We start from the raw sequence: 72,089 nt of genomic DNA on the forward strand, positions 1-72,089 counted from the left end.
ATTGCTTTCTCTAATACTTTCCGTTTCTTTCTTTCTCTTTTATTTATTTTTTAAAATTTTTGATGTTTTATTTATTTCTGAGAGATAGAGACAGCGTGAGCAGGGGAAGGTCAGAGAGAGAGGGAGATACAGAATCTGAAGCAGGCTCCAGGGTATGAGCTAGCTGTCAGCACAGAGCCCGCTGCGGCGCTCGAACCCACAAACCGTGAGATCATGACCTGAGCTGAAGTTGGACACTCAACTGACTGAGCCACCCAGGCGCCCTTTTACTTTTTCTTTTAAACTGTGTTTTATTTTGTGTTAAGCTAGAGAAAGCACCAACTAATAGTTACAGAAGGTTGCAAGAAATTTTAGGGAGTTGAATGTGAAAAGATAAGTTGTATTGAATTGCAACTGTTCTTTGTTTTTGGTTTCTTCTGGACATCCCAAAAGGAGGAGCCAAGAGAAAGAAAAAGACAATTTTAAAAAGAATAGTTAACCAACAAAATGGAAGATAAAGCAGGAGGCCTAAGAGTACCAGACAGTTGTCCTTCTAAATAAAATTTAAATAATTCAAAAAGAGAGAAAGAAAGAAATGGTAGCTCTGAGACATCTTGGCTTCCAGATGAACTGGGCATCAATGAGAAGAGGACTATTAGGCAGAATGCCAAAATAAGTCTTCCTAAAGGTGCAAATAAGTTATATAAAATATGTTATACTTTAAAATCTGTGTTCTTCAATAATTCAGTGCTTTTTTCTTATTTCAAATTTTTTAATTCAAATTTAATTTAATTTTATAAGTGCACTAAAATCGTTTACCAAAGATAAATTTTGTGCCTTCAACATAATTTCCCTAGTTATTTTCTCTATCAGTACAATTTAAAGTCCTATGAAATGTGCAAATTTATTTTAAAAAAAAAATTGAACCAGCATCATTTAAACATCCTTGTTTTTCAAAATACCTTCTCAACAGTTTTCTTTTCAGAAAACTTCAAAGACTGTTTATTTTCTCTCTCTTCTTTAAGGCTTGTGTATGTGTGTGTTTGTGTTTAGTTGTTTTAGGATGATAGTTCCCAGGTCTCCCTTGCCTGAGAAGTCTTTGGAAGGCTATGAAGCAGAAAGGGTTGAGGGTTTGCAGACAGAGGATGATCTGATCCTGCATCTAGATCCTGGGGCGAGGCAGGCAAAGGCTGGTGGGCAGTCTTTTCTACCTTGGACACAGCCTCCACCAGTGGTGGGTATCAGTGAGCCTGCAAATCTGGGTAAGGTTGGCCTGGCTCTGGGGGTCAATGGCTTCCGAGAGCCATAGGAAGAGGGGATTAGCTCTGAGTCTAAACTCTGCAAAAATACAGCTCCACAACTTCTGGGATTTTAGCAGTAACACTAATATTTATAGAGTTTTTTTTCCTTTAAATCTTTTTAATTTGCTTTCTCCTAATCTTTCTTCTATTTTAAAGGTATTTTAAACTTCGCTTTTTAAAAAATTCTGTATAATTATTAGGGTTCTAAGAGGGGAAGGAGAAGCATTTACAGACTTTTCACAATTATCTTGCTTTGTCAGTCCCTTTTTTAATTTTTTAAATTTTTATAATTTAAAAAAATTTTTTTTTAATTTTAATGTTTTTTAAAATGTATTTCTGAGAGAGAGAGATTCAGCGTGAGCAGGGAAGGGTCAGAGAGAAAGGGGGACACAGAATCCGAAGCAAGCTCCAGGCTCGAGCTAGCTGTCAGCACAGAACCCGGCGCGGGGCTCGAACCCACGAATCGTGAGATCATGACCTGAGCCCAAGTCGGACGCATGACTGACTGAGCCACCCAGGTGCCTCTGTCAATCCCTTTTTAAAATTCCTTGTTTTCTCACACTTCACGGTGAATGTGTTTTAATGTTTTTGTTTCTATACCCAAACACCCGCCCATTTAATTTTTCACCTTAATGGCTCCATCCAGATATACCATACAGAAAACTGTAGGAAAGTATCATAGACTTGAACAAGGATAAACAAAGCACCTCTCAAAGTATTAAAGAACTATTATTTTACTCTTTTAAAAAGCACTGAAACATTTTTCCTGCTTTTTTTTTGCTTTTTAAATTTCGTTTTATCCATTACATTTTTCAGACAATCACGCTAAGCTGTCTCAAGAACACCCATGTTTCAGGAAGGAAATTCTCTTCCATGACCCCTCTGCTTGACATTGAGGTACCCATCTGCAATAAAGTTTGGTCCTTTGGTCCCCAAATAGCTAAAGGAATAAGAGAGATGCTCAGTGGTGTCTTCCCAGCTGCCTCTTGGGAACCATGCCGCCCACACAGTTTGCTGCAGCCTGCCCCGGCCTGCCCCAGTGCCCTCAGGCTATAATAGCTCTGGGGATCAATAAGCAGTGTTTCTTTCTGGTTCTCAGCCCTTCAACATCCCCATCTGGTCTCAAGTAACTTTCTTCTACAGTTGCCATTTTGTTGTGCTTTCCCCCCCTCCATTTTTCTTCATTGTCGTCTTCTTTACGTCATATATTTCCCCCGAGCACGTGCCCTCTGAACTTCACAGATACTATATACTTAACGAAATATTCCAGTTCACTGAGTGTGTCTGGAGTCTTCAGCTTGATTGATATTGGCTGATATGTCAACAGTTCTCATTTTCAAATAGACAGAGGTTTGTTTTTTAATGTAGCCCATTAAGCACCCTGTCCTGTGCGTGTCCGGGTCTCCCCTGGGGCGAGGGGAAAGACCTTGTGTGCCAAGGGCAATTAGCATCTCTGGGCGGCTTCTGCTGCACTTTGAGCCTCTTCCTGACCATCTGGAAACCGCTCTCGGCCTGACAGACAGTCTGAGTGCTGGCCGGGAGGTTGTAGCTCACAGAGCCTTCTCTCTGCTGCTGGGGGATCACTGGAAGTACTGAGGAAAGGCCTGGTTTTTTTTTTGTTTTGTTTTGTTTTTTGTTTTTTTTAATTTCTAGGAGAGAGAGAGAGAGCGTGAGCACAGGAGGGTCAGAAAGAGAGGGAGTCACAGACTGAAACAGGCTCCAGGCTCTGAGCTGGCAGTCAGCACAGAGCCCGACACGGGGCTCGAACCAACGAACCGCGAGATCATGACCTAAGCGAAAGTCGGATGCTTAACCGACTAAGCCACCCAGGCGCCTCAGGAAAGGCCTGTCTTATCTGACCATAGGCGGCATAATAAGTGGCGGGATCTGCATACTTTTGACTCCAGGAGCCTGCTGCAGGGAGCCTGTGGTAGTGGGGCTCTTTGCTGGGTAGGAGGGCGGGGATACCAGTGGGAAACAGCTTCTCCTGCATCTTGCCCATTGGCCTGTTAGGGGAGGCCAGTGAAGACATTCACCCCAGTAGGGGATGGGGTGCTAGGCACACACAGCTGGTGAATTGATGCCCGGAGAGGTGCTACCACCTGAAGCTGGGGTTATGGGTGAGGCGGCCAAGATGTTCATGTTGAGGGCCACAATCTGTCGCATCTGGGCAGCAGTGAGGGCAGCCATGGAGCTCAGGTAGCCATCCTGCGCAAATGATGCCATCAGTTCTGCTTGCAGTTATATCAGTGCTGGTGTGTAGGACCCTGGGCCCCAAACGGTATGGCCATGGGGGTGTACATGCCCGCCTGGCCAGCCGTCTGTTGCATTTGCTGCATCATGTATTATTGTCAGTGTCAGCAAACTTGACAACCAGACTGGGTGAGGCCCCTAGAATAGTCTAGCTCTTTTTCCATTTTTTTAAATGTGTTTTTAATACTAAGAAAATTCTCTGGAACTTTCTTCCATTTGATTAATTTTATCTCAGGTATTGGCGATTTTTCTCTTCTGCCTGTTAGTTGAAATACTTTTAATTTTGCCTTGCCAAATATGTGTGCAGTTTATAGGAAATCAAATCCTTTTTTATAAGAGATATATTATCCTAACCACTCTGATAAAGCTATTTATACTTACTTAAAGTCTTTGTCTTTCTTATTAATTCTGTCACCTCAGCTATTCTTTAATTTGTTAATTTTGGAACTTAAATTACTGTTCTGATGTTTTTCTGAGCCTTATTCTTTTGTCCAAATTTTTAAAAAGATGCCCTTCGTCTGAAGAATTGCCTTCTGCCCCTATTCACACTTTTCTGTGTTTCTCTGCATTTTAAGGAGTGGGGGATGATATTTCTTAGAGTACTTGGCCAGCTGGTTTCTGGCTGGACTCTACGAATGGTTGGAGGAGGAGGAGGAGGATTGATATCAGCATGAATACAGCCGCAGCTAACACCGATTTTGGAGTGAGCTTCTTTCCCACATTCAGCAGTCAGATGGGTCCCTTGTTTTCCTTGGTGGTCTTCTTATTCTCAACTGGCACTTTTTCTGGGGTTCATACTTCAACTTGAATGGTTCCTTCCCCATGTTGCAGTATCAATGGTGGGGCTCTTTGTCAAGGTCTAGGTGCAGCCCTGCTACCTTTCCAGTTCAATGTGGGTTCTAGGAAATAAGCCCCTCCCTTTTGTCCCTCAGCCTTGCAGATCATAGCTCTTTCCTGCAGTTACTAACATCTGAGTTACCTCACTATTTCCCTTTTGCTCTCGTAGGCCTTCCAACACCCATGTAACCAATTCTCTGTATTAAATTTTCTGTGAAATAGTTTAAATGGTTTCTGTTTTCCTTACTGGCCTTTGAATATGTTCTTATTCTCTGTCTTTGGAAACTTATTATATAGAGTTGCCAGATAAAATAAAATATGCAATATTTAGTATATGCTTATAGTGAGAAATTATCCATTGCCTATCTGAAATGTAATTGAACTGAATGTCCTAAATATCTATTTCTTAGATATTGACAGACCTATGATTATATTCCTTACCAACCTGCTCTTTTGGTTATGGTGCATTATGGTTTGGGATATGCCACTGAGAGAGATGTGCTGTTGCTGGTCTTCTATATTAGGTTTCACGCCTATTTCTTGAGGGATGTGTCCACCTGAGGTATTGTTATCCCTATCCAGTTTCACTGCCAGCACTTATTGCCTCAGACTAGCAACAAGTGAAGATGCTGCTGCAAAACAGCACACTTTGGGTTTAGATAACCATACTGCATTGGAATTCATCATATGAAATCATGAATGTTAAGTGACAGTTTTCTTAAAATAATCCATATGGGTTTGTCCTAAGCAAGTTTTTATTTGAAGATTTATAGTCTATTCTTCTTCCACTCAACTGAACTGAATGTGTGCATCTGTTCATTGGATAATTCTTATGTGAATATATTAAAATATTCCACTTACTGATCTCTAAACAAAGTAGGCCACATATGCATGCTACCTTGTCCTATATCGCTGTTGAAGGTAACTACTTAAATTTCCATTTTTCTTTTTAATTAAGAGAAACAAATGAAAGATAAACACACAGCTTGTGACTAATGTGGGGCCTTGAGTTTAATCAGTCATGAAAGGAATTTTTTGACTTCATGTGCAAAACCTAACAAATATAATGGCACATCTACTCAGAATCAGGAGGCAGATTTAATTAGACAATTAGTATTTTCTATCTCAGTTCCCATTTTGATTGTCTTCCCTATTACTCTGAGTTTCTAAAGATCTCATGCACGGTATGCCAACATGTAGTTAAATCCTTTCCTTACTCCATGGATTAAACTTCCTTGGAATCAGCTTGAATTAAATATATGATTCTGCTAAAACAAGGTTACATATTATTACATATTTATAAAATCTTTATATATGTTTTCCACTTGTGTCAAGATATATGAATAGTCAGGTTACTCTGGTAGTAAAAGTTAAAGTTACAGGAACGGTTTAGTTTGATACAGAGAAGGAAAGATGGAAAATATCTTTGTAAATATGAGATCAAGTTCATTAACAATAGCTTTAAATAAATAAAGGAAAATAAGAGTCTGGTTTTTATTTACTTAATTCTTTTTCATGGCTAATAGAAAAATCTAGGAGAATAAATCATACACTATCCTATTTGTACTCATGTTCAAAGGGAGTTATTGTCCAACTTAAATTAGTAAATGTACAAAATCAATGTACATAAATTAGCTGCATTTCTCTACACCAATAATGAAGCAACAGAAAGAGAAATCAGGAACTGATTCCATTTATAATTGCACCAAAACCATAAAAACCTAGGAATAAACCTAACCAAAGAGGTAAAAGATGTGCATGCTGAAAACTATAGGAAGATTATGAGAGAAATTAAAGAAGACACCAAAAAAAAAAAAAAAAAGGGAAAAAATAGTTCATGCTCAAGAATTGGCAGGATAAATGTTAAAATGTTGATATTACCTAAAGCAGTCAACACATTCAATGCAATCCCAGTCAAAATAACACCAGCATTCTTCACAGAGCTAAAACAAACAATCCAAAATTTTATATGGAACCACAAAAGACCACAAATAGCCAAAGTAATGTTGAAAAAGATAACCCAAGTGGGAGGCATCGCAATCCCAGACTTTAGCCTCTACTACAAGGCTGTAATCATCATGACAGTATGGTATTGGCACAAAAACGGACACAGAGACCAATGGAATAGGATAGAGAATCCAGAATTGGATCTACAAATGTATGGCCAACTAATCTCTGACAAAGCAGTAAAGAGTATCCAATGGAAAAAACACCATATCTTTAGCAAATGGTGCTGGGAGAACTGGACAACAAATGGAGAAGAATGAAACTGGACCCCTTTCTTACACGATACACAAAAATAAATTCAAAATGGATAAAGGTCTAAATGTGAAACACAAAACCATCAAAACCCTAGAGGGGGAAAAAAAAAAACAAACAGGCAGCCACCTCTTTGACCTCTGCCACAGCAACTTCTTAGTAGACATGTCCCCAGAGGCAAAGGAAACAAAAGAAAAAAAAACTATTGGGACCTTGTCAAGATGAAAACCTTCTGCACAGTGAAGGAAATGATCACCACAACTAAAAGGCATCCAGAAGAATGGAAGAAGATATATTCAAATGATATATCAGATAAAGGGTATTCAAAGTCTGTAAAGAACTTATCAAATTCAACACCCAAAAAACAATAATCCTGTGTTGAAATGGGCAAAAGACATGAACAGACACTTTTCCAAAGAAGACATCCAGATGGCTAATAGACACATGAAATGATGATCAACATCACTCATCATAAGAGAAATGCAAGTCAAAACCACAATGAAATGCCATCTCACACCTGTCAGAATAGTTAAAATTAACAACTAGGAAACAACAGATGTTGGCGAGTATGCAAAGAAAGGGGAGCACTTTTGAACTGTTGGTGTGAATGCAAACTGGTGCAGCCAGTCTGGAAAACAGTATGGAGATTCCTCAAAAAATTAAAAATAAAGCTACCCTATGACCCAGAAATTGCACCACTAGGTATTTATCCAAAGGATACAAAAATGCTGACTGGAAGGGGCACCTGCACTCCAATGTTTATAGCAGCACTATTGACAATAGCTAAAGTATGGAGAAGGCCCGAATGTCCATCCACTGATGAATGGATAAACAAAATATGGTATATATATATATATATATATATACACATACATACAAACATACAATAGAATATTGCTCAGCAGTCAAAAAGAATTAAATCTTGCCATTTGCAACAACATGGATGGAAATAGAATGTATTATGCTAAGTGAAATAAATCAGTCAGAGAGAGACAAATATTATGATTTCACTCATATGTGGAATTTAAGAAACAACACATGAACACAGTGGAAGGGAAGGAACAATAAGTAAAAACAGAAAGGGAGAGGGGCGCCTGGGTGACTTAGTCGGTTAAGCGTCCGACTTTCGCTTAGGTCATGATCTCGCGGTTCGTGGGTTCGAGCCCCACGTCGGGCTCTGTGCTGACTGCCAGCTCAGAGCCTGGAGCCTGTTTCAGTCTGTGACTCCCTCTGTCTCTGACCCTCCCCTGCTCACGCTGTCTCTCTCTCTCTCTGCTGGAAATAAATAAAATATTAAAAAAAAAAAAAAACAGAAAGGGAGACAAACCATAAGAGACTCTTATAGACAGAAAAACTGAGGGTTGCTGGAGGGGTGTTGCATGTGGGATCTGCTAAACAGGTGATGGGCATTAAGGAAGCACTTGTTGGGGTGAGCACTGGATATTATATGTAAGTGATGAATCACTAAATTCTACTCCTGAAACTATTATTGCACTATATATTAACTAACTTGGATTTAAATTTAAAATTTTAGTGAATGTATAGGTAACTAAATTATAAAAGAATGCATGCCAAACAATGAATATTAACTATAGTTTATTGGAAAAATATGTCTAATTCCTATGATATACCATCTATTATATATTTTATACTATATTTTATACCTAATTATTTCTAACAAATAAATTCATTTTATTTCTTGTTTACAGAAACATGGATGAAAAGACTCTATGTACAAAACCAAATAAAAAATATTCAAAGATGATAAATAAAGACTGATACCTTTTTAGAAAGCAGACTCTATAATGGAGACAAGTATGTAGGATTAGCACTTGAGAAAAGAAAGAAAGAATAAATAGGCAAGGGGAAAAGTTGGACTGAAATCCCATCTTAACAGCATCTGCTGAGCCCAAATAAATAACAGAGTCTGAGAGAAGTCTTCTGAAGCATTCTACTTTATGGTGAGGGGCCTGGGCCTATATGATCATGTATCCACTAGAGATATGCATTGAAGGAGGAAGATCAGGAGTGAAATGATTCTCTCCATCTGAGGGCAATTTTCTAAGATGGCTAATAGCTGGAAGCGCTTACACCAGCAAGGACTATATCTTGCAGTCCTGAAGGGTGTTCTGAGCAGCAAATCACAGTTAGCATCCACTAAAATGTCATAAAGGCCTTATTTGTCAAACCAACAAACATTGTGGTTACCAGTTGGAAAGAGAATGATGATCAAATGGAGTGAGTGACAGAAATAGGATAACAGAGGGGCTCCTGGCTGGCTTAGTTGGAAAGGCATATGACTCTTGATCTCAAGAGTCTTGAGCTGGAGCTCCACGTTGGGTATAGAGATTTCTTAAAAATAAATAAACAAAAAAAGAAGAATAAAAAAGAAAAAAATAGAAATTTCAGTATTGTTAATGAATGAGGTAGAGAAAAAAGAAAAGCATGAGAAAAGTGTTATATTCTGAAAATCTAATATATTCTATTGCATTCTGGTTGATTTCATAAGATTGGAGCGGGGGACATGGTTAAAGTTATATAATCCAATTTATGAGGTAAGTTATTAGAATTGTTAATTAGAACATTTGATAGAAGTTTAAAACAAAACTTAAGGGGGGCGCCTGGGTGGCTTAGTCAGTTAAGCGTCCGACTTTCGCTTAGGTCATGATCTCGCGGTTCGTGGGTTCGAGCCCCGCGTCGGGCTCTGTGCTGACTGCCAGCTCAGAGCCTGGAGCCTATTTCAGAGTCTGTGTCTCCCTCTCTCTCTGACCCTCCCCTGCTCACACTGTCTCTCTCTCTCTCTCCTAGAAATAAAAATATTTAAAAAAAAAAACTTAATGAAGGGGCATTTGGGTGTCTCAATTGGCTAAGCATCCTACTTAAGCTCAGGTCATGATTTCATGGTTTATGAGTCTGAGCCCCGCATTGGGCTCTATACTGACAGTGCTGAGCCTGCCTGAGATTCTTTCTCTCTGTCCCTCCCCCACTTGCTCACTAAATAAATAAAAAAATAAACAGAAAAAAAAACTTAATGAAGTAAACACTGCACCTCTGATCTGTAGTTATGGAGTTAGGCCAATAAGAAAGCTAAGCAAATAGACTTGAATAAGAATATCCATATACTACCTGTTTGACAGTGTCTAGCAGGTTCATGAATTACTTTTGTGGCAAGACTTTCTGAAGATAATGGAGATAATTATGCAGGGGCTCTATCTTTGAAAAGTTCAAACACACACCCCTAGTCTTAAGGTCAATGTTCGCTTAGCCATCCAGGTGGACACTGCTATTTTCTTATCAAACACTGAAAACATATAAACCTTTATACTTAACTAGATTTCACTGTAGATCTACTTGGTCTCTTATGCTTGTCCTCCTCTAGGGAAGAACAGAACACACAAAGTACATTGCCTAAAATTAGCCTATATTTCTCTGAATCTCACTAGAGAACTATCTTGCTATTTTATAGGTCAACCCTTCCAGTAGTAAGAGTTTTTAGAAACCTCAAAAGTTCAGTTGCTGGACTAGGTCCAAGAAATGATGATGCTAATAGATTTAAAATAAAATTATTGTCATATACAACTATTTCTGCTAGGTCAAAAAATATCCATTTGGAAATATCTTGTACTTCACCTCATTTAATTATCTTACATATATGAGATATGGACTCAGGAATTAAGGTTACACAGTAAATTAACTGAAGAAAGAAGACCAGAATGCAATTTTCTGCATATATGTAAGCAGTGTATAAATGTCAATGAATGTTAAAAACTTATGTTCTTCAGTCATAAGCTATAATATGTTTACATTAAGCAATGTGAAGTAGGCTAATATGGAGCATTTTTCTCACCCTATACCTCAAACATGTTATCTGTAACTTAGAAGAAAGAATAGTTTTATTATTGATGGGAAGAAAATAAAATTTTAGATATTTTAAAATATGATATGAATTTAGAATAGATGTGGTTTATAAAATATAATACAAATATTTTGTATAATTTTAAACTATTTTAAAGTATATTTAAAAGTATATTTTAAAATAATATACTTTATTATCAACTGTATATTTTCTAGGATTTATAGATTTTTCCAGGGCAGTTAAGTAGCCTGAACTATGAATGTACCCCATTGACAAACACAGTGTTTTTCCTAAATCTCTTTTTAAGGTATTCTTTGGGAGTATCTTTACTTACTTGAAGATCAGTCAGAAGCATAAACTATTGATGGTTCCTAAATTCACAGTTTAGAAAGAGAGATGGGGCCTACAGCAATCACACAGAGTTACTAGCTAAGTAAAATGAATTTTTGGCAGTTCTATATTGGACTGTTAACCAACAAGGTGAGGGCTATGATATTCTCTGTGTTTTGTTCTGTGGTGATTACAGTTATGGATAGCACACAAACAACAAAACCTATGCTAATTCTCTTCAAAGTGTACCTTTACAATATATGTGACATTGCAATAAGCTTCTAGAAGAGGCTAAGGGAAGAAATTTCATGAATATATGAAATTATATTTGGCTCTTAGAACATTAATAAAGGTCTCACTTCAGGGCACCTGGGTGGCTCCGGCGTTAATCTTGGTTAAGCGTCCATTTCAGCTCAGGTCATGATCTCATGGTTCCCGGGTTTGAGCCTCGCCCCAGGCTCTGTGCTGTGCTGACAGCTCAGAGCCTGGAGCCTGCTTCAGATTCTGTGTCTCCTACTCTCTGCCCCTCCCACTCTCATGATCTGTGTCCCTCTCTCTCAAAAATTAATAAACATTAAAAAAAAAAGCCTCATTTCTTACAAATTAGTGCACAATATAATAAATCCATAAAATAATGTGTACGTTTCCTAATTATCTATAAAAATACAGACATTTAATACTTTCTAATAAAAAGCAAGTATAAATACATTAATAAGAAACAGAAAAGGGCCATCATTCTTCTATGAATAAATTTAAGATGGCTTTATTTTTATATCACTTATAGTATGCTAATAATGTGAGCGTCTTTATCTAGGTTTGAATAAAATATAATTATTTCCTTTTCTTAAAGAGTATCATGTAAAAGAGAATAAACATTACACACATGTTGCTAGCCATACAAAGGGCTCTTCACTTTTAGATTTACAGGAAGGGAGTACTAAAATTCTAAATTTTGGAATAAATTTTCTTTAGTGTCATTTGATACTGAAGAATAAGTTAATATATTCTATTAATATATCTTATTATATTGTATATAATATATATCTATATCTATATCTAAGTTAATATATCCTATAGGGGGTTTCTAATGTCTATTGATAAACTGACTTTGCAAGCATTCAAGCTTGCTAATTTGGCTTTCTCTCACTTTTTGGACTCCTGTACAAGGTTATTTAGTAAGTTTGGTTTTATTTATTTATTTTTTAATCTAGAACAATTTCCTTTTCCCTTCCAATAGTACCTGAGTCCGATGTTGTCATTATGTGAAATTGAGACAAATAATAATTTCTTCATACATTTTGGTCCTGTGATTATGAATGAATTCTAATTTCCAAAGACATTTGATGGCCTATTCTATTAAAAAATGGAAGGAAGGAAAAAGCCCTGTTAGAGTTTTGTTTAAGGAAGCGTCACAGCAGGACTGAATTAAAACAGTGAGACCTGATTGTCCATTTACTGTCCTAGGGAGCAAAGTACACTTAATTGATCTTTTCTTTAGTTTCCTCATATGTAAGTGGTACAAGTTCTTGTCAGAAAAAGATGCTGTAAGAATTAATGAGCAATTCCATTTAAGACACTTAGCTCTATGTCTGACAACTGATAGGCATTTAAAAATGCGTGTTGTATTATCGTTGTCATTGCTCTGTTAAAAATATTCCTGACAGTAGTTCAATCCCTCTTATGAAAAAAGTAAATATTCAGGAGAAACTTTTGAAGACAGATCTTAAAAGAAGATGCAAAAAATTGATCCAATGTATTTTCATCTGGCAAAATGTATTTTATACTTGACAACAATTGGAATGCAAGTATTCTAATTACTGAGCCCAATGTACCCTCTGACATTTCAAAAATAAAAGCTTATATAGACAATTACCGATTAGCTGATAAGTCTTTAAAATGAAACTTTGGCTCTTTTGACCTTCTCAGTGACCCCATTATAGATTGTTTAGAGGACTGGATGAAGTCAGTAGGCTAAACAAATTATAGAATATCTATATTAATATACAAATTCCTGCAGTAAAACCTGAGTGATTATCAAACTGAAACAGAAACGTTATTTAGATAATTTTCCTGAGTTATTATTAGGTACAAAAAATGTGCTGGTTCTATCAGAATGCTTTTAGGTGGGAGACCATCACATTTTTAGGTACTCTTTTTTTCAGGGAACACAAAGTACAACCAAATGATTTGAGTACGGGTGCTACTCAAGAAAGTCTTTCTGAACCTCTTGCCTTCTGTTTTCTCTAAACACATGAAAGAACTTATAGTGACCTAAAGGATCACATTACAAGACAATAAATTAAATTATATTTATATTTCTTTTCTTAAAATGTATGCCTTGATCCTAACTCACACACACACACACACACACACACACCAGAAAATCAAAGTTAAACTTTTTATCTGAATTAAACTTTATAAGAGCGAAATCATAAGAACTGTATATCTGGAGTTCTATGACTAGGTCCCTTATTTTTTGTTGAGAAAACCTTATTATAGATCATCAGAGGTTTGAGTCCTAGATCAGAATACCCCTGGTAAATATGAGAGACACTAACAATTTATCTAAAGAGATAACTCAAGGAATCTTTTGTTAATCACTAGCAAGCAGCATCAGCTATTCTTTGAGTAATAACTTTTCCCCAGATTTCACATGTAAAATCAAATTTCATTTTCATCCTTAACTGTACTCCTCTCTCCTATCTATGCTAAAGAGTACTTTCTGCTCTGTAATTTTTGTTCATATTGGCTTCAATCACTATACAATTTTGTCTGCAATATTCACTCTGAATCATTTATTTTATTTGAAATTAAACTTAGATTTCATGAACATTATAGTATGCATTTTCCTCAAAGCACCTGTGAGCTCACAAGTGCACATATGCCCAAGTGTGGTATCATTTGTGTGTGTGTTTAATGTAGCAATGACAGTTTAAGAGCATGATTTCTTGAAAACAATGCACATGCACATAGCCCAGACCAAAAAAAAAAAAAAAAAAAAAAAAAAAAAAAAANAAAAAAAAAAAAAAAAAAAAAAAAAAAAAAAAAAAAAAAAAAAAAAAAAAAAAAAAAAAAAAGAAGGGAGAAAAATATGCTGCATTGATTAATGGTGTAAAAGTCTTTAAAACATGACTGAATCACTGACCGAAATAAGGAAGTGGCAGAGTCAGTTTTTAGATAAAGTTGAGGCATTTGATACTATGGTTGTTCAAGTTGAATTGACTAAGATATTGGCAATGATATAGTGTTTCCCCTTTTAGTTTCTTTATTTCTAGGTTTGATCAACTTGGTATTTTTTTATGCATCTACACAATATAGATTCTATACTTACTGGATAGCTACTCTTTAATAAACAGTTGCCATTTGATTGAATAATTTTGATAGACTGTCATAATACAAGATATTCTCCTACATTGTAGTAAACATTTGGCTGCTACACATAATTATTAGCATTTTCTAGTTACTAGAGTTCTCTATTTAAAAAAGTACCACCTCTTTTCTATAAACTTATTTACACCCTAGTCATTACTCTATAATGAAAAATGATCTTTTCTGATGATTTAGTGAAGTAGGAATGAGCCACTTTGCATTCTCAGTGGAGAAGGATGATTTCTTACGGTATTTTATATTATTGTGTATACTATCCCTTTACCTGGAAAAGTATCATTTAGCCAGTCACTCCAATACTTTCTGCATTTTAGTTTATTAATTGTACTGGATATTCTTTGCTTATGCCTACAGATCTGCTCTACATCCTTCCTCTTTGCTCTGTTCCCCAGAAAGCTGATCTTTATATATTGCATCAAATGAGTTTCCTTTCTCTGACTCCCAATTGGTTTGGCCAATGAAACTACTAGTAAATGACGTTTGGCCAATGGAACGATTAGTTGTTGATTAGAAAGGCAAGAAGTTTATAAAGCTAGATCCTTAACTCTGGTCGTAAGCTAATCATGGTGGAGACCTTAACTCAAAGGGTCTGCAGACCTCTCCTATAGTTGCAGGTGTTACAGATCTCTGGTACCAGCTTTCTCCTTTGTCACTTCACCAACAGAGGAGTTGACAGCTTTCTGCTAAAACTATTCTTTGCTGTCTTTTCTTAACCCTGCCAACACCTTTGTAAACCAAACCAAAACAAAACAACAAAACAAAACACCTTAGTTTATTCAATCTCTCTTGAATCACCCCTTTTGAATGTGCCATGTATTTTCTCCCAGGAACTTGAATGATGACCACACCGGGTAAATTATATTTCTCTCTAAATTTTTTGCTCCAAGCTCCCTTTATACAAAAACTTGAGGACTAATTTTAGAGCATCTGAGTTTTCTATTTCAGATTCTCAGGTGTAGGCTTCCTGGAGACGTCAAAACTGATGTCTTTTCTATATGATTTCAGGTTATTGCAGAAACAAGAGGAACAGTGGATATGAAACAGCAATTTTAAGCTTGAAAAATGAGGTTAGAAAAATACATTTTGATAATTTCCTCATAATTTAAAATATAAAACCATTATTCTCATCATTATTAAATGTGGACTTACACAGACTGTGACTCTCATGTTCTTGTGAACCTAGTTTTCCATACCAATGAAAAATTTCCCATGTTTCTTCCCCTTACCCCTTAATATTTTGCCACAACACTAAAAGAAGCTTTAATTATAGAGTAACTTCACAGATGTGAATCATTTTATTCTCCAAAGAAATTTAAAAATCTCTAGGCCAGAAATCCTTAATTAATTAAGAAGACAAAAACTGTAGATCAACCTGTATAAGTCAGAGGGACAAAATATATAAGAAGTCATGGGAAAGATTTGGTTTTCTCTTAAAGTTCAGGAAAACAAATGCAAGAAATATCAGCTAAAAATAAAAATAAATAAATGACAGCTGAGGAGGGATTTAAAATTCAGAATAGAATAGTCAATTTAAAATCAAGTATGTTGCTTTGGGCTCCTTGTGATACATAAGGCCAAAATCAATAGTTATTATTTATTTGTCCACGACTAAGTCTAATAATCATATAATAAATGACATCATTACATGGTTCTTTGAATTCAGCCATTTACAGAGTTCTACCATAGGAAAGTCAAGTAACTAATCAAGCTGAAACCAATGCAAACCAGTAATTTCATCTGCAGATGCATACAAAAATCAAGAACATGTAGCAATGTAGTTTGCAGCCTGATTCTTATTTAAGCTGACATCAGTCAATACCAAATTTTCATTCATAAGCTATATTAGTGATTTAAGTGCTATCCTAAATCCCATTTATTTTTATCTTGAGGTGTTAATAATGACCTAAAGAAAATGTGCAAAGGGAAACAGACATCCAACTTTGTTTAGCTGATTTGAGTGACCCTAAGAAAAGCTGTCAGTGTCTGAACAGAGTTAAAGAGGAAATGTCTGAAATGGAGTTTCAATGTGAAGAGTGAAATGAGTTTAAAGAGAGTGTATATTGCTTTTTTGTAAGCTTAATCTCTACATAAAAACTAACATCGGAAGAATAAATCTATGAAGTATTATACTGCCAAGCATGTCTATTAATATAAAATAGGAAAATGAGTGAAACATTTGAAGGTTTCATGAGGCGTAAATCTATGCCTTCAGGAGTGAAAGACATTAGCAACTTATAGTTTGTTTGTTTGTTGTTAATAATATCTGTCAATCAAAAACTTATGAATAAAAAAAGAAAAAGAAAAGCCTGCAATGCCAAACAGATTAGACACAGAGAGCTAAGAAAAAGAAGATGGATAGAACTGTTCATGGGGCAGATAATCTTTCCCCTTTCTTGCTAAGAATAAGCAGCGCTGCATTTGTGGAAACTTAACTAAGCAGAAACCTGCAGTGTCTGCTCAGTGCCACTGACCCGCCAGCTGGAAAGAGCACTGAGTTTAAAGGGTTTAAGCTCTCAAAGAAGCCAAGACTTGGCTGATCATCTTGGGCTCAGCATATTGTGAGGCATATGAACACTCTCTTCAAAACTGGCAGGGAAAAAGGAAGGGAAATTGAAAATCTAAACACAGTAGCCCATTAAAATTCAGACAATTGCAAGGGTTGTGTTTTCTCTGAAGCATTTGCTTATACTCTGTGCTACTGAAAAAAGAAATAAATGGATTTACCTTTAGGAGGAAGAAGAGCAGTACAACTGCAGATTCCTGCACTAGTCTTTGGGGCACTGAAAAAAAAAATCAAAAAAAGAGTCCTTTACTCTACTATGAAATAACGGAACTTGTATCATTTTTCTTCATGTGATCTCATTTTGTTCACTATCCCTACAGATTTGGTTATATCATTTATTAACATGTTTTATTATGACTTTTGACAAAAAAAATAATTAAATTTAAACACACAACACAATATTCACCACCCTAATGAATAAACTTCAAAGGCATGCTTTTCAAAATGAATATGTGCAATAACCCAAAAGTAATACTGGCATATTCATTATTCTTACTTCGTTAAAAAGTAAAAAAAAAAAAACAAATGACTTTGCTCAAATAAAGTTAAAGATATTAATTTCTATTCTATTTTTTTTTCTAGTTTAACATTTCTGGGTGTTCTGTATATGAGAGAAAATAATACGCCCCTCCCTCCAGGGGATATGAAAACATTTTGCCAACATCTCAAACTGACATGGTTTGGATTTATTGCATGGATACAAAAACAATACTAAAGACTGTCAAGTTCACCACTCTTGGGTCCTTCAGAGACCGAGGCCCTGAAGGACAGATGCTGCCCACATATCTGCTATCAGCAATTCTCCTGATGCTCCCTAGAGTCTCAGCTACAGGTTGAGAACTGAATATTTCTTGGTCACATTTCTGACAAGTTTTACAAAAGTATATGGGTGAAGCATTCACTGAAGTTATAACAGTCTTTTGCATTATATTTACATTCTCGTTTCTAGGCTGAAACCAAAGTCCAGCTTCAATGCAGAAAATGTCTTTCCCTCAAGAAAATGAGAAACACATGAGAGTAAAATACATGTAATCGTCCAAGATTCAACTCTGAATGATTTTAAACATACATTAGACTATTAAGAAACTTTTAGAGATGTATATATTTTTGTATTTAATACTAAGCAGGATTTGTTTTTAGCTTAATCTGTTTAAAGTACTCTTTCAGCTTTGGATTAAATCTAATTATGTGTTCAAAATATAATTATTGTTCTAGAAGTCAAAGGAGGATTCAATATTCTACAAAATTTCTACCACGTGTAGTGACATTAACTGCATCAGTGGGGCAGAAAAAAATGAATTTTTTGAAAAGCAATTCAGACATTCTTTATGTTAACACAAATTCAAAAAAAAAGGAAGGGTAGGGCTTTTTGATTACCTCCAACCGATAAATCACATGCTGTTTTAAATGCCTCTTTTGTGTGAGAAATATATCCTTTTCTAGGAAATGGGTTTTCTCTCTGATATGCTCTTGTTCAAGGTCTTTTCAGTTGAGTTGTTTTCATTGTGCCAAACTGAAGTTTTTATAAATTGTTTATGAGTGTCAAAGTTCCTTAATAGTTCAGTTGGATTGTTCACTCTGCAAGCAATAGTAAGTAGGCAACAACATCTCTGTCAGTGTTAAAAGTTGATCTGCCAAGTTTTAATGCGTGGCTCGAGCAGGAGATGCAGTTTGGTGGGGAAGCAAGCTGTCCAGTACTTGACAAGATTTGGTTTGTCAACAGTATGGATGAAGGTGTTTGACATGATACTTTCTTTCTCCATCATACTTCCAGCTCTATGTCAGAATGTATATCCTCACCTGGAGTCAATCTGCTGAATTCTTGTTAACTTTTAACAGGAATGGGAAACTATGATTAAGGAATACCAATAAAGGATAGTAGAGAGTTTTTACACATTGATTTTCAATGAGACTGTGACCTGAGATAATGAATGTTTCTTTACATGTAGCAGCAAATTCCCTCATCCAGTCATATGAAGAAAAAGAAATCTATCTTAAAAAAAAAGTTAGTATCATAAGAAATCTACTTCACCAGACTAAGCAGACACTGTGCAGGGGAAGGGATTTCTCTGCAGTCTGAAATGGCTATCTTACTTGGCTGTAAATCTCCCTCACACAATGCCTGGGGTCTTGCTTGCAGGGATGTAATGAAGTTACACTGCCTGAATGAAAATTTTAAAAACAAATTAGGGCAGAGGACCTTGCCAGCTATCCATGATTTGTGGTACTGCTTATCAGTAGCCGGTGTGGGGTGATTCACCCTGAGAACACCAAATCTCTTTGTCCCAGGCCTCCATGTTTCACTCCAGTGTCAGTATATCAGGGGAAATGAATGCTAAGCTATAACAGTCATAGTTAGTGTCAGGCATGTTTGTAACACATGCATAGAGAAATTTACAGCTGGGAAAAACTATGACACATCCCCTAGTGACTTGCTTTATAGAGTTCTTTCTTCTGACTGATTCAGCAGCAGCAACACTCCTTTACACATGGTGACCTCAGTGATCTGGAGAGTGTTTTCTACTTGGCTGTATACATTAAGTTACTCTTTAAACCAGGATATAGAATCATCCTATGGTATCTGTTTAAAATAAAATAAAAAATCCTCAAAATTCAAATTTCATCTTAAAAAATTATATAGTAAGTACTCATTAACTAAAATTTTACTAATCTGAACTTAGTGATATCTCAAGCCAAGAACAATACTCTTCCCTATTATCTCTAACTAAAGATAATATGATATTTTATATCAATTAAATGTTTTTTATATTAACATTACAAATTTTTAGATTTGTTGTATATGATTTTGTGGAAATAATTACTCTTTCTAGGTACTGGAGGCAATTTAGAGACATTTTCATAAATTGCTAACTTAAAATCATTTGTAGGGACGCCTGGGTGGCTTAGTCGCTTAAGCGTCTGACTTTCACTTAGGTCATGATCTTGCGGTTCGTGGGTTCGAGCCCCGTGTCAGGCTCTGTGCTGACCGCCAGCTCAGGGCCTGGAGCCTATTTCAGAGTCTGTATCTCCCTCTCTCTCTGACCCTCCCCTGCTCACGCTGTCTCTCTCTCTCTCCTAGAAATAAATTTTTTAAAAAATATTAAAAAAATCATTTTTATTAATATGTTTAAATTCTTTGCTAGCTTAGCTAAATTTAGTTGATATAAAGCTTATTTTCTTATTTGGGGGAACTGTATCAGAGTGACAAGACTGGACACTTAGCCAACTCTCCTGTCCTATGTACACTTTTTATGTACATAAGAACTTTTCACACCCATGAATGCTGAAAGAGGAGACTAAAGGATTTTAAAAATAGAATTAGAAATATTTTATAACTGGTTAAAGAAAAAAAGAAGGGTGGTATCCAAATAATAAAATTGATGTTAAAGGCAAACAAGTTCTCATGTATAGTAAAAGAAAGTGATCCTAACCACTTAGAAAGCAAAATGCATTCAATCATCAGCCATTATTTGCCAATGTGGCAAAACCCGGGGCACCTGGGTGGCTCAGTCAGGTCAGACACTCAGTTAAGTGTCTGACTCTTGATTTCAGTTCAGGTCACGATCTCACAGTTCCTGAGATCAAGCCTTGCTGTGTTGGGCTCCACAATGACACCATGGAGCATGCCTGGGATTCATTCTCTCCTTCTCTCTCCCCCTCCCCTTCTTATGTGTGCATGCATTCTGTCTACTTAAAAAATAAATACCGATAGATAGATAGATAGATAGATAGACAGATAAATAAATAAATAATAAATAAATAAATAAATAAATAAATAAATAAATAAATAAAATGGCAAACTTGATCCTTGATTCTGCTCAGAAAAAGCATTCATGTAGCAGGGCTAAAAGTGAACTGTCCCAAGCTGTCTACTCATGTAAACTTCAGATGCTTTTTCCAGTAGAGTAACAGAGTTTTCTGAATGTAAACATCTGGAGAATGACAGCATCATTCACTTGCCTCAAATAGTAGCTGAAAGAAGATCAAATTAGAAGCCTTCTTCTTGAACAACTCCTGTGGCCTATATATCTTTAAAGCCTCTCTGAAAATTGCCAATCACCTTTTGTCAGGTTTATATTCCATTTTACAAGTACACAGGGAAATATGTGTAGTAAATTTGAATATGAATCCAGGTTAAGAATTCTTTTCTTCAGTTGTCATAAGCAGTTCCAATTTTAGTTAATCATTCCTGATATTTGTGTATAGTGTACCTGTTCCATTCTATTGGATGGAGGAGAGATGATGTAGACATGGTCAGCGAGCATGCACTGCAGATTTCCCTTTCTATATGGAAAGACCAAACAGCTTTCTATAAACACCTTTTTTTAAGACTGCCATACAATGCTAATATGTTACTAGACATATCCAGCTCACAATTTTGTTTTAATTTTTAGTTACAAACATAAAATACGATAACCAAGAAGTTGAGATCAAAGCAATTTCATGTCCATCTATCTAAAATCATTTTTCTCCTTTATTTCTCTTGAGTGTTACTGGCATCCAGGAACAAAGTTGTAATGCTACTCTTTGCTCTTTCTTCACCTGCTCATCAGCTAATCAATGATTTCTCTGTATCTTTGTCTCTCCCCAACCCCATTTTCAACTTTCACTACGATTATCTCTATATAAAAATCTCACTTTTGAGTTACTACCATAATCTCATTTTTGTATTTATTGACTTCACTTTCTTTATGGGTCACTTTGTTCAAGCTATTTAAGATTCCTAAAATACCAACAATTAGCCTGCTCAAAATTTCAGATAATCTCTCATTGGATGAGGGTTCTGGGCATGTTCACAATATTGTCTTCTATTCATGTCATTTAACTGTACCTACAAGTTATGATTTATAGTATTTTCAGTGTCCTCTAATTTCCACTTTGATTGCTCCTTTGACCCAATGGAGCAAAAGGAATTTCTAGATGCTGGCTATGTTTTATATTTTGATCGGGGTGGTGACTATATGGTCTGTATTCATTTGAAATTCAACTATATGTAGAGACATATATTTATACTGCATACTTTTTGTACAGACTTATCCTTCAATTAAAAAAAAAGCTCATTTGAAAAACAAATGTTTTTCTTATTATTTTAGAAAGAAAGAGATTGAGAGCTGAGGAGAGAGGCAGAGGGAGAGAGTCAGAGAATCTTAGGCAGCCCCTGATGTGGGGCTCATTCCCACAACCCTGACATCATGACCTGAGCTGAAATCAAGAGTCTGACAATCAACTGACTGAGCCACCCACGTACCCCCTAAATTGTTAAGAAATTTAAATGCTTCAACTCAGGTTGAGGTTAGAATGCAAAGTGTGGTTCCAGGCAGCCACCATGTTACACAAAGTGCGACACCTTCTGAGAATGGATCCACATAAGGAAACTAGAGTTGAAGAGTTTAAGGAAGGCAACATTGACATAGACAGAATCTATTACTTTATTTTTAGATATAAAGTACAGGATTGTATACTAGAAGATAATAATGACAAATGTAAAAGTCTAACAATATATGCCTAGACTTTACTAAGACATTTAATAAGAGTTTTCTTATGTAATATTAGCTAGTTATGAGTACTTAATTTTCAAATATATGACTGCTTTCTAGTTATCTTTTTGTTATTGATCCTTGCTTAATTCCATCGTGATGAGAGAACCTACTATGTATATGATTGATCCCTACAAGCTTTTTGAAGTGTATTTGCTTTGTGGAGCAGTATATGGTTACTTTTATAAATGCACTGGGAACAACTGAAACTAATGTGTTGTCTTCAGTGTTCTATACATAAAGGCCAAGTAAGTTCTAAGGTTAGGTAATTATGCTGTTCAAATTGCTTTATCCTTCCTAATATCTTTTTTCCCCTGCGTGTCAATCCATAGTTTAAGAATTGTATTGATTTGTAGTTTTAGAATCCATTTGACTATTTTCTATAACCTCTAGGTTTCTGTCCACATTTATTGTCATTACAACTCTTGAAATATTCACTACTATTTTAGAATAAGAGTCTAAATAGAATTTTTAAAATTTCTATTTAATCTGTTTTATTACCTTTTTTTTCTTGGTTTCTAGTTATTTCTTATTGTCAATTATTTTTATTAAATTTTAACTGAGTAGGGAAATTTAGTATAAAACTTATAGAGAGAATTTTAAGGAATAAGTTATATATTCATCCAGAGTTTCCTTTTCCCTATCTGGTTAGTGCAGATCACCTTAAACCAGGGTTTTTAAACCTCAGCATTATTTGTACTTTTGACTGGATAATTCTTTGTTTTGTAAAGATGCCAGTAGCATTTTCCCAAGTTCTGACAATCAAAACTGTTTGTTTCCATATATTGTCAAATGTCCCCTAGGGGGCTGACTCTGGCATCACCCCTGCTTATGAACCACTGCGTTTAACCCATTAGGGGCTGAGTTAATACGAAGCTTGTTTGGGCTTAGTCATAACTATTCTGGTATAACCTTACTCATAGGCTTTAGACCTTTATTTTCCCAAATGAAATCCTGGGGTATTTATCAGTACCCCACCTGCTTTGAGCTTCTCCCCCTCTTATGAAACTAATTAAAACTTTATTCTACATCTCATCCTCTCAACTACCTCTTCTGGCTCAGGTTCTCAGCTGAATTCCCATTCTCTGATTCTTGGCAATACCTGAGAAGAAAGTAATGCTAAATATCAGGCTCACCTTTTGGAGTTTTCTTGCTACACTGGTAATAACTCCAATCCCTTTAAAAAGGTGCTTTATATTACCCTTCTAACTATTTTTACTTGTTTTTGAGTGCTTGATTGGTGTAAAGTAATCTAGCTTGCCATAGTCTGAGGTAATTTTTTTTTATTTTTTTAATTTTTGTTTTATTTCTGTACTTGTTTATTTCGGAGAGAGAGAGAGCACGTGACTGCATGCAAGTTAGGGAGGGTCAGAGAAAGAGAAGGAGCAGAGAGAATCTCACTATCAGTGCAGAACCTGACACCTGGATTGAACTCACCAACCAGTAGATGATGACCTGAGCCGAAGTTGGACACTTAACTGACTCAGCCACCCAGAAGCCTTGAGGTTAATTTTATTTAGACCAACTGCTTAAACATAAGTCGGAGGGTTGCATTTCCCTATCCTTACTGGCATTGCATGTGTCACATGCCCATCCCTGAATAAATCATTGTATCCAGGAAAACAAAATGTTCAATTTGCTGTCCGTACCCAAAGATGCAGATGGGGTCAACCTCACTTGAACTGCATAGGCATGAATGATGGGTAGCTCCACAAGGAAACTCTAATAGCTATTACCTAAAGAAGCAAGGGGGAGAGGCATGATGAGAAGGACGAGGGACAACAGGTAGATGTTGGCAGTTGAAGATAGAATCTCTAAACATTAAGCTTAAGATATATATTGTGAATTTCTGATATACTGATTGACTCAGTGTATGAGGAATGTCACTCAACAGAAAGAGACTGTAAGCTAACTCAGAGGAGAACTGGAATAAAAATAGGTATGTTTTCTCATAAATGTGGTTGAATCACTTCAAAATATATATCTTATGGTCAGAAAGTCTGTTTTAGCTATCATGCATTGATTATGGCTGGTAGACTTTAATGCGTTGATTTTGGATGCCTGGCATGGGGGAAAGGAAAGGAAAACAAATAAACTATAAACTCTCAATCAAGTACTTTTGTGCTCCAATTTTTAAAAGCTAAAAACAATTTTTGTTTTGAAATGCACATAAAATTAAATATGAGGAAAGCACTGTTTAAGGTGTCTTGTTAAACAGATGATTTAAGTCAAACTAACATTTAGTCAAGTCAATATATGGTGTTCTGAAACTATTATTTGTCAATTGTCAATGAGTGCATTTATGATTATTAGTTGTATAGAATGGTGATTGATGTTCCTTAGATATGCATGCATTACTCTATCTCAAAAACCCTTTTTTTTACTATCACCATTTCAAATACTGATTAATCTTTCATGTGTATTACATATATGTATATATGTATGTGTGTGTGTACATTTATATATACATATGTAAATTTGACCATTAAATTTTACTATTGATTTAAAAATAATACATTGGGTCTTATTTCTGTTTCTACTACTTAATAGCTTGTATACAACATTCACTTATCATTGATGAAAATGTTCACTCTCTTGGTCTTTAGGCAGTTATATGTCAATTGTCTACCACTTCTGCAGACATTGTTGCTAATAAAGCCAAAGTCAATTTCTACCCAGAATTATCCAATTAGCTTATTTAGTTTATGAGAACAAACTACCTGTGAAGAGCTAGCCAGACACCTCTAGCCTATGTGCCCTTGATAGAACACTATCAGCTTATTCTAGAGGATCACTACAAATTCACCTCAACTGTCTTCCAGAAAATAATTAAAACTGCATTTTTTATATATTTAGCGAATACTTTTATTATCTTTTGGTTTTGCTTTTTTCTTAATTTTCAAAAAGTTTTAAGTTCCAGTTAGTTAACATAGTATAATATTAGTTTTAAGTGTATAATATGATGATTCAACACTTCCACACAACATCTGGTGCATGATCATTACAACAAGTGTGCTCCTTCATCTCCATCACCTATTTCACCCATCCTTCCACCTACCTCCCTTCTGGTAACCATCAGTTTGTTCTCTATAATTAAGAGTCTGTTTTTGTTTGTTTGTTTGTTTGCCTCTCTCTCTTTCCTTCTATGCTCATAAAACTGCATTTTAAGGTGGGTGGAGAGATGAGTGAAATAGGTGAAGGTGATTAAGAGTACACTTAGCGATAAATAGTGAGTAATATACAGAACTGCTGAATCCCTGTATTGTACACCTGAAACGAATAGGACATTGGATATTGATTGTGCTGGAATTAAAACAAAAAAACACTGCATTTTGTACTTGTAGACTGTAGTGTGTGTGTATGAGGGAGAGACAGAGGGAGAAGGAGGGAGAGAAAGTTAGAAAGAGAAGGGTGGAGAAGGGAGGGAGGGAGAGAGAGAAAGAGGGAGAGAGGAATGGAAAAAGTAGTATCGTTTTGTATTTAAAAATGGCTGAAGGACAGTATATAATAACTTTTATCATAGTTATAGTAGTATTGTCTCCAGCATCTATAACATATTTGTTTTTAAATAGGCAATAAATGAATCGGTAATGACTTAGACAATTATTGAATGTAATTTGGTAAAAAATTCACCAAGGAGAAAAAGACCTCAAGAGAATTCTCTGACCCTAGACTAGGCAAAGTCAGATTGAACTGTGATAGTAGCATGTCAGGTTAAAAGGATTGGTAATGTTACTGGAGAAGAGGGAAAAGTATAAAAGTATGGATGGGTTAACTTCATTTTAGTGGGCTTCAGGAGAAAAAGTCATTGTTAGTTCATGAGCAAAATATCATAGCTGCTGAAAAATCCAACTGCTTTCCAGTGAACAGAGGAATCGTACAGAAAACATATGCATACACTGTCAATTTCTTTTCTGTCGCTGTCATAGTAAAAAGAATGTCATATTTCTTTAGGGAAGAAACAGTTTTTGTGATGAGAAAGTCAAACTGTTCTTTACTAAAGCAGTTTTTCCCCCTAATGCAGATAGAAAGAGAAATCCAAAACAGTGCTTATACTAGCCCATGTCATCATTTTCTGAAATAAGGAAAACCTACAAATACACATCTAAGTGAAGAGGAAAAAAGGCCAATTGTGATTACATATCTTGGGAATTAGCCTCTTCTGTCATAATGGGACTTAGCCTCCTCTCTCAAAACTTACCCTTTGTAAGGAGACAGGAGAGAGTGGCAACCACAGTATAGCAACAACATCAAAAGCTAAGAGATCCCCACAATATTAAAATTAATTTAAATTAAAAAGGGGTGCATCTGGGTCAGTTGGGTGTCTGATTCTTGATTTTGGCTCAGGTCATGATCCCAGGGTTCTGGGATCTAGCACTGTGTTAAGCTCTGTTCTGAGCATGAAGACAGCTTAACATTCTCTCTCTCTTTCTCTCCATCTTTCTCTTTCTCTCTCCCTCTGCCACTCTCCCTGGCTTACACCTCTCTTGCACTCACTCTCTCTCTCTCAAGAAATATAAAATAAATAAAATAAAATAAAACAAAATAATAAAATAAAATAATAAAGTCAAGTAAAATAAGAAAATAAGAACTAGAAGACCCAGTGAGACAGAAGATGATTCTGAAAAAGTTGTGTGGATTGTGGGTGGTCGTAGCCTAGATAGAATTAGGGCAGCCATAGTAGTGAGAGAATGATGAATTAGATGAAAATTATTCAGATTTTGTTATTCATACCCATATTCTACCTTCCCTCCCACCACTACCACCTTGGAACAGTCATTAGTTGCTCCTTTCTGCTGATGTCAGTGGGTGGTATTAAAGTCCCACAAAAAGCCTCTTTGAAGGAGGTGCTGAAGGATAGAGGTGAGATGTTATTGATTTTCCATGATTTTTTAAAAAGATTTTTCTAAGAACATTGACTTCTCCCAATCCTGATCCTTTTAAGGATTTAAGGTGAAGTCCTAAAACTAACCTTCTGGAAATTATAGTAATTACATGCAATAACAATGGTTTGATGAGGCCTGGGGCTCTCCACCTAAGGGCTAATCCTCCACAGCCTCCTCAAACTTACTTGAACCAGGTGCCAGCCTTAAACCCCTTAATATATACTATAAAACAGAGTAGGTGATAGACTCAGGAAAATAAGGGCTTATACAATAAAGAAATCTAAATATTTAAAGAGAACTGTTACCTTCAAAGAAAGAAAGCCTGGACATTATACACCATTGGAAACAGAAATATTAGAACAGTCAGAACAAAAATCTTTTTTTTTCCTCAGAACAAAAATCTAAGAAGAGTAAATAAGTTATACAAACAAAATCAATTAAAAAGAGAAAAGCCTGAAAACAGGTGTAAGTATCAGTTGTAAAAACACAATAAAGACATGATAATATATGGGAATGGTAGATAGAATTCAGCTGAGGATCAAGTTATTTAGTCAGTCATATTAAGGAGCCCTCTCAGAAGTAAACAAGAAAGATAAAGAGAAAAATGTAAAATTTAAGAGCTATGGAAGATAAAAGTAGAAACACAACATTAAGATCAAATAAGTTGGCAAAAACAAATGGAAAGGAATTATTTGAAGAAATAATAATTTCTCTGAATTAGGAAAGGATAGCCTAAACTGTATATGGAGGAACACAGTGTCAGGAAGATCCACTAACAGGGGCCTGGGTGATTCAGTTGGTTAAGTGTTCTGACTTGGGCTCAGGTCATTGTCTCACAGCTTGTGGCTTCAAGCCCTGCATTGGGCTCTGTGCTGACATCTAAGAGCCTGGGGTCTGCTTTGGATTCTGTGTCTTCCTCTCTCTCTCTCCCCCTCCCACACTCACATTCTGTCTCTCTCTCAAAAATAAATAAACATTAAACATTTTAAACATTAAAATTTAAACATTAAAACATTTAAACATTAAAAATTGAAAAAAATTCCTCTAACAACAAAAAAAGAATAAGAAGTACTTACCTTGTAAGTTACCATAAAACATTATAATTAAAATGGCTTGATATTGGTGAAGGGATAGACTATAAACTGATCTGTGGAGCCCAATGTGGACCTAGACTCCCATCAACTAAGACCTCGAGAAATGATAGAAATGAAACAAAAAAGGTCATTGGAGGAAAAAAAAAGAATTCAATATGCAGGGTTGGAAAAAAACATCCCTAACTCATCTCATACACAAAAATAAACTCTACCTGGATTAATAATTTAAATGTGAGAAGAAAAATTTTTTAACTTCTGGAAACAATTACAGTGTACATCTTTCTGATTTGGGGAGAGATGAGAGATAAGAGATTTTAATAAGTAAAAAGTAATCATAAAGGAAGCTAATAGTAGATATAGAAGTAAGATTAAAATTAATTCATCAAAGACATTTAGAAAAAGTGAAAGATGTGTTTTAAAAGAAATTTGTGACACATAGTCACAAAGAGCTTGTATCAAGAATAAATATGTAATTTTAAAACCTTCACATTAGTTAAGGAAAAATACCAATGAACCGAAAGAAAAAAGAGATAATAAATCATGAATGGGTGTATTATACAATATTTATGACTCATGAGCTTATTAAGAAATGTTCAATCTTACTATTAGCCAAAGAAAAGCAATTTAAAACATAAAAGAGATACTGCTTTAGAAACCTTTGAATGTAACAGTGCAAAAGAACTGACCATATTGAAGATTTGAGGGTCTGTACATAGTCTGTATTGCTAAAACATTGCCAGTGAGAGTTTTCAACCACTTTCTTAAAAAATTTGGCAATATTTTATAAAATTGAAAATCATAAAGGAGCAATTTCAGGTCATGTTTAACAAAAAACATGAAACATTAAAATACTATCTAAAATTTTCATTGGCACTGTCAGTGTTACAATTGCTTGGCAAACTATAGGTAGCTGTAATAATAGTCAGGAAGGCGAGCTGAAGTCAGACATCTGGGGTTCAGCTGTTAGCTCAATCTCTTACTAGCTGCCTGATCTTGATTTCTCTTGGTCTCAGTTTCTATATCATTTTATATAGATTGAAATCAAGTAAAAAATAACTATATAATATTTAGGCATTAATTACATGGGAGAAAAATGAGAAAACAGTAACATGAAAATAGTAGTTACTTCTGAAAACTTGGAAATGATACAGGGAAGTTTACAAAATTACATATAAGTAAGATATTGTGCTAGTTTTGAGTTGGATGCTATGTACAGGGTGATTTAATGTATTACAAAGTATATGAATGAAAAATCATTCATTATGAATGTCGAATGTTGAAAATGAATTATTGGTAGACACATGATGATAATGTGCTATGAATAAAGAATTGTGATGAATTCAGTTCTATGTATCTAAGTTTCAGTTAAAGAAAGGTACAAATAAGGGAGCATAAGATAAACCAATTTGTGTCCTCAAATTCTTATTTTTTACTATTAAAAATAAACATGTTTCTTTCCATCTAAAAGCTGAAATATTTTTTCATTCATTAAGTCTCATACTGGAGTTTCTACACATAATTATTTTTTAAAGTATTTAAGTGAGTATAATGGTTTATCTATCTAATTGAAGAGTATAAAATATTTTTAAAAGATTAAATAATCAAAAAGAATGGAAAATATCACTAAGAACACAGTAGATATAATTATATTTTCAAGTTATAAACACAATTGTAGTTACCAGCTTCAGACAGGCCATATATCACTGATTTTATCCTTACAATATTTATGTTATCTTGTATGATACGTAATTTTTCCCAAAAATGTTACAAGTAACTGATTATAGGATTACAGTAGGCAAAGTTCACTTTTTCCTCTTTTTGCTGAGATAAAATTCACATACCATAAAATTCATCCTTTTAGTTTACAAATCAGTGATTTTTAGTATATTCATAAGGTTGTACAATTAGTATCACTTTTTAATTCCAGAAAATTTTCATAGCATACTCATTATCAACACTCCTCATTCCCCAGTTCTCCTGCCCTTGGCAACCACTATGTTTCCTGTGGATTGGCCAATTCTAGATATTTCATATCACCAAATTCATGTAATATGGTGCCTTTTGTATCTGGCTTCTTAATACAGTGTTGCCACATTTTATCTATTTTGTACCATGACTCAATATTTCATCTTTATTTTATGGCTGAATAATATTCCACTGTATGGATGTACCATATTTGTTTATCCATTCGCCTGCTGATGGATATGTGGATTGCTACTACATTGTGGCTTTGAGTAATTAATGCTGTTCTAAGCATTTGTGTACAAGTTCTTGTGTGGACAAAGGTTGTGAATTCTCTTTAGTATACACCTAAGAATGGAATACTGGGTCATTTGGTAACTCATGTTCAATTTTTAAGGAAATGCCAAACAGTTTTCTAAAGCAACTGCTTAACTTACCATCCTAGCAGCAATGTAGGACTTTTCCAATTTGTTTCACATCCTTGTTAATACTTGTTATTATCTGTCATTTTTATTATAGCTACTCTAGTGGGCACGGTATTTTTATCTTATTGTGGTTTTGATTTGCGTTCCTCTACCTGCTAAACAAGTTGAACATCTTTTCACATATTTATTAGCCACTTACATATCTTTTCTTTTTTGAGAAACGTCTATTCAAATCTTTTGCCCATTTTAATTGGTTTACAGTAAAACCTTGTGTTTGTGATCATAATTCTTTCTGGAAACATGCCTGTAATCCAAAGCACTTGTATATCAAAGCAAATTTTAAGAACCATTGGCTCAGTTATAATCATGTGATGTTCAGCATCACATGCCACTCATATTGCAAGATATTGCTCATTTATCAAGTGAAAAATAATTAGAAATGTTTCCTTAGAACACTCACAGAACAAGTTACTTACAATCTAAGGTTTTACTGTATTTTTGTTTTTATTGTTGAGATATATACAAAATTCTTTATATATTCTGGATATAAAGCCCGTCCTAAATATATAGTTGGAAAATATTTCCTTCTATTCTGAGTTGTCTTCATGCTCTCTTGATAGTGTTCTCTGAAGATAATAATAATAATAAATCATTATTATTATTTTGATGAAGTACAATTTATCCATTCTTGTTGTGGTTGGTTGTGCGTTAGTTGTCATATTTAACAAACGATTGCTTAATCCAAAATCTATGACTTCTTCTAAGAGCTTTATAGTTCAACTCTGACATTTAGATATTGGTCTATTTTGAGTTTATTTTTTATATGCTGTGAGGTAGGGGTCCATCTTCATTTTTTGCATGTAGATATCCAGTTGTTCCAGAACGATTTGTTTAAAAAAAGCAGATGGGATTTTGATTGTGATTGCATCAAATCTATAGACTAATTTGGGAGGTATGACATCTTGACAAAACTAAGTTTTCCAATACACAAAAGATGTCTTTCCGTTTACTTAGGTCTTTATTTTAGTGATGAGGTTTTCAGTGTACTTGTCCCATACTTCTTTTGTTGACTTTATTCCTAAACATTTTATTCCATTTTATGCTATTAGTAGTAGAAAAGTCTTCATAATTTCATTTTTGAATTGTTGATTTCTAGTGTATACAAACATAACCGTTTTTGTATATTGATCTTATATCCTGCAACCATTATTAGCTCTAATAGTTTTTGTAAAATCCTTGAGATTTTCTGTATATTGAAAATCATGGACTTCATAAACACCTTTGAGTCTTCCCTTCTAATCTGAATACTTTTTATTTCTTTTTCTAAATTACCCTGGCTAGAATTTCGAGTAAAATATTTAATATTAGTGGTAAGAGGGGACAGCCTTATCTTGTTTCTAATCTTAGTAAAAAAGTTTTCTGTTTTTCACTATTAAGTTAGTTATACATTCTTTGCAGATGCCTTTTATAGATTAAGTTCCTCTGTGTTTTTAGTTTATGTCATACTTTTTATTAAGGATGGGTGCAAAATTTTGTTAAATACTTTTTTTCAGTTATTGATCATATGGTTATTGTTCTTTATTCTATTCATAAGATAATACTATTGGTTGATTTCTGTATTTTGAGACAGACTTCCATTCCTGGGATATATCCAGTTTGTTCTTGGTATATACTTCTTTCTATATCTTGCTGGATTCAGTCTACTAGTTTTTATTGACAATTTCTACTTTAAACTCATAAGTGAAATTAGTTTGTAATTTTCTTTTCTTGCAATGTAATTGTTTGTTTTTGTGGCCAGGTGACAAAAGGCCTCACAGAATAAGTTTGCAAATGTTTGTTTTATTTTTTGGCAGTGTCTGGGAAGCATTGACGTCAATTTTTATATATTTGGTAGATTTCACCAGTAAAGTCATCTGGTTTTGGTGTTTTCTTTGTGGAAATTTGTTTTGATTACTAGTTCACTCTCTTGGCCTATTTTAAGTCTATTCAGATTTTCTATTTCTTGAGTCAGTATCATTAGTTTATGTATACTTAGAAGTGTGTCCATTTCATTTTTGTTATCTAATTTGTTGTCATACAACTGTTTGAAATATACCCTTAAAATAGCCTTTATTTCTAAAAGTTTGGTACTGATTTCCTTTCATTCCCAATTCTAGTATAGTGAATCATTTATTTTTTTTAACCTCCATTGTTCAGTCTACATAATAATTTGTCAATTTGCAGATCTTTAAAATAAAAAAAAAAACTTTGGGTCACCAGAATGGCTCATTTGGCTGGGCCTCCAACTCTTGATTGCAGCTCAGGTCATGATGCCAGGGTTGTGGGAACAAGCTCCATGTCATGTTCCACATTGAGTGTTATGCCTGCTTAAGATTCTCTCTCTCTCTCTCAAAAAAAAAAAAATGAATAAAAAATAAAGAAACAACTTTTGCTTTTGTAGATTTTTTCTGTTGATTTTTAGTCTTGATTTCATTTATTTCCACTCCTTTGGTTATTTTTTTTTTTCCAGCAAGTCTCATGCCTTATCTTTTCCTCTACTCTTCCAATACCCCCTTGTTTTATGTTGAATAAATATTTTCTACTCTTACTGTCAAATTCCCTTATCATTTCTTTCTTAGTAGTTTTCTTAGGGATTATCTGTGAATGACAATGTTTTAACTTAACAACAAATTAGTCTGTAATAATACTACCCTAAATACAGTAATATACAAAACTTTGTTCTTATGTAGTTATATCTTTCACTCATACATTGTATTGTCTTCTCATACAAATTATCTCTTAGTTCATTTAATGCTCATCAACACAAATCATCGTTTATTCAGGTATCTTTTAAATAGGATAAGAGACCAAAAAAGCTTCAAATAAAGATTACATTTGTACTGTATTTCACTTTTATCTATGTAATTACCAGTGCTCTTTATTTCTTCCTGTGGAAGTTCCTCTCTAATATTATTCCCTTTCAGCCTAATGGATGTTTTACATATTTCTTATGAGGCATGTCTGGCTATGATTCTCAATTTTTGGTTATCTGGGAATATTTGACTCCTCCTTCATTTTTGAAGAATAGTTTTGCTGTGTAGAAAATTCTTAGTTGAGGGACATCTGGATGGCTCAGTTGGTTAAGTGACCAACTCTTGATTTTTGGCTCAAGTCATGATCTAATGGTTTGTGAGTTCAAGCCCCACTTTGGGCTCTGTGCTGACAGCACAGATCCTGTTTGGAGTTCTCGTTCTCCCTCTCTCTCTGCCACTCCCTGGCTCCTGCTCGCACATGTGCATAAACTCTCTATCTCAAAAGTAAATAAACATTAAAAAAAAAAAGAAAATTCTTGGTTGACAGTCTTTTCCTTTTGCCATCTTGTTTTTGTTTGTTTGTTTGTTGTTTGTTTGTTTTTCTTTCATCACTTTGAATATATCATCCCACTGCTTTCTGGACTCCATGGTTCTGATGAGAAGAAAGTAGTTAAATTTTGAGTATTCTCGCTACTATTGGATGAAACCTTTTCCCTTGCTGCTTTTAAGATACTCTCTTTGTTTCTGTCTTTCAATTATTTGCTTATGATGTGTCTAGAGTGAGTCTTTTTGAATTTACCCTAATTGGAGTTTATTTTCCTTATTGGCTATTTAGATTAGTGTGTTTTTAAATTTGTTAGGTGTTCAATTTTAATTTCTGGCAACAATTTTTTTCTGCTCTTTTCTCGGTCCCTTCTCATTCTGGAACTCCTGTTATCAAGGCTTTTGATGTCCTTGATGATATCCCATGGTTCCTGAGAATGTTGACTTGTTCTTCACTCTTTTCACCAATACTTCCTTGAACCATAACATCTCAATTTACCTATTTTCAAGTGTGAATTTCTTTATTTTGCCAGCCCAAATCTGCTGTTCAGACTCTCCAGTTTAATTTTTATCTAAATTTAAATTATTTTATGTTTTACCTCCAGTATTTCTATTTGGTCCTATCTTTTAAAAAATGTTTATTTATTTATTTCAAGAGAGAGGAAGAGCATGAGCAGAGGAGAGACAGAAAGAGAGAGTGAGAGAAGGAATTCCAAGCAGGCTCCACACTGTAAATGCAGAACTCAATGTGGGGCTCAATATCACTAACTGAACCATGAGAACATGACATGAGCCAAAATCAAGAATTAGATGCTTAACCAGCAGAGCCACCCAGGTGCCCCTATTTGGTTCTTGTTATACAGATAGTTTCTATACATATTGATATTTTTTATGTGATGAGACATTGTTCTTATACTTCCCTTTCATGGCTTCCTTTGTTCCTTTGAACATATTTAAAACAGTTAACTTAAATTTTTACCTACTAATTCTAGTATATGGGTTTCCTCGGAAACAATTTCTGTTAACTCCCTTTTTTTTTTTTTTTTTTTTTTTTTTGGCCTGGAAGTAATAAGTCTCCTAGTCTCTGCCAAGGGGCTCTATTTGCATGTTGAATCCTGCTTCCCAAACTTAGCCAGGTAGTTTCAACTACACCTTAGCCTTTATATCTTCTTGGGCAGAGCCTTAAAGGTAGCCAGAGTTGAGGCTTTAGAGGCTATTACATCTTTTCTGAAAATGCATAACACTCTTGGTATTGCACAACCCTACACATGTAAATGGCCTTCTAGATTCTTTGGAATATGTTGGAATTTTAAAAGTCGCATATGGATATCTCATTTCCCAGCTTTTTCTTTTAACTTTCTTTGGTTAGACTATTGTTTTCCTCAACTATTATCCACTGCCTTAGGCAATTCAACAGTTGTTCAAAAACTCAACAATTGCCTCTGATTGTTTTTGACAAATGTCCCACAGGAGAAGACCACTTGGACTGGGCAAGCTCAGAGTCAGGTCCAATAAATATGGCCTTTTAAATGTGGTTTTCCTGAGAATCGTTGATAAGTCAAATAATGACAATTCCCTGAGAATGGGGCTTTGAAAGTACTCCAATCCCATGCTGCCTCCTCCCAGATTGCTGATTTTCCCCATAATTGTAGTTGTTGATTCAAAGGCTACTGAAAGCTGAGAGGAGAAGAATTGGATTAGATTGTGTTAAAATGCCATAAGGCTTGTTTTTCTTAATGAGATTAGCATTGCTTTTTTTTTTCTCTTAAATAAACATTCTCTTGATTGGTGAAAGTCTGGCTAATTTGGAGAGTTCTAAAAGGTTGATTCTGACCATTTTGCCAGGGTTCTTATTGCTCTTATAATAAGAATTTCTAAGAGACCTCACTTTGCCATGTTCACTCATGTCATTATGGCAAAATTATTTCTTAAGAAACATCACAATACATTGGATTGACCCCACTGAATTATTTATATTTTTGTTTGTATAAAATGAAATTTTAAATAGAATTTTTAAGCCATAAATTAAAGGGCTGTAATAACAGCTGTAACATTTACAATGGTTAAAATCATTGGTTAATCAATTCTCTTGTGTGGGATAAAAACTATAAGCTTATCAGAAGATGTTTATGTCACAATTTTTAAGTTACAATTAAATCTAATTACACACCAATAAAAAATCTTTCAATATAATTTTATTCCTTTCCTTCTGGACAAATTTAATTATGATTTTTGAAGATGCAGACACCAATTCCTTAACAAAAGGCAATTCTAAATCTACTCTATTAAAAGACATCTTAAAGTAACTAATAACATACCATTGGTCAATCCAGCTGCATTATGTAGTAAACTACATTAAAATTTGTAATTTTTTTCTTTAAATAACATCGAAGGAAGATGCCTGGCTGGCTCAGCTGGAAAAACATGCAACTCTTGATCTTGGGGTTGTGGGTTTGAGCCCCATGTTGGGAATAGTGTTTACTAAAATAATAAATAAGCTTAAAAAATTGAAGGAACGGTTTGGGGGCACATTTAAATTTATATCAGATTTATTTTACATTATACATGAGAAAGTAAACAACCTTAGGGGAGCCTGTGTAGCTCAGTCAGTTAAGCGATCTACTCGCTTGGCCTAGGTCATCTCACAGTTTGTGAGTTCATGCACTATGTCTTGTGATTTTCTCTCTCTTCCTCTCTCTTTGGTCCTTCTTTGCTTGCTTTCTATCTCTCTCTCTCAAAATAAATACATAAGCCCTTTAAAGAAGTTAAAAAAGAACCTCTAAATACCTATATATGATCAAATACATATATATGCTTATGTATATGCAGTATATACATATATACATATATTTAGGTATATATGGATGTGTACATAAATATTTATATGTTTTGCATATATATTATATAAGCTTGTGGAAATTCCATCTTCTTTAAAAAATGTTTTTAATGTTATTTATTTTTTAGAGAGAGAGAGAGAGAGTGTGAGCAGGGAGGAGCAGAGAGAGAGGGAGACACAGAATCCAAAGCAGGATCCAGGCTCTGAGCCATCAGCACAGAGCCAGACACAGGGCTCAGACTCACAAGGAGTGAGATCATGATCTGAGCCTAAGTCCCATGCTTAACCTACTGAGCCACCCAGGCACCTTTCCATTTTATTTTTTAAAAACAAACCAGGGATTCACTAACAAATGATTTTGAAAGGGCAAATAATCTATGAAAATTTTTGTCAAAGATAAACAGATATTATCCTTTGATAGTGGAGAACATGAATCTGCAAGACAATATATCTAACAATTTGAAGATTGGAGTTGATAAATTTTTTAACTTTTTTTTCTTTTTAGTCCTATTCCTTTTCTGTATTTTATCTTGCAGCCTCACTTGAAGAATGAACAAACCACTACTAATTTAGCCTCCCTTAACAAGCATGGAGAAACTAAAGAACTTTAAAGGATTGATCAAAATTTAGGAATTAATGTTTAATGTTAACCCATTTGTTTGATGTCAGTTAACAAAACAAATAAAATAAAATAAAGACCATGATATCCCTCATTTCTGACTAATTGTTTTCTGGAGAAAGCATATTGTCTGGTTACCAAATTCACATAAGAAGAAACTCATGTAAAGTAGATAGGCAGCATGGCAGCATAGGTGGATCCTTATATGACTTTGATTTAACTGTATGAGTGGAGATCACTAAATTTTTCTAGATGTCTTTTTTTAAATTTTTTAAATGTTTTATTTATTTCTGAGAGAGAGACAGAGAGACAGCATGAGCAGGGGAGGGTCAGAGAGAGAGGGAGACACAGAATTCGTGAGTAGGCTCCAGGCTCTTAGCTGGCTGTCAGCACAGAGCGCAACGCAGGGCTTGAAACCGCAAACTGTGAGATCATGACCTGAGCGGAAGTCGGACGCTCAGCCGACTGAACCACCCAGGTGCCCCATTCTTTTACTACTCTCCAACTTCAAACCCATTTGATACCTCTCAATAATAAACTCTTGGCTTTTTGATACTTTTCACTATGACTTCTTGATACTGTGTAATATTTTACCTTAAAAAATGGGTTTGAGTTTATTGGAAGGGAAAGAAATGAAACAGATATGAGGGCACATTAGGATAGTATTCCCCTCTTTTTCTGTTCCCAAAATTGCAATATACTTACAGAAAATTTATTGCCAGGTTCAAGAAAGAAATTCTAAATATTGGCTAAAATATTAAACATGTGGATGAGTAAATACTTATCCCGTAATTTAGCTAAGGATTAAGAGATGCCATTTCTTTCATATCCCACACATAAATCTAAAATTACTAATCAGTTGTTCAAAAATAGGTACTTCTTCAAATCTTGACCAACTTTACCTCTGGTATGGCAGAAAAAAGTAATTACAGTGTCAATTGTTTAAGTTCTTCAGTATCACTAGAAGTTTTCTTTTTTGTATGAGGTCAGAGGTATTTTAAACCCAGCCAGCCACAAGTTTCTGATTTAAAATTTAGGCAAGAATAGAAGAAAATATTTCATGTGTATCTAGGTGTACTGTATATGAGAACAGAAAACTCATAGCATTGAGAATGTGTGAGATAGAAGGATTTTTTGCAAATCAGAAAACACAAATGGGCAGAATTAATATGGGGCTGAAATTTTTCTACATCATCACAAGAAAGGCTGATGCAAATTTGGTCAGTGCCTTCATATATACATACACACACACACACACACACACACAGATAAACCAAAACAAAATATAAAATCTGTACATGTTATTCTACTCTGTAGAAGTTAGAAGGAAGGAAGGAAGGAAGGAAGGAAGGAAGGAAGGAAGGAAGGAAGGAAGGAAGGAAAGAAGGAAGGAAAAAGGAAAATATTGAAAAAGGAAGGAGAAAATAAGTATGAAGTAAAGCAGACTGAATATTGATGGCAAGCCTCTAAGTGTTTAAGTTTCAGCTGAAACCTACATGCATGAATCTAACACTATTATAAATATTAACAAAACCATAATACTACCACAAATCACTTTCTGATCACTGATATAGTTATAAATGTTAGAAATATAAAACTTAGAAGTCACCTCTTAAGTTTCCTCCTGTTGATGAATAGAAAATTCCAAGAGGATAACTTTTCTGAGATCCAAGATCCTAGATATATTTAATGTGAAGGATCCAAGTCTCACAATTCTGAAACCAATGTTCTTTATTACATCAGTCCATTCATTCACTGCCAAAATGTATGTAGAGAAACACAAAATACAATGACTTTCCTGAGGGAAGACAGCCATCAACAAGAATGAGCTCATGTATGTTTGTCATGTTCATTGTAAGAACAATGGAAACAAACTCACTGTGTTGTAGCCACTGGTGGTCTATGGCAGAGGTCTGATTTAGCCAGTTTCATAGCCATTGCCATTACAAGTGGCATTATTATCCAATAATACTCATTTTAATGCTTTCATTTTTATTAAATACATTCATGTATTTCCTGTGTCTGTGGCTGTCTTATTGTTGCTCCTATATTATTATTTATTCAGTTGTAATGCATAAAACTGACCTAAAGCACTAGGGACAGGTAGAAATTATACAATTAGTAATAGAGTTAGCTCTTAATGAAAATATCTATATAAACCATAAGGGTTTTTTTTAGAATTTTAAGATTCTAGAGTATTTTTTGTTTTACTAAAAATGGTATTAGGAAAATTTTGTTTTTGTATAAAATATTAACAATGTGTTCTTAAAATCCTAACATTTTTTTTTTATCTCTTATTGAATTCAATCATCTTTCGATTTTAAAATTAATCCGGAAAGGTCCATCTTTTCTAATTTTTTATCTATATGCTATGTTTTTAATGTGATATTAACTAATAATCAGGAGCCTATTAATGGACAATAGGCTGTCAGATATTTTAATGTACATTATACACAGGAAAAGAGATATAAAAGTATATAATCAAGTTTATTAGTATTTACAACAGGAAAAATAAACATTCAAATCAACACCAAAAGTCTACCTTCAATTTTATCTAGTCCAACTCTCATTATGATGAACATGCTAACAGAGTTCAATCAATGCCACATGGTCTAAATTGAATAAATATCTATAGGAATATATGTGGAACAGTAAACAGAGTTCTCATGTTTAAAAATTCAACTCTGACTAGCCTGCAAATGTCAAACTCTGGATAAAAATTAGCCCTTTCCATTCATAAATACTGATTTTGATATTCCACAGACATTCCCAACTCTGGTTTAAAAATTAGCTTTGAAATTTACCTATTCAATTATTTCAGTCTGTTCATTTTCTCACTGAGTGTACTCTTTCAAAAGGGCAAATGTTTTAAAGTATTACTTTGACATTTATTTTGAGTACAGCCCTTTTTTTAATATGACCGCCGAAATATATGTTTAAGAAAAGAGGTAAATAAAAAAAAAGATCTCTCTTTTCTTCCAAACTACAAAAATGAGAGACCTGTAAGAAAGTGTTTTTCATGCCATCTTTTCTGCAAAAACCCCAAATAACTTTTACTGCAAATACACATGTAAAAATGTGTGCCCAGTGTTTGTTTACTTTATTTATATATAGAATTTTTCTGATTCTACTCTATACATCTGAATTATTATATATTGCATTTTTCCTTGAAAAAATAGTTCTATCCATAAGCTGAAGATTTTTTCTTTTTTCAAAATGGCAAAGAGAAAATTTGAGTGGATGAAAATGTGAAATAAAATTTTAAAATAGCAAGATACAATGAATTAAATAAAATAAAAACTTTTTAAAAGTGTTTGTTCTTCATTTCCCCCTAGCTTTCTTTAGGAGGAAGATCCTGGTTTAGTATGCTTTCACTCTCTCTCTCTCTCTTTCTTCTTCTTCTTTTTTTTTTTTTTTTCTTCTTCCAGATCATATAGCACAGTGCTTGGCACATCATGAAGGCCCAACAAATATTTGGTCAATGAATGAATGTGTGAGTAAAAAAACAAGAAATCACATATGCAATTAACTACACTCCAAGTGATTTCTTGCATGTGCCATTACCCATTCTTGTTTCAGTTTTTATGGAAAAGTGACTACTGGAAACTCTTTTTAGAAATTTCACCCAGAATGACTCACATCTGATTCAAATCAGAAGAACAATCAATTTGGCGCCATCATAAGAGCTCTCAGATGTTAAAGGTGACAAAATGGGCAGAACTCCTCCTAACAGATTATAGATACCATGTGTGACAGAATTAAGTGGGAAAATGTTCATAGAAATGCTGAAGTGGAAGGCATGTCATGCCCATGTGGCTTGGCTGCACTATACAATGCATTCACTGACATGATGGCAAAGTTGGGTGGCATATCACGTATGGCATATGGCAGGCTTCTGCTTCAGCAAATGCATACCACATGCCAAAAAGTGGTGTAGTTTCTACTGATTACTCTGTTGCTTTTTCTTTCAAGTGTTCAAAATTAATATTAAAATTTTTAGCGATACAAAGAGGAACACAAGAAGTCCAAACATACATTAACTCATTCCGCAGTGGATTTCCATATTAATTCTATGTCCACCTTAAAAATTGCATATGTACACATTATTCCACAAAATATAAACTAAGGAGGACACTGAAAGGAAAAAATCTCATATTTAGTCAAAATAGAAATAATCATTTTCAAAACTTTAAGTGTACATATGGATACTGGCACATATTCTTTCATATTCAACTTCTTTATATTCATAATCACTTATTTAAATCTTCACTGGCTGCATATGTTAGACTCTCAACACAAAGGTCAAGTCATGAGTCCTTCTTACAAGGATCTTGCAGTCTAGATAGGGGGGAAAAAAGTAAAAAAAAAAAAAAAACTGAACTGCAATGTGATAAATGCAGTAGGAACTTAAAGTGGTGGGTGGTCATGAGAAAAGTAAAAAAAAATAATTAGTTGGAAAGAATCTCAGAGTAAGTGATTCCTGTGATTGTTCTCTAAAGAAATTATGGATTAACCACTTAAGAAGGGAAAACATAATACTACAAGCAAAAGAAGGAGCATTTGCAAAAGCAATGAAACATAAATTAATATATTGGCTTTTAGGTGCTGCAAGTAATTTAGTATAGATAATGTATAGTGTAGAGAAATATGGCAATATGTTAAGAAGGCAGAAGCCAGAAATCTACATTATGTTATACTGAGATTAGATTTTATGCTAAAGGGGATAAAAAACTGCAAAAGGGTTCTAAGTGGAGATTGATAATCAGATACATGTATTAAAGACATCAATCTGCAGGAGTTGCAAGAATGAGAAGAATGTGTAAGAAAATTATGATATTGGATGCTGCTTAGTAGTCTAAATGGTAACAATGAGAGCCTCACTAAGATGTTACCAATGTAGATGGAAAAGGGAGGGCTGCTCTTAGAGCCATACAGCAGAACTGGCAGGATGCAGTAACCAAGTGAAAGCTTCTGGGCAAGGAACAGACGTAGTTTCTGATGACTCCAAGAGTTCTTGCTTAGTGAACTGATTAACGTAGGGGGGAAAAACAGGATGTGAGAAAAAACTTATTAAATACATATAAATGCAATTTGGGAAAATGTGAATTTTGTTGGGCAATGGATTTATCTAATTGGACCTTTTAAGTAAAAAGGTCTATATGTGGACTTTCAGAAGACAGTCTTGAGATAAACACTTTGGTCTCAAACAGACTGTGCATTCTTCTGTTTGGGGGATGTGATGTGTTATATGTGTCTATTAGATCACTCTTTCAGATTTATATGAAGGAAAACATTTATATTTGCTTTGTCAATATTTTGTTTGGGAGTCTATACTTATGTTCTAGAATAAGATTATTTTTAGTTTCTCTCTCTCTTTAGTATTATCAATATCATGCTAATGGTTACAAAAAAAAAAAAAAGCTGGTAGTAGCCATACTTGTATCAGACAATCTAGATTTTAAAATAAAGACTGTAACAAGAGATGAAGAAGGGCATTATATCATAGTTAAGGGGTCTATGCACCAAGCAGATATAACAATTATAAACATTTATGCTCTGAACTTAGAAACACCCAAATATATAAATCAATCAATCACAAATATAAAGAAGCTCATTGACAATAATACCATAATAGTAGGGTCCTCCAATATCCCAATTACAGCAGTGGACAGATCATCTAAACATAAAATCAACAAGGAAACAATGGCTTTGAATGATACACCGGACTGGATGGACATAATGTATATATACAGAACATTTCATCCTAAAGCAGGAGAACACACATTCTTCTCAAGTGCACATGGAACATTCTCCAGAATAGATCACATACTGGGAGACAAATGAGCCCTCAACAAGTACAAAAATTTCAAGATCATGCCTTGCATATTTTAAGACCACAATGCTATGAAACTCAAAATAAACCACTAGAAAACATTTGGAAAGATAACAAATACTTGGAGACTAAAGACCTTCCTACTAAAGAATGAATGCACTAACCAAGCAGTCAAAGAGAGATTTAAAGAGTACATTGAAACCAATGAAAATGATAACACCACAACCCAAAACCTCTGGAACACAGCAATGGCAGTTGTAAGAGGGAAGTATATAGAAATCCAGGCCTTCCAAAAAAAGAAAGAAAGGTCTCAGATACACAACCTAACCATATATCTTAGAGCCAGATAAATAATAACAATAAAACCCCAAACCAGCAGAAGGCAGGAAATAATAATGATTAAAGTAGAAATCAATGCTACCAAAACCAGAAAAAAAAAAAAAAGTAGAACAGATCAACAAAACCAAGAGCTGATTCTTTGAAAGAATTAATACAATTGATAAACCCCTAGCCAGTTTGATCAAAAAGAAAAAGGAAATGACCCAAATAAATAAAATCAAGAATGAAAGAGGAGAAATCACAAGCAACACAGCAGAAATACAAACTGTAAAAAGAAAATATTATGAGCAATTATACACCAATAAAATGGGAAATCTGAAAAAAATGGACAAATTCCTGGAAACATATAAGCTACCAAAACTGAAACAAGAAGAAATAGAAAAGTTAAACAGTAAAGAAATCAAATTAGTAATCAAAAATCTCCCTAAAATCAAGATTCCAGGGCCAAATAGGTTTCTACCAAACATCTAAAGAAGAGAGTTAACACCTATTCTTTTGAAGCTATTCCAAAAAATAGAAATGGAAGGAAAACTTAAAAACTCATTCAATGAAGTCAGCATTACCTTGATTCCAAAACAAGACAAAGACCCCAATAAAAAGGAGAACTAGAGACCAATTTCCCTGATGAACATGGATGCAAAAATCCTCAACAAGATACTAGCCAACCAGATCCAACAATACGTTAAAAGAATTATTCATCATGACCATGTGGGGTTTATACCTGGGATGCAAGGCTGGTTCAATATCCAAAAATCAATTAATTTGATACATCACATCAGTAAAACAAAGGACAAGAACCACATAATTCTCTCAAGAGATGCAGAAAAAGCATTTGAGAAAATATAACATTTTTGTTGATAAAAACCCTCAAGAAAGTAGGGATAGAAGGATCATACCTCAAGATCATAAAAGCCATATATTAAAGACCCACTGCAAATATCATCCTCAAAGGGGAAAAACCAAGAGCTTTCCTCCTAAGGTCAGGAACATACAGGGAGGTCCACTCTCATAACTGTTATTTAACAAAGTATTGGAAGTCTTAGCCTCAGCAGTCAGACAACACAAAAGAATAAAAGGCATCCAAATCAGCAGATGACATTACACTTTATATGGAAAACCCAAAAGATTCCACACAAAAATAACTACTAGAACTTATTGATGAATTCAGCAAAGTTGTAAGATATAAAATCAATGCACAGAAATTGATTGCTTTTCTATACACCAATAATGAAGCAGCAGAAAGAGAAATCAAGGAATCAATCCCGTTTACAATTGCACAAAAACCCATAAAATACTTAGGAATAAACTTAACCAAAGAGATGAAATATATATATATATACACACACTGAAAAATATAGAAAGCTAATGAAAGAAATTGAAGAAGACACACAAACAAAAGTGGAAAATCACTCCATGCTTATGGATTAGAAGAACAAATATTGTTAAAATGTCGAAGCTACCCAAGGCAACCTACATATACAGTGCGATCGCTATCAAAAATAACAGCAGCATTCTTTAGTTAGAGTTAGAACAAACTATCCTCTAATTTGTATAGAACCAGAAATACCCCGAATAATCAGAAGCAAACCTGGAAAAGGAAACCAAAGCTGGAGGCATCATAATTATGGACTTTAAGCTGTATTACAAAGTTGTGATCATCAAGACAGTATGGTACTGGCACAAAAACAGACACATAGATCAATGGAACATAACAGAGAACCCAGAAATGGACCCACAAAAGTATGGCCAACTAATCTTTGACAAAGCAGAAAAGAACATCCAATGGAATAAAGGCAGTCTCTTCATCAAATGATGGTGGGAAAACTGGACAGTGACATGCAGAAAAATGAACCTGGACCACTTTGTCACCACACACAAAAATAAATTCAAAATGGATAATGGACCTAAACATGAGATAGAAAGCCATCAAAATCTTAGAGGAGAAAGCAGGCAAAATCCTTTTTGACCTCAGCCACAGCAACTTCTTACTCAACAGGTCTCTAGAGGCAAGGAAAACAAAAGCAAACATGAACTATTGGGACTTCATCAAAATAAAAACTTCTGCACAGTGAAGGAAACAATTAGCAAAACCAAAAGGCAAATGACAGAATGGGAGAAGATATTTGCAAGTGACATATCAAAAAAAGGGTTAAAATCCAAAATCTATAAAGATCTTATCAAACTCAACACCCAAAAAAACCAAAAAATCCAGTGAAGAAATGGGCAAAAGACAGGAATAGACACTTCTCTAAGGAAGACATCCAGATGGCTAACAGACACATGAAAAATGCTTAAAACCATTCATCATCAGGAAAATACAAATTAAAACCACAATGAGATAACACCTCACACCAGTCAGAATAGCTAAAATTAACAACTCAGGCAACAACAAATGTTGGCAAGGATGTGGAGAAAAAAAGATTTCTTTTGCACTACTGGTGGGAATGCAAACTGGTGCAGCCACTCTGGAAAACAGTTTGGAGGTCCCTCAAAATTTAAAAATAGAACTACCCTACAATCCAGCAATTGCACTATTAGATATTTATCCAAGAGATACAAGTATGGTGTTTCAAAGGAGCACATACACCTCAGTGTTTATAGCAGCGCTATTGACAAGAGCCAAAGTTTGGAAATAGCCCCAATGTCCTTTGACACATAATTGGATAAAGAAGTGGTATATATACGCAATGTAGAATTACTCAGCAATCAAAAAGAATGAAATCTTGCCATCTATAACAACATGGATGGAACTAAAGAGTATTAAGCTAAGCAAAATCAGTCAATCAGAGAAAGAGAAATATATGACCTCACTCATGAGGAATTTAAGGTACAAGACACATGAACATAAGGGAAGGGAAACAAATATAATATAAAAATGGAGAGGTACAAAACATAAGAAACTCTTAAATATAGAGAACAAACAGAGGGTTGCTGGATTTGTTGTTGGAGGGGGTATGGGCTAAATGGGTAAGGGGCATTAAGGAAGACACTTGTTGGGATGAGCACTGGGTGCTATACATAGAGGATGAATCACTCTCCTATGCACTCCCGAAATCATTGTTGCACTACATGCTAACTAACTTGGATGTAAATTTAAAAATGAATAAATTTAAAAAATAATAAAAAATAATTTTAAAATGCCTAGAACTTTTCCTAATAACTTTTAATCACTCATTCATTTAAGCTAAACTTCAGAATGAACCACGTTTTACTGACAGTGATAGGTACTGATTGCTAGTTGATTGGTAGTTCTGATGGCTAGACATACAATGTTGAAACAGAGAGAGATAACAGCAGCTTTCAGGGAACTTTTAATTCGAGTGGGAGTGCAGAAAATAATGAAGTAAGTTAACATACAATAAGATGTAATGTAATAATTAATTCTAGGAATAAAAATGAAGTAAAGAGTATAACAAGTAACCAACATGGGGTGCCTGGGTGGCTCAGTCTGTTACGCATCAGATCGGCTCAGGTCATGATCTCATGGTTAGTGAGTTCGAGCCCCACATAGGACTCTGTGCTGACAGCTCATAGCCTGGAGCCTGCTTCAGATTCTGTGTCTCCCTCTCTTTCTTTCCTCCCCTGCTTACTCTCTGTCTCTTTCACCCTCTGCCCTTCCTACACTCTCACTCCATCTCTCTCTCAAAAATAAACAAACATTAAGGGAAAAAAAGAGTAACCAACGTGGATGTGGTAATTATTAGATCTAATTAAATCAATGGAGAAAGTCCTATGAAATTCTGCAGAAAACATCCTAAATAATACGAGTGGGCAAAGTCCTCCCCACCAGGTAGAAAACAGACAAGTGCCTTCAGTTTAGTAGTAATAAGGTCAGTGAGCAAGGGGAGTAGCAGGAAATAAATTTAGAGAAGTAAGTTATAGGATCCCACTGGAAATGAAATGTTGAACATTTTCTGTTTTGTTTATTACTAAGAACTATGCACAATATACACCGCGTCATCTCCGACCACTTGTTATTCTTGAAGTTTATAATATCCATGATATTTTTGGTACTCTGGAAGATGCAAAATATACTTGATGGTAAGGGGCTATATTCTCATAAATACAGAAGCTGAAGGGAGATGTAAAGTTGTAGGATAGATAGGAAAGGAACATCTCAGATGAAAGGTCTGTGATAACTTTGTCGTGTGTCAGTTTTCCTAAGCTAAAATCCCCTTTCTAGTATGTGTCCATATAGGGGTGGAAAGAGAGTTCAAAAGATAATCTCTTGCCAGAGTTCGAAGAAGTAAGGAAAGTAAATTATTTCCTAGCAGAGGCATGTGCATGTTCATGCACACGTGCACACACACACATAGGCGCTTTCTCCCAGTTATTCAATCAAACTCAAGTCTAGGTGCTGCTCTGAAGGGATTTTGCAAACGTTATTAATGTTTCTAATCAGTTGACTTTAATTTAGTAGATTATCTTGGATGGATCTGACTTAATCAATATTAGCCCTTTTAAAAAAGGACATAAGCCTTCCCTGAGACAGAAAAAGAGTGAGTGATTAGTGGATACCATGCTTAGGTCCTTGTTCGTGGTGTTTCAATCTGCTTGCGCTATTTCCTTTCTTAATTGCTGGCTCTGTGAACTTCAGACTTGTTTAGTCACAACAACTGGATAAGCCAATTTCTTGTATTCATCTATATATCCATATATCTCCTACTGGGTCTTTTTCTCTAGGTGAATTCTGATATATACAAGGAGTACCCATCACATGTTCTCAGCAGGGAAGACACCAAAGAACACATGGAAATATCTATAAGTCAATTTTAAATAACCTGCCAGATCCAGGAATCCTGAGGCCAGGTCATAGAATCACCAGTAAAGTATGTACTTTCCTATTCTTTTTATCTCTTTTCCCTTGCTTCAGTTTAAATTGCTGAGGTCAGACATTTTGAATGGATATCCGGAAGAGTCTTTTGTATGGTTTGTAACTTGTTTAATTTTAAAGGACAAAGACAAATGTGACCGAGACCCAAAATCTAGGTATATGAAGTATTAGATTTGTATGGCTGCTGTACAAATTACTATAAACTTAGTGACTTAAAACAACACAAATTTATTACTTTACAGTTCTGTAGACTGGAAGTACAATGTATCTCTCAAGGGGCTCAAATCAAAGTAACAGCAGCAATCAGTTACTTTCTGGAGGCTCCAGGGGAGAATACTTCTCCTTGCCTTTTCCAGTCTTTAGAGGCCACTGCATTCCTTAGCACATGGACCTTTTCAATCATCTTTGAAGCCAGCAATGGGGGATGGAGGGGCAGAGTCCTCCTAACATAGCACCACTCTTTCTTTCCTACCTCCCTTCTCCACCTATAATGTTTCTGTGATAAATTGGACCCACTCAGATAATCTAGGATAATTTACTTATATTAAGGGCAGCTGATTAACAACATTTATTCCATCTTCAAATTTATTCTATAACATAATAGAGTCACTGGTGGTTGTAATTTGGACTTTGACAGCTTTGACAGAGAAGAGTGGTTGGGTAAATTATATATATATATGAACCCTTTTCTTATATGGATCCAGAATAACTAAACATTTCTGTACCTCTTTTCATCTTTTGATAAGACATTATTTTATTGAGACAAATTAATTCCAGTAGATAGACACTCACTCCTGTCTATTAATTAATCACTGTAATTAAATTATAGAGATGGAGGGGCGCCTGGGTGGCTTAGTCGGTTAAGCATCCGACTTTCGCTTAGGTCATGATCTCGCGGTTCGTGGGTTTGAGCCCCGCGTCGGGCTCTGTGCTGACTGCCAGCTCAGAGCCTGGAGCCTGTTTCAGTCTGTGACTCCCTCTCTCTCTCTCTTCCTCCCCTGCTCACGCTGTCTCTCTCTCTCTCTCTCCTAGAAATAAATAAAACATTAAAAATTTTTTAAAAATAAATAAATAAATAAATTATAGAGATGGAAAAACTTGAATTTATCAACTGACTAGCAATTGATCCATGCCCAAAGACAAAATTTCTCTTTTTATTGCTATGTATCTCAACATAAATTGTCATTTTCATCAAGTATTCATTTTTCACATAAAAGCATTATCATTGGAGATTATATATATATGTTTTTTTCTATAGCTCTAAATGGAATCCTGTATCTCTGTACATGGGTTTTCCAATATATCACTAAAAGGTAGCTTTTAATATGAAGAGAATAATAGTCTAATATTCAAAGCTATTTCAAAAAAGCATTTACTTAAAAATGTTAAAAATGGAGGTCATTATACAAAATTGACTCCAAATGGCTTCTTAGTCAAAGAGAGATAATTAGGTGCTTCCCTGAAGAAAGTGGTATATTAGGAAATTAATCTCCATAGAATTGGTAACCTTTCTGAATTTCAGTGGTTTTTCAGTTCTTATATTTGATTATGTAATCTGGAAACCTCCAAATATACCAGCAAACTCACAGGCCCTACTGACAGCTGCTTGAGCAGCCAGGCAGAAGGGAAAAAAGAATTGAAAACAACAACAAAACAAAACCTCAATCTTGTATTTACCATCAAGGTTTCAAGGTAGTTTTGAAAATGTGAGAACTTTCTTGTATATTTCAGCAGTACTAGTTAAAAAAAATATGATTACAAGAGAGGCAGCTTTAAATAGGAACAGGCAGGGATGAAGAGGGAAATGTTAGGATGGGCAGTGCATGAATGCCATACAGGAAATGTTAGTTCTGAAAAGAAAAGGATCAATTAGCTTAAAAGTTTTAAAGCCATTTTGGCATAGCTTTAAAGACAAAAGAAAAATCATCCTGCAGAAAATGCAGTTCATTGTTGAGAGGAGATGAGCAATGAACAATGAATTCCATCAGTTTTGTAGGCTACATTCCTTTTCCTTCATACAGTACTATCCATTATTAATAAGCAGTATTTCTGAGTGTGAAAGAACTGTTTGAAAAACATTAACATAGTGTATTGGATGTGATTGACATTGTCAGTCCTTTCATTTTGCTGTTGGCAAGAGGCATCCCTGTAGACTTATGTGCATCTGGACATTACTAATATTCTCCTTGTTATGCACTCTGGGCAGCTGTGATATGGAAATTTTTGCATTGTATTTTATGGTATATCTTTCAGCTTTTTACACTGTGTTCTGTTGCAAAATGCATAAGTCAAGCCTTTTTGTATACAATGATCAATCAGAAAAATTATTTCTTTTCTAATCTGACTCTTCCTTAAATTTTAAAAAGAATTTATTCCAAATCTGGAGATTTGCAATGACTGGTGGCCAGACAGTTATTTAGATCCGTGTCTTCATGGTATTTCCTTTTCACCCTCCAGTTTCCAAAGCTGATTACATTTTTAATTGTCCTACTGCAAAAAAAGAACTGTACTTACCATCTACCTGCTGTGCAGTCACACCACAGCACTGACTAACCCACCCACATAATACCTTTTAATCAGCAGAATTAAAGGTAACAAAGTCAAGGATTAGGGAAGTAATGAATACGAGAAAAAAATTAAGCATCACATCCTCTTGACTTTTAAATATGTATGTAACTAAGCTTCTTTTCTCCTCTCAGCTGCCCTGCTTCTCCGTCCTCACAGCCCATATGCACACCCACACAGGATCTGCGTTCCTAAGTGTTGCTGACTTACTTCATATGAGCAAACCACAAGTCGATCTGTTTCTCTGTACAGTATTAACCATCAGTGAAGTGGAGACTAAACTATTTTCAGTCAGCTAATGCTGACAGTCATTAATAGATAGAGGTGTAACACAACTGCTTACATTCTCATAGCTGATATTCTATGGCCAGTTCAACCAAGTGTTTTGAACGTCCTAAAAATTCATCTTAAAAAGGGCTCCAAAAATTATGTTTGGCTTCTTGGGATATCAGTAAGTATTAAAAAAAAAAAAAAGGAAGAGAAGTTGTTCTATTGTAAAAGTAATGTAGGAATGTTCTATGTCAGTACTTTGTGAAGTTCCTCAGAGCCAAATAAACTCTTATGAGGCTGTCCTACAACAGAATTCCCTAAGAAAGGCATTATAATTACATGCTCTTTTCATGATATTACTCTTGGATATTTTCACCCCCCAAACTGTCTAGAGTTATTAATGTTCTAGGGATCACATTTTGGGAATTTCTGATTTAACTGCATCTCCCTATTAAGCATACAATTATACTGATGGAACTTACTCTAAAGGAAAAACAACAACATCAACAACAACAAAACTTTTACTTCCTACCCTTTCCATACAGTATAATATGGTGACTAAAATGACTGGTTCCAAATTTTCACTTCCTGGGTACAAATGCTAACTCCTCTAATTACTAGTTGTAATGATTACTACTTTAGTAGGGTCTTCTATTACTTCTTTGACTCTTTTTTTTTCTACACCAAAATGAGAAAAATTAGGAGTGCTTTAGACATGAAATAATATGCAGTAAGTGGTAGACTTAAAATTGCTACCATTTCTTCAAAACCTTCCCCATTTGAAACACATTGTCTCTTTTATATCAGGATGGCATGTTGTAGTTATGTCATATGGTATAGTTTGCCTTATCCAGGATGTCCTATATATTGGAGAACTTTCCAGAAATATTCATGAGTTCTAAATTAACAATTGAATTCCATACACTCTGGTGTTTACTAAGTAAGTGTGCTGTTTTTATGAATTAGCCCATTTGAAAGAAATAGTACAACCAAACCTTATGCTACACTAGTTAGCACATTTTTACTGCAGTCTCTTGGGGATAGCTCTCCCATTCCTCCATTGTTTGTGTTCATCTAATGTTAGATGAGTTCATCTAAAGAACATTCATCTAATGTTGCATGTGTTCATCTAATGTTAGAAAGTTTATTGCTATCACAAAAGATAAGGAGAAGGCCCTTGAAATCTATTCAAATCCTATTATGGTGGCATCAATTTATTCAACACTTTTAATTGCATACACATCACGTATCAGTCACCATTGTAATTAAAATCAGAAAACCAGAACTTACAATATTACATGACCAAGAGAAATTCAAAGAATAATGGCTGATAAAAACTAAGTGGGTGATGTGATAGAGAATGGCAGAGGTGTGAGAGGTGTGAAGGACTTCAGTTTGGTAAGTCAGGAAAAGCAACTCTGCAGAAGTGACTTGAACTGGAATATTGGTAAAAAAACAGAACCAACCATGCAAATGGTATTATCAAGAATGAAGGTGCTGCCTAGATTGCTAACACCATGTACCTAGCCCCTGCATTCTCCTGCTCCATCCAACCAGCCCTATTTGGCAACAGTCCTTCCAAAGTGGTGCCTAATGCATTTCATTCTCAAAGCAGCCCCAACAGTAGTTTGCACCATTGCAAAGTGACTCTTGCCCTGGGGAAAGGGGAAGATAATCAAATACACTGGTTTAAATGCAGCCCCAGCATTATGGTGGGGGCAGATATCTGACTGGCTGACAGCCATGACCACCAACAAAAATGTCATATGGGGCAGCACAACAAGAGAACCCTGTTTGGGGTCACTGCAACCCCAAAAGACAGACTAGGGGAAAACATATGATCTGAATGCAGGTCTGCAAGCCAACAAAAGTCTTTCAGGGGAACAATAAAAGGAGAATGCCCTGTAGTTGAGAGTGATCTCAGTTCCAGTGAACAAGCTGAGGGGAAATATCTGGTCTGAACAAATTATGAGCCCAAGGCAGTCCCAGAAATAGTACAGACACCACACCCTGCCCAGGAAAGGCAGAATGGACCCCTGCATCCAACTGGACAGAAGACAAACATGGCTCAACCACAACAGTAGGGCACATGCAACAAACATAGGAAACACTCCTGAGGTACCAGATTTTGGTAAAAAGGAGACATTGTACTATAGGGTATTTCAGGCCGTCTTCTTCCTAAGGCCCCTACTTTCAAGATCAGGAGGTATATTTGTCTTTCCTAATATAAAGAAACAGAGAGCTAGACAAAATGAGAAGACAAAGGAATATATTCTAGATGAAAGAACAGGACAAAATCTAAGCAAAAGAGCTAAGTGAGATGGAGATAAACAATGTGCCTGATAGAGAATTCAAAGTAGAGGCCATAAAGATAATCACTGGACTTGAGAAAAGAATGGAGGGACTCAGTGAGACCTTTGCCAAAGAGAGAAAATATAAAAAAGAACAAATTACATATGAAGAATTCAATAACTAAAATTAAAAATACACTACAGGGCATAAAATGTAGAGTAGAAGAGGAGGAAGAATGGATCAGCAAGCAGGAAGACAGACTAATGGAAAACAACCACGCTGAATAGCAAACAGAAAAAGGGATAATAAAAAATGAAAATAAATTAAGAGAACTCAGTGACATTATCAAGTGTAAAAGCATTTATATTATAAGGATCCTAGAGGGAGAAACAAGAGAAAAAGGGGCAGCAAATGCATTTGAAGAAATGGAAGCTGAAACTTTTCCTAATCTGGAGAAAGTAACAGATATCCAGATCCAGGAGACACAGAGAGCCGCCAACAAAATCAACCCAAGGAGGTCCACACCAAGACACATAATTATTAAAATGACAAAATATAGGGATAAAGAGAGATTTTTAAAAGTAGCAAGAGAAAACAGTTGCATAGAAGAGAAACCTATAAGGTATCAGCTAATTTTTCAGCAGAAACTGTGCAGGCCTGAAGAGAGTAGCATTATATATCAAAGTGATGAAAGGAAAAAACCTGCAAACAAGAATATTCTATCTACCAAAGTTATCATTCAGAATAGAAGGAGAGATAAATAATTTCCCAGAAAACAGGAGCTAAAAGAATTCATCACCACTAAACCAGCCTTACAGGAAATGTTAAATGTAATCCTCTGAGTGGAAAGGAAAGGCTATAATCAGGAATAAGAAAAATAGGAAAGAAAAAAAATCACAGGCATACACAAAAATAACAAAAATAGTAGGTTAATCACTTAGCAAATCACCAGCGTAGAGGTAAAAGGATGAAAGCAGTAAAATCAATTACATCTAGAAAACTCAATCAAACATTTTACAAAACAAAAAGATGTGGAGTATGACATCATCTACATAAAATGTGGGTGGAGTCAATAAGATTTAATACTTTTAGAATGGGTTCAAACATAAGTGAGGATCATTCTAACATAGACTGCTATATACATAGGAAATGATAACTATAAATTCAAACCTAGGAGGTATGCAAAATATAGAGAAAGGAATCCAAGCATATCACTAGGAAACCCATCAAACCACAAAGGAAGAGAGCAAGAGAAGAAGTGAACAGAGAAGAAAGGAATAGATCCTATCAATAATATTCTGAATGTAAATAAATTAAATGCTTCAATTAAAAAAACATAGGGTGACTAAATGGATTAAGAAAAAAAAAGCAAGACTTAACTTATATGCTGAAGAGACTCACTTCAGACATAAAGACACATGCATATTGAAAGTGAAGGGATGGAAAAGCATCTATCATGCAAATGGAGCAAGAAAGCTGTGGTAGCAATACTTATATTGAACAAAATAGACTTTAAAACCAAGATTGTAACAAGAGATAAAGAACAATATATAATTATAAAGGGAAAAATTCAACATGAAATACAACAATTGTAAACATTTATGCACCCAACATAAGTACCCAAATATATGAAGCAACTATTAATAGACATATAGAAAGAAACTGATAGTAATATAATAATACATCAATTGGTAGAACATCCAACAGGAAATCAATAAGGAAATAGTTTTTGAATCACACGTTGGACCAAATGTATTCAGGACATTCCATCCAAAAAACAGAGGAAAATTCCTTTTTCTTTTTCAAGCGCACATGGAATGGGACATTTTCCAAAAAACAAGTCTCAACAAATTCAAAAAGAATGAAATCATATCATCCATCTTTTCTGACCACAATGGTATGACAGAAGAAATAAATTACAAGAAAAAATTCCAGAAAGAACACAAATACATGGAGTTTAAATAACATGTTACTAAATAATAAATGGATCGACCAAGAAATCAAAAACTACATGGAGACAAAGGAAAATGAAAATGAAAGCACAATGATTCAAAATTCTTTGGGTGCAGCAAAAGCTGTTCTAAGAAAGAAGATAATAACAGTACAAGCCTACCTCAAAAAGCAAGAAAAATCTCAAATAAATAATGTAACGTTTGTTTACAATCTAAAAAAGCCAGAAAAAGAACAAAGCTCAATGCCAGTAGAATAAAATAAATAAAAATTAAAGCAAGCATAAGTAAAACAGAAACTAATAAAACCAATAGCACAGATCAGTGAAATCAGGAACTGGTTCTTTGAAAAGATCAACAAAATGGATAAACATTTAGCCAGACTCAAGAACAATAGAGAAAGAGGAAGAAAGGGAGAGAGGAAGAGAGGGAGACACAGAGAGAGACAGAAGATTCAAATAAATGAAATCATAAATAAAAAAGGAGAAATAGCAACTGGCACCACAGAAACAAAAAGAATTATAAGAAATATCATGAAAATTTACATGCTAACAAATTGGACAACCTAGAAGAAATGGATAAATTCCAAGAAACATATAACCTCCCAAAACTGAATCAAGAAAAAAATAGAAAATCTTAACAAACCAATGATTAGCAATCAAATTGAATAAGTAATCAAAAAATTCTCAATGAACAAAAACACAGGACCAGAAAGCTTCCTAGGTAAATTCTACCAAACATTTAACACAGTTAATATCTATTCTTCTGAAAATATACCAAAACATAGAAAAGGAAGGAAAGCTTCCAAATTAATTCTGTGAGGTTAGCATAACCTTGACACCAGAACCAGAGAAAAACACACGCACACGCGCACACACACACACACAAGAGAGAGAGAGAGAGAGAGAGAGAACTACAAGCCAATATTTATGATGATGCAAATCCTCTACACAATACTAGCAAACTGTATTCAACAATACATTTAAAAAATGATTCACCATGATCATGTGGGTTTTATTCCAGAGATGAAAGGGCAGTTCAATATTAGCAAATCCATCAACATGATACATCACATCACCAAAATAAAGGATAAAAACCATATAATTATTTCAATATCTTTTGCAGAAAAAGTGTTTGACAAAGTACAAGGTCCATTCATGATTAAAACTCTCAACAAAGTAAGTTTAGAGGGATTATACTTCTACTTAATGAAGGCTATCTATGAAAACCCATAGCCATCATACTCAATGGTAAAAAACTGAAAGCTTTTCCTCTAAGATCAGGAATAAGACAAAGTTATCCACTCCCACCAATTTTATTCAACATAATATTGGAAGTCCTACTCAGAGCAATTGAACAAGAAAAAGAAACAAAAGGCATCCAAACTGATAAGGAAAAAGTAGATGACATGATACTATATATAGAAAACTCTGAAGACTCCGCTAAAAAAATTGCTAGAACGATAAATAAATCAGTAAGGTCACGGGATACAAAATTAACATACAGAAATTTCTTGCATTTCTATACACTAATAATGAAGAAGCAGAAATAAAAATTAAGAAAACAATCTGATTTATAATTGCACAAAAAAACCTTTAGTATTAAACTTAACCAAAGAGATGAAAGAGAAACTGTACATGCAATACTGATTGAAGAAACCAAAGATGACACAAACAAATGGAAAAATATTCCAAGCTTATGGATTGGGAAAAAGAATGTTAAAGTGTCCGTAATACCAAAGCAGTCTACAGATTTAATGCAATCTCTATCAAAATACCAACAGCATCTTTTACATGCAATGTGAAAAAGAAGAACAAAATGGGAGGTATCACAATCCCAGATTTCAACATATACTACAGAGCTGTAATAATGAAAGCAGTATGATATTGGCACAAAACAGATACATAGATTAATAAAACAGAATAGACAGCCAGAAATGAACCTGCATGTTTATCACCATTAACCTAAAACAAAAAAGGCAAGAATATTCAATGGGGAAAAAAGACATCTCTTCAACAATTAGTGTTGGGAAAACTAGAGAGCTACATGCAAAAGAATGAAACTGGATCACTCTCTTACACCATAAACAAAAATAACATCAAACTGGTTCAAAAACCTGAATGTGAGACCTGAAACCATAAAAGTCCTAAAAGGAAACATTGGCAATAATCTCTCTGCCATTTCCCATAGCAATATTTTTCTAGGTATGTCTCCTTTGGCAAAAGAAATAAAGGCAAAATTAAGCTATTGCAACTATGCCAAAAAAAAAAAAAAAGTTTTGCATAGCAAAGGAAACCATTAAGAAAACAAAAAGATAACCTGATAAATGGGAGAAGATATTTTCAAATGATACAACCAATAAGAGGTTAATGTTCAAAATATGTAAAGAATTTACGCAACTCAATACCATCACCCCCAAATAATTCAATTAAACAATGGACAGAGGACATGAATTGACATTTTTCCAAAGAAAACACACAGATGGCAAATAGACACATGAAAAGATGCTCAACATTACTATAAGTGAAATGCACATCAAAACCACAATGAAATATCACCTCACACCTGTCAAATGGCTAAAATAAAAAAAAACAAAAAACAAGAAATAACAAGTGTTGGGGAGCCTGGGTGGCTTAGTCAGTTAAGCATCCGACTTTCACTTAGGTCATGATCTCGTGGTTCGTGGGTTCGAGCCCCGCGTCGGGCTCTGTGCTGACTGCCAGCTCAGAGCCTGGAGCCTATTTCGGAGTCTGTATCTCCCTCTCTCTCTGACCCTCCCCTGCTCACGCTGTCTCTCTCTCTCTCTCCTAGAAATAAATAAAAATATATATATATATAAAAGAAATAACAAGTGTTTAAAATGTGGAGAAAAATGAATCCCAGTACACTGTTGGTAGGAATGCAAACTGCTGTAGCAGCTGTAGGAAACAGTATAGAAGTTCCTCAAAATATTAAAAATATAAATACCATATGATTCAGCATTTCTACTATTTGAGTATTTATACAAGAAAAATGAAAACACTCCTTAGAAAAGATATGAGCAATCCCATGTTAACTACAGCATTATTTGCAATATCCAAGATATGGAAGCAACCTAAGTGTACATTGATAGAAGAATGGATAAAGAAAATAAGAAAAGAAAAAAAAGAAAAGAAGAAAAAGAAAAAAAAGATGTACTATGTACACATACACATACACAAGAAATGGAATCTTGCTCATCCATAAAACAGAATGAAAACCTACCATTTGCAACAACGTGAATGGACTTAGAGGGTATAAGGAAGGCTATGTAAAATAAGTTGGTCAGAAAAAACAAACACCATATGATTTCAGTCATATATGTTATTTAAGAAACAAAACAAACAAAGAAAAAAAAAGGATAAACAAAACCAAAAAAAATCATTACTCTTAAATACAGAGCCCAAATTGGTGGTTGCCAGAGAGGAAGTGGGGGGAAGGTAGGTGAAACAGTTGTAGATTAAAAATATGTTTATCATGATAAACACTGAGTAGTGTATAGAATTCTTAAATCATTATATTGCATACCTGAAATACATATAACACTGTATGGTAATTATAGTTGTATAAAAAATGGTTTAAAAAAAAATGAAGGTGCTGAAGCAGGAATGCACCTGGTATATAATGGAAAGAGTGAAAGCCCCTGGGTGTGTACAGTAATAAAGTAGGACAAAAAATTGGAAGATGAGACTGGGAAGAAATGATCACATACCCATTTTTAAAAAAAGAGTCTTTTCTAGGGAAAGACTGAAAGAAGATGTGCAGACAGAGCATAGAAGCAGAGAAACCACTTCAGCCACAATAGCAGTAATATATGCCAGAGTGATGTGAGTTGGCCTAGGATGAAAGCAATGGAAAAACAATTAAGTATCAGACTTAGCATAGTTTTTAGAAGTAAAGCTGATAGGCTTTGGAGATGGATTGAATATGAGATGTAATAGTAGGAAGGAACAGAGATGATGCCTAAATTTTGGCTTGAAAAGCAATTAGAAACACTGTGTTTTCAGGGCCTACATAAGACTTAAGGAGTAGTGGACATAAATTCAGCATTCTGGTTTGGTCACAATATTTTCATAGCTCCTAGGTATTCAAATGGGGAAGTGAAACTGACAGATGGGTATACAATACAAATTGGAGACCGGCAAAGAGACCTGAAGTAATATATTTGTGTTAGGAACCTAGTATAGGCCAGACACTGCTAGTTGGTGGAAATAAAATAGTGAGGAACATTATATATGTGGCAGACAGAATTCGAAAATGACCACCAATATCCACCTTGCTCCTAATGTGCATATCCTGTATAATCTCATCCTCTTGAGAATGGGTGTCACCTATAAATATGATGACTATCACCCCCATGGTTAGGTTATGTTTTATGACACAGTATGCTTTTTAAAAAAGGAGATTACAAAAATTTTTAAAAGGGGGCACATGGGTGGTTCATTAATTGAGTGTCTGGCTCTTGAGTTCAGCTCAGTTCATAATCTCACAATTTGTGAGATTGAACCCCTGGTCAGGCTATGTGCTGAAAGCACAGAACCTGCTTGAGATTCTCTCTCCCTTTGTCTCTGCCCTTCTCTAAGCTAGCACTGTCTCTCATACTCTCTCAAAACAAGCAGGGAGAAGTCAACATGGTGGAGAAGTAGGGGGAACTGAAGTTCCCTCATCCCTCAAACACAGCAGTACTGAGATCAGAAGACTTGGGATTCTAGGCTGGGCTACAGTGTGACAGAAACATCTCCAGGGGCCCATGGGGACAGCTTAACAGGCCATAGGTGTGTAATCGTGAGCCGGAAGAGATAAAATGGGCAGTGTAGACATGGAGGGGAGGGATCGTCTTCTGAGGAGAGACAAAAGGAAGAGAAAGAGAGGCTGTCAACGTTAGGATTATATATGGATAAGAGTAAAACTGTGGATGGGGAACAGAAAAAGTGGAGAAAGAACCAATTTCTAACTCATTCCAGGGTTGCAGGGCTTTCTCTGGACATGGCCTGCCATGCTGTTCATGCACATGGGAGGAGTGGAGCCCACACTGAGTTCAGTAGTGAGCTCAGAGGTGCAGTTGGAGGGAGCAGTCCCCTTCCTTGAGAGCTGTGAGAAGAAGGCATATAGTCGCTTCAAGGACAAAAGACCCTGTAGGTGCCCACCAGCCAGAGGTCCTTTGTAAGCTGGCTGGGCAGAGTGGCTCTACCCTGGAACCAGGGTGCATGGAGTGAGATCCTTTAAGACACCGGGGTTTGATGCAACAAAGGCAATCCTAAGAGGAAAATACTTTGCAATCCAGGCCTAGCTCAAGAAAAAAATTCTAAAAACAGAACCTAACCACACACCTAGATAGACTAGAAACAGAACAGAAACAAAACTCCAAAGCCAGTAGAAGAAGATAAATAATAAAAATTAGAGCAGAAATAAACAATATAGAATCCAAAAAACAGTAGAACAATCAATGAATATAAGAACTTTTCTTTGAAAAAAATAAACAAAATTGATAAATTCCTAGCCAGATTTTTCAAAAAGAAAAGAGATCCCAAATAGACAAAATCACGAATGAAAGAGGAGAGATCACAACCAACACTACAGAAATACAAACAATTACTAGAGAATACTATGAAAAAGTATATGCCAACAAACTGGGCAACCTGGAAAAAATGGACACATTCCTAGACACCCACACACCACAAAAACTCAAATGGAAAGAAACAGAAAATTTTAATAGACCTATAACCAGTGAAAAAATTGAATCAGTTATCAAAAATATCTCAACAAATAAGAGTCCTGGGCCAGATGGCATCCCAAGGGAATTCTACCAGACATTTAAGGCAGAGTTAAGACTTATTCTTCTCAAGCTGTTCCAAAAAAATAGAAACAGAAGGAAAGATTTAGGATTCATTTCATGAAGCCAGCATTACCATGATTCCCAAACTAGTCAGAGACTTCACTAAAAAGGGGAATTACAGGCCAATATCCCTGATGAACATGGATACAAAAATTCTCAATAAGATACTACCAAATGCAATTCAACAGCATATTAAAAGAATTACTCACTATGATCAAGTGGGATTCATATCTGGGCTGCAGGGCTGGTTCAATATTTGCAAATCAATCAATGTGATACATCACATTAATAGAAGAAAGGATAAGAACCATATGATCCTGTCAATAGATGCAGAAAAAGCATTTGTCAAAACACAACATGTTTTTTTAATAAAAATCCTCAAGAAAGTTGGGATAGAAAGAACATACCATAACATCATCAAAGCCATATCTTTAAAGCACATAGCTAATATCATCCTCAATGGGGAAAAACAGAAAGCTTCCCCCCCTGAGATCAGAAATATGACAGGGCTGTCCACTCACTCATACCACTGTTGTTTAACATAGTGTTGGTAAGTCCTAGCCTCAGCAATTAGACAATAAAATGAAATGAAAGGCACCCAAATTAGCAAAGCAAAATCAAACATTCACTTTTCACAGATGACAGATACTCTACATGGAAAACCCGAAAGACTCAACCAAGAAGCTGCTAGAACTGACATAGGAATTTAACAAAGTCACAGGATACAAAATCAATGTACAGAAATCTGTTGCATTTCTATACACCAATAATGAAGCAACAGAAAGAGAAATCAAGAAATCGATTCCATTTACAACTGCAGCAAGAAACATAAAATACCTAGGAATAAACCCAACCAAAGAGGTAAAAGATCTGAATGCTTAAAACTATAGAAAACTTATGAAAGAAATTGAAGAAGACACAAAGAAATGAAAACATTCCATGCTCATGGATTGGAAGAACAAATATTGTTAAAATGTCAGTACTACCCAAAGCAATCTACACATTCAATGCAATCCCAATCAAAATTGAACTGGCATTCTTCTCAATGCTAGAACAAACAATCCTAAAATTTATCAAACCACAAAAGATCCCAAATAGCCAAAGTAATGTTGGAAAAGAAAACCAAAGCAGAAGGCCTCACAATCCTGGCCTTTAGCCTGTACTACAAAGCTTTTATCATCAAAACAATATGGTATTGGCACAAAAATGTACACACAAATCAATGGAATGAATAGAGAACCCACACCCACAAATGTATAGCCAAATAGTATTTGACAAAGCAGGAAATAGTATCCAATGGAAAAAAAGACAGTGTCTTAACAAATGATGCTGGGAGAACTGGACAGCAACATGCAGAAGATGAAACTGGATCACTTTCTTAAACCATACATACACACAAACTCAAAATGGATGAAAGACCTAAATGTGAGACAGAAAACTATCAAAACCCTAGAGGTGAAAAGTGGTAACAACCTCTTTGACCTCAGCTGCAGGAATTTCTTCTCTGACATGTCCCTGAAGGCAAAAGAAATGAAAGCAAAAATGAACTATTGGGAACTCATCAAGGTAAGAACCTTCTGCACTGCAAAACTAAAAGGCATGGAATGGGAGAAGATATTGGCAACTGACATATCAGATAAAGTGTTAGTATCCAAAATCTAAAAAGAACTTCCCAAACTCAACATCTGAAAAGCAAATAATCCAGTGAAGAAATGGGCAGAAGACATCCAGATGGCAAATGGACATATGAAAAGATGTTCAACATTACTCACCATCAGGGAAATATGAATCAAAACCACATTGAGATACCACCTCACACTGGTGAGAATGAGTAAAATTAACAACTCAGGAAACAACAAATGCTGGTGAGGATATGGAGAAGTGGGAACCCTCTTGCAAACTGGTGCAGCTGCTCTGGAAAACTAGATTCCTCAAAAAATTAAAAATAGAACTACCTTATGACCCAGTACTAACATTATTAGGAATTTATCCAAAGGATACAGGAATGCTGATTCATGAGGGCACATGTACCCCAATGTTTACAGCAGTGAATTCAACAAAAGCCAAATTATGGACAGAGCCCAAATGTCCATCAACTAACAGATGACGAAGATGTGGTTTATATATACAATGGAATACTACTTGGCAATGAGAAAGAATGAAATTCTGCCATTTGTAACAAAGTGGATGGAACTGGAGGGTATTATGCTAAGTGAAATAAATCAGTCAGAGAATGATGTAATATGTTTTCACTCACATGTGGAACTTGAGAAACTTAACAGAAGACCATGGGGGAAGGGAAGGGTAAAAAATATTTCAAACAAAGAGAAAGGCAAACCATAAGAGACTCTTATATACAGAGAGCAAACTGAAGGCTAATGGGGGGTGGGGGGAGGAGAAAATAGGTGATGGGCATTGAGGTGTGCACTTGTTCAGAAGAGCACTGGGTGTTGCATGTAAGCAATGAATCCTGGGAATCTACCCCCGAAGCCAAGAGTACACTGTACACAGTGTATATTAGATAACTTGACAATAAATTATATAAACAAACAAACATTTTTTTTTAATGTTTTATTTATTTCTAGGGGAGAGAGAGAGAGAGAAAGAGAGAGAGAGAGACAGCATGAGCAGGGGAGGGTCAGAGAGAGAGGGAGACACAGAATCCGAAGCAGGCTCCAGGCTCTGAGATGGCAGTCAGCACAGAGCCCGACGCGGGGCTCGAACCCACGAACCGCGAGATCATGACCCAAGCGAAAGTCGGACGCCCAACCGACTAAGCCACCCAGGCGCCCCAACAAACAAACATTTTAAAAAGTGAGATTATCCTAGGTGATCCCAATCTAATCAAAGGGCCCTAAAAGTGACTGGACTTTTCCTGAAGGGAGAGAATCTGTAAATTCCTGAAGAGAGAGAGAAAGATTGGAAATGTGAAAGAAACAATAGAGGTAGTCATGCCCCAAGGACCTGAGAGTAGCCTCTAGAAGCTGAGAGCTGTGCCTGGCCGTCAGCCAAAAAGAAAACAGGAAACTCTTACTTAAAAATAAAAATCTTAAAACAAAATGGGGCACCTGACTGGCTCAGTCTGTAGAACAAGTAACTTGTTCTTGTGGTTGTAAATTTGATCCCCACATTGGGTGTTGAGATTACTTATAACATAAAAATCTTAAAACAAAACAAAAACATGGGGCGCCTGGGTGGCTTAGTCGGTTAAGCGTCCGACTTTCGCTTAGGTCATGATCTCGCGGTTCGTGTGTTCGAGCCCCACATCGGGCTCTGTGCGGACTGCCAGCTCAGAGCCTGGAGCCTGTTTCAGTCTGTGACTCCTTCTCTCTCTGACCCTCCCCTGCTCACGCTGTCTCTCTCTCTCTCCTAAAAATAAATAAAAACATTAAAAAAAAACAAACAGAACAAAAACAAAAACAGGGACCTCAGACATGCAGTCATAAAGAGATGCATTCTGCCAATAAGCAGAGAGAACTTGGAAATGGCCTCAGTTGAGTTTCCAGATGAGGATATATTCAGCTGACACCTTGATTACAACCTAGTGAGAACCCAACCATACTGTGCTGGATTGCTGATCCATGGAAAATGAGATAATAAATTTGTGTTTCTTAAAGCTACTCAAATGTGGTAGTTTCTCACACATCCATAGAAAACTAATACAATCTATTCAATCTGTTTCATGGAAACTATAGTTTTCTAGAAAATAGGAAAATAAGAAGAGTAGATAAATAGTATCTCTTGTTCTTTCTTTTTAAGAAGGCTTTCTATCAGTATGAGATTGGTATTGAACATGGCATGGAAATGGGATCTTTTGTGTCAGAAGAGATGGGTAGTGGTTGGCTACTGAAGACCAAGTTAAGAGTGCTCAGATTAGTGTGGTGGGAGCAGAGATTGAGCAAAGAGGACATATTTAAGAGATGTCATGAGGCAATACTGAGAGACTAGAACAAAATGATATGATAAGAGATATAAAAGAGAAAATGGGCATCCATATTGGACCAGCCCTAGTCCACAGTATTAGATATTCCCTTAAATCTAAGGCACACTAGGGCATCGGCTTCCAACAATAACAAGAGGAAAGTTGGGAAGCTGATCATTTAGCATATGACCAGTTTTTGTTTATATAGTTACATTATTTGTGCCACACTAAAATTTAATATTACCACCATTATTCTATTCTATATGCTAATGTTAAGAATTAGCATATGTTAAGGCATAAATATGAATCCCAAAGCCTGAGAACTTCTCTGAGTAATTTAAATACACTGCTATATTATTGCTAGAATCTAATGACACCAAACTAGCTCAATGATACATTTGAATAGTAACACAACTTTTGGAATCAAATTTCTCTATACTTATATCACAGATAATCAATTTTGAATTTGTGACTTATTTAATCTGCTGATCCATTAGGTTATGCATTCAAGCAATTAAAAAACGATTTACAGGGGCACCTGGGTGGCTCAGTCGGTTAAGCATCCGACTTCAGCTCAGGTCATGAACTCACCGCTCTGGGATCAAGCCCAGCGTCAGGCTCTGTGCTGCCAGCTCAGAGCCTGGAGCCTGCTTTGGATTCTGTGTCTCCCTCTCTCTCTGCCTCTTCCGCACTCACACTCTATCTCTCTCTCAAAAATGAATAAATGTTAATTTTTTTAAAAAAAGATTTACATAGACTGTTTATAATCTTATGTCTTATAAGTGAGATTCTCTTTCCCAGATCCTCCCATGTGAGAATCAATTTAGCCACCTAAAAGTTGTGGCATAGAAATTTCCCCCTCAAGGATTAATAAATGTTACTTTTTGTCTTTTGGCATTTAATGTTGCAGAGAAAGCTGAGGTCAGGTTGACTTTAGTTCTTACTGCAACAAGTATGACATTTAATTTTGCTTTGCCTTTACTGTTTTGACTTTTTTTAAATAAATGAGAGAAAAACACTTTGATCCTGTTTCTAAATTTTTGTTGCTGTTGTTGAGTTTATGGTTTGTGTTGCTTTTTCCCATAACAATACTTTCAATGGGTATATTTGAGACTATCTCAGCTCTGAAAATTTGTCTTCATTTCTTTCATATTCTGATTCCAATCATTATATCAGCTAATTTTCATGCTTTCCTCTATTTTCTTTTTATTCTTTGAGAGATTTATTTCAGGATTTTTCTCAAAGTCTTACTTCATTTTTCTTAATGCCAATTCTGCTATTCATTGGATGGCACAAAACATTTTATATTACATTTTTTTAGATTACTTAAATTTTGTCTCTTTTACATATTTATTTTTCTATTATTTTTGTTTCCATAGAAACATTGTTATATGTTCCAATTTCTCAGTTGTAATGTTTTCTATTATTCTTTTGACACCAAGGAAGCTTTACATATTATTTTTTGACACCTTTTCTTCTGATTCCTGCAAGAAATTGTTTACGAGTTCTGTTCATTCTTTAAATATTAAAATATTGCCTTCCACTTTATCTGTTGAATTTTTTAAGTTGGGTGTCTATATATAAGCAAAGTGGTTATAATTTTAAAAAATGTTGCAATAAAAGAGACATTGGTAAAACTTAACATTAAAGAAACTCTTGGAGATATTTCATGACATTGAAAATGCAAAGGAAAAAATGTTGAGAACTGACCCAAACTTAGAAAGAAGTATGACAATTTGCCAAGATGTATAAAAATTCTCACTCTGTACTATAAGTTATATGCAATGAAAAGGCCAGCATTATTCAAAAATCCTTTGATTTTTTCAAAGAAATAAACATTTTAATTTTCAATATTTCTAATGATTTCATTACAGTATACTAAAATTAGTTTTATTATATTTCACTTCCCTGTATATTTATAACTGCCAGTTAATTTTTTAGTTTTTAAAAGTCAGAGAACAATTGCAATTTTTCCCATTGATTATTAAGATTGTTTTGCACAATTTCAGTTTGGTTATTATGGGTGTCCTCAATTATCCCACAAAGTGAAGACTTTCTGTACAAGGTCTGTATAATCATATTTATACAAGGTCTATATGCCATCACGTATAGTCACTCATTCTACTGATTTTTGAGGATGGGAAAAAGACTGACAAGAAAAGAGCAATAATTTTTAAATAAGAAAGTAACTTCTCATTGAATTAGTGTTTTCCTATGATTTCTGAATTTCTAAATTAAATAAGTAAATATAAATATTATACTATCTATACTTTAAATCATATGTGTTGTTGGAGAGGGGTTACTATTCTTTAGGTGACACAGACATTTATTGTGTTGACTTATCAACATTATGTTAGAGGAGACATGAAATAAATATGAATGCTACCTAGCATCATCGTCCTAAAAATGATGTAGTCATTTTCATCCACACAAGTGAGGCTCATAACCTGGGAAGCTCCTCTCAGAGCCTTTATGTGACAGTGGGATATAGGACTCTTCAGTCGCTGCCACCAATAATTCAATCTGATTTCTTTCCTTCAGGAGCAACTGTCATCTAGGAAATTTGCTTAAATAACAGCAACAATATAGGTTGTCATTTATTTTATTATTCTATTCCTGGCCTAGCTAGATAAGAGCAGAGAGATAATTAATTCAGTGATGAGTTACAGGTAAAATGTCATTTCAGCTATTATGAAATATATGGAGGACTACAGTAGAGAGACATGGTGGCAGACCTATGAGGGACATCACTTAGCTTCTTTTCAGGCTCTGTCTATCCTCAATGATAAATATTCATCATTTAGTGCTGCAGTCTAGGCAATTGTATGTTAGATGGATTGATAGATAAAAACATAGACAGATGTTGCACAAATGTAAATTAGGAGAAAAATATTTTAAAAATTAAACTTACTTTTTATCATATTTAAAAAAACAATTCAGATGGACATATACAAATATTCATCATTTGGATGGTAAATGCATTTACATCACTATTTAAAAAATTTTTATAAGTTTATTTATTTTTGAGAGAGACAGAAAGAGAGACAAAGCATGAGTAGGGGAGGGGCAAAGAGAGAAGGAGACAGAATCTGAAGCAGGTTTTAGGCTCCAAGCTGTCAGAACAGAGCCTAATGTTCCTGATATCATGACCTGAGACAAAGTTGGATGCTTAACTGATGGAGCCACCCAGGAACCCATAAAACACATTTTTTAAATGTCTATTTATTTATTTTTGAGAGAGAGAGAGAGAGAAGGGGAGGAACAGAGAAAGAGACAGGGAGACACAGAATCTGAAGCAGGTGCTGAGCTGTCAGCTCAGATCTCAATATGGGGCTCAATCTGACAAATTGTGCGAACCACATTTTTATAATTTAATCTATCCTACTGATACTCACAAAAATTATGAGCATCTGGTAAATGGTTCTAACATTATAAAATGTTAAAACTTGAAAGTAATACGCTTATGTTATAAAAGACAGAAATGTAGCTAAATGCCAAAAGAAAGCAAACTAAATGACCCGCAAAAGATAAAAAATCATATTAGCATATTGTTTTGATATTTATGGAAAAATGTTCACATAAATAGGTGTGTTATCTTTAATCAAAGTCCATAATCCTGCCTTTTCCATCTTGATTAACATATATCTTAAGTTTATATATTTTTAAATAAAATTTTTTAAATGTTTTCATTTATTTCTGAGAGAGAGAGAGAGAGTGAGCAGGGGAGGGTCAGAGACAGAGGGAGATACAGAATCCAAAGCAGCCTCCAGGCTCTGAGTTAGCTGTCAGCACAGAGACCGATACAGGGCTTGAACCCACGAACCATGAGATCATTCCCTGAGCCGAAGCTGGATGCCTAACCAACTGAGCCACCTAGGTGCTCCAAGTTTATATTCTTAAAGTATTATAAAGGTTGGAGAAGGTAATGGATTAGGTCTTTTTTACATTTTCATTATATTTTCCTAACATTATACAAATGAGAAATGATTGTGATACTTTTCTTAATTTACAAGAATATTTTTTTAAAAAATATACTTTTACTTACAGCATAAAGAGTTCAGCAATTTCTCTTTTTCATTACTTTATCTCTTATATAAATATAATTGAGTGTCTACTGTATGCCAGGGACTGTACTATGCAATTATATCAAATAAGACTTCATTCCTTCCCCAAAGGAGATTAGAATCTAAAAAAAGAAAAAAAATCATCAAGGGTTCCTATTTGGTGTAACAGAAGAAGGAATAAAAATTAGACTACTGGATATTCAGGGAAAACTTCTGAAAAAAAAAGAATGTACTTGACCTGAGTGTTGAAACATAAATAATAATTAGCAAGGAAATAAGAAAAGGTTGTATATGTGTGTCAAGAGAACATTGACCTGAAGGTTCAGGATGTAAAATAAATAGAGATATAAAAAATATCTACTATTTATTCAGTGGTCTATTACTGTAAGGATGCTGGAAAGAAAAATAAGATACTGTTTCCTTTCTCATCAAGTTTATAAACTAATAAAGGAAAAAAAATCAGATATACATGCAGTTGTAATGCAAGGTAGAATGTGCCACAAACAAAATACCAAAAGTATTTGGAAGTTCAGCAAGGGGAGAAAGCATGTCTGGTTATAGAGATCATGAAATATGTGGCCTTGAACTAGTAGTTAAAGAATAGGTAGGGTTTCTGTAGATCTATTTTTGAGGGATAATTCAGTCATAAATAACAAAAATAGTCATGGAAAACACTGAATATCCTGGGAATACTGACCAATTTGATTGAAGAGATGCAGTTTCATTTAAAGACAAGTAGTAAGAATCAAGGGAAAAGCAAAAGTTGACTTTGATTAGAATGCTAAGAAAAAGACTTATATATTTATACAGTTACTTTTAGAGCAAGTAACAAGGAATAATTTTAAATGTTTAAATAGCTCACCTGATTATATTCCTTTATGACATTAAGGTAGAACACATAAATGAGTTTTGTTCATGTAAATACACACTAATATAAACATTTTAACAATCGGCTATATTGTGTGCCCTATTTTTTAATCTACCTTTGAATGTAATACAATTGAGGATATTTTCCATACCACTAATGATTTTATACTAATGATTTAAAATTAAAATGACTATAAAGAAGTAGTTAAAGGAAATAGGAACATCATATATATATATGCAAATATAGATCTATATTTATATTTAGGTTGTTTTATATCATTATTATATTATTTTATGGAATTTTTATTATTTTAATTCTATTTTATTTTTATTATTTTATTTATTTATTTTTGAGAAAGAGAGAGAGAGACAGAGAAAGAGAAAGAGAGAGAGAGAACAAGTGAGGGAGGAGCAGAGAGAGAGAGGGAGACACAGAATCCGAAGCAGGCTCTAACCTCTTAACTGTCAATGCACAGCCTAAGATGGGACTTGAACCTATAAAGTGTGAGATCATGACCTGAGCTGAAGTCAGATGCTTAACCAACTGAGCCACCAGCCACCTCAACTTTATGGATTTTTTTAAAAATTAATGACTCTTGTGAGTAAACTTGAGCATGTATCATCATGAAAGTTTCCAGATATTTCCTAAAAATATTTCCTAGAAGATTACTGCATTGATAGTTGTAAACATTTTAAGAATGAATCTGTCTTTTGTTTGTAGTCAAGAAAAAGTAATTTTCATCTAGCTATAAGAATAGACAAAATATACAAAGAGTATATCAGTACAGGCACTGATAACAGAAATAGGAGGGATCCTGGAGAGAAGGGCATTGGGTAAGAGCCATAACTATCACAGGTTTCCATTTGCAAGCACTTTATAGATCATTATGTATTGGGAAATAGTGCGTAAATGGAGAACAGTCTTTTTTGTGCTGAAGAAGAAAAGATAAGTTTCAGAAGACTAATGAGTGGAATTTCCAGGGAAGGGCATTAGACAGAAGGAAGCTTTATGGTGGGTGGATTGAAATAGGCCAGAAGTCTATGTGGAAAATCTCTAAGACCTTGGCCAAAAGCGGGGCCCTGGGTTTGTACAGCAGACCTCTGTAAAGGCTCACACGGAGGGACTACTGGAGAACAAAGAGATGAACAGACATTCCAGAGATTGTGTAGGATAGGAGAGGAGAGCACTCACTGAACATCTCATTCAGTTGAGACCAGAGAGGCAACCAAGACTTTATGAATGACCAGGCTTTAGGGGCCATGACCTAAAACTGAAGACAAAACCAAAATGAACTCATTACCAAAAGCCAATAAAACAAAAACACAAGAGCAAACCTGACTGGATCAAGAGAATTTTCTCTAATATAACCCTCTGCCAGAACCAAGCCCAACACAAGGGATCATCCATAATGTTTAATATACAATTTACAGTGTACTAGAAATACAAAGAAGCAGGAAGTGAAATCAGTGAAAATGGTGGAGTAGGCAGATCCAAAAGCCACTCTTTCCTTTCCAGAAACTTCAACATCTCAAGTAAAAACTGATAAAATCCAATTTTGTCGGAATTGTGAAAAACAGTCAAAAGTTTACAACAACCAAGCAAATCTTGAATCAAGGAAAAGCACATAAAAAATAGTGGGGAAGTCTCATGATGCTTTTATTTGTCTTTGCTTCACCGCCTCCCCAGTGCTGCGGATATTCTGAAGTGGGCAGCAACCCCACCCCCTTCCAGTATGGAACCCTGGTCCTTGGCTCTGGAGGATGCGGAGAGAACCTTATTAACAAATATTGGGGTTTACCTCCTCTAACCTATTTGAGGCCTACCTGAAGGACTGATGCCA

At 35.0% G+C, this 72,089-nt stretch overlaps 1 pseudogene; it reads right to left on the minus strand.

The window, feature by feature from the left end:
• Positions 1 to 2,639: 2,639 nt before the first annotated feature.
• Positions 2,640 to 39,397, minus strand: LOC120220939 (annotated as a pseudogene).
• Positions 39,398 to 72,089: the final 32,692 nt, after the last annotated feature.

This window comes from Hyaena hyaena, unplaced genomic scaffold, assembly GCF_003009895.1.
Source record: "Hyaena hyaena isolate Hyena2069 unplaced genomic scaffold, ASM300989v1 scaffold_736, whole genome shotgun sequence".
In the NCBI taxonomy this organism is placed as follows: domain Eukaryota; kingdom Metazoa; phylum Chordata; class Mammalia; order Carnivora; family Hyaenidae; genus Hyaena; species Hyaena hyaena.